The sequence below is a fragment of the Salvelinus namaycush genome, chromosome 11, assembly GCF_016432855.1.
Source record: "Salvelinus namaycush isolate Seneca chromosome 11, SaNama_1.0, whole genome shotgun sequence".
In the NCBI taxonomy this organism is placed as follows: Eukaryota; Metazoa; Chordata; class Actinopteri; order Salmoniformes; family Salmonidae; genus Salvelinus; species Salvelinus namaycush.
Window position 1 is genome coordinate 22,144,844 of NC_052317.1, and position 54,450 is coordinate 22,199,293.

Consider the following 54,450-nt stretch of genomic DNA (forward strand, 5'->3'; position numbering starts at 1 on the left):
CTCCTTCCTCTCGTTGCTCATCCAAAAGGGGGAACTCTCAGACCATGCATTCAAATGCATCTTATTATTACTTATTCATTACTATCATGTACACTTACTTGCATCAATTCAAATAAACGTAATATTTATGTTGATGTAAAAAGACTACAAGAGAAATTGCATGAAGCTGTGGACTTCATGGAAACTCCCTACCATATTCTCAAATAATTTGTGCTATGAATATTGCAGATGCATCATGTGGCCTGTCTATCCAATTAACATTTTTTCTGGTGATCAGTCTCATGTCACAAGCCCTCCACTGACCCATAATGAATCATTGTAATTAGATCCATGAGAGTGTGATGGAGAAAGCAAGACGTGTGTATCCGATAGTGATGATCTTCATGCAGTATGGATATAATGTACGTTATGTCATTTTCATTAGCTGTGTTATGAAATTAAATTAAATGCTGTAATGATGAATTAAAGGGCCTCACACACTATGACCCTGTATCTGAGAATAGAACAGAGTATTTCAAGATGGATGAGAAACAATTGCTCTGAAGTGAACAACAATACATTTATTCTATGAAAATTACATATTAAAAGATCTACTGGTATTCCACATGCAAATGTTATTAGGTGAATACAATTATTTATTTTACTTGTACAAAGTTACAAAAACTAAACAATTCATGATAAGCTAAATTAACTATAAATGGTATGGCATTGTGATGCCAATACCTGAACCAAACTCTCAAATCCACATCACAGAATACAACTCTGAAAATACACTTCTGAATACAACTCAGTTGGAACAATTTAAAATTGAAGGTACTCATTGGCTGATCTCTCATATTGGGAATGACAGTGCTGCTGCTAGGTGTTTAATGGGAGGAGCCCTTTCCAGCTGCAGCATGTTGGGACTGTTATACAATAACATTGTGTCTGTGCATCCCAAATGGCACCCTATTCCCTACATAGTGCACTAGTTTTGGTCAAAAGCAGTGCACTAAATAGGGAATAGGGTGCCATTTGGAACAGCCAGCTGTATCACAGTCTCAGAGAAATGGTGTTGGCTGCACCACGCTGATACTGAAAGGGCACAGAGAAATTGCTCTTTTTAGAGCAGGCTAAGGACATGGAGTTTCTTTCGCTGCCTGGCTAGTCTGTCCCCTCTGATACCATCATCACGGCACAACACGGATCTCCTCATGCCCTGGTTAACACCGGCCAGAGCTGACACATGTAGTGTAGCGGTGCGAGTGAACACAACACAGGTACTAAATCACTGTGAGTCACTTGGTGGAAAAAACCCATCCAGCTGAATGAAACGATCAGTGACGGAGGTATGGAGAATAGAGGTGCCTTTACAAGACAGATACTACGCATAAACATGATGTAAACCTAAGTCTGCTTCAAGTGATTTATCCACATGAACTGAGTGACTTTCCACTTATCAAACATTCAGTTACAGTAGCCAACATACCTTATTCCTTATCAGTCTCTTCCTTTAGATTGTCTGGTATCAGTGCTGTATATAACCATTAATAATGTCTCTGGGCTGGCACCTTGCAGGTTGTACAGTATATGTGGAAGATTAGAGGTCACAGGGGTAAGGGGACCACAGAATTAGAATTACCGCCATAATAAAACATATTTATATTTTAATGATGGGGACACCGGAAGTAGATATGAATGAAACGTGAGAGATTTCATGGTGACACACATCTATGGTGGGGAATACGTTTTTTTCCCAGGGCATTTTCACTCTCTAGTGACAACCGCAACAGTGGCAGCCTATGTGGTAAGGCAACTTTGGGGTTGACAGTCCGTTAGGCTGCGTGTTGCGTAAAGGCTAACTGTCTAAAGTGCTCTTCCTCACATCACTTGATGTAGGCTACGTAATCACATGTCTGACTGTCACTCACTGGCAGTAAAGGGCAGAGATGCTATTATTGATTGTTATTCATCCAAGTATGAAAACTAGGATGCAGTTATAGCTTAGGCCTATGATGTGCAATGAATCAATCTAAACCCCCAGGAGATAGGTTGTGATCTCAGCTGATCGTCGCCCTCCTTTTCCTATGAGTTGAACTTGATATTGAACATTAATATTTTGGCTGCCCTAAATTATATTTTGAATAGTAGGACTAGGCCATCTTTCTCTTACAGTTTGTTAACTCTACTGCCTGTTACAGTAAATGGAAATGGTGCTTTCCTCGTCATGACGTGAGTGGTAGAGCCTTGGGTAACCTCATAGGTCTGACCCATGTCCTATATCTTTTCACATTCGGTACAGTAAGGGGCGCTCGTGTATCAGTTCAAATTCCAGACTTCGACTCCCTCGAGTTGAACTCATAAATCAACCCAAAAGCCGAAGGAAGAAGTACAACATGGCAGGACGCGACAGGATTGTGCATTTGCTCAGGCAACTTGAAAAAGCAGCGTAAGTTGATTCCTAATCGCCAAAATGCACAAATACAAGATTGTTAAATGCACTTGAGGTAGTGGTTACTTAAGGTAGTTATCTAATATAGCTAGGCCCCTACCTAACTTGTTATGTAGTAGCCAGATGGCAGTGCAAGCATCGACGTCAACCCAACTTCGTTTCACTCGCGGGTTTGCGTCAAATGATTACACTGCTTATGAAAATGACGTTTTTTCCCCCATTTACAGGTGCAGATGCCCTGCCCATTCTCATACATTCCACCAAGGTAGTAGTTGGATAAAATAACCTGTTTATTATAACACACAGCGTTATTGTTAATTAAGTTAATTGTAACATGTATGTAACACCTAACACAGCTTCATGTGCAAAAGCTCTGTTCTGCCTCTCATTCAAGTTTTCTATGCACCTAGTGATTTAGCGCCACCTGGGGAAATTGTATTTATTTGTATCTAGGTTGCACTTATTCTATCGTACTTTCTTATGTGGTGTAATAAACAGGAAACTGTGCCCATAATTGCGAACATTATAAAACAGTTTCTCCGTGTCAAAATGCACATCAGCCAATTAAAATCGTTGATTTATTTACGCTTGAAAGAACGCTACATTGTAACTGGTCCCATCAGATAACCTGGCACACGTTAGCCCTATGCTAACCTCACCAGATGACCGTGATTATTTCCTGGAACAAAATTCCACATAGCCAATTATAAATTATGACTTAGATGGACTTGAACAAACAGTTTTCCATAATTGCAACCATAACAAAGTTAAGGACTCTCATTATCATCCTACAGATGGCAGTATTGCAGTAAAAGTCTCAGTTATTTTAAAGAAGCTTATCGCGAGTCCGGGCTCGAAAACATGTTGGCGAGCATCCACACTAGAGGAAAGTTTGTCAATCTACAGTAGGCCTACACCTGTCAATCAGTTGATCAACGCATCCTACAGCAGGGTGTAGACCTATTAATGTGGTAACACAGACCATTCAGTGCTTTCGGGTTGTGTTCATTGTCACATTTTTTAATATATATATTTTTTTATTTAACTAGTGAAGTCAGTTTACAGTGACGGCCAACCTAGGCCAAACCCTAACCCGGACAACGCTGCGGGTAGCAACATGGTGATTTCTTCCATGAATTCAAAGGCAGCCCGACTGAAAATGACAACACAAACAGCTGGGTTGCTCCTTTCCCCCTCCGAGCACCCGGGCCTCCTCTCCCAATCCGAGGCCCATTTCGGACTCAAGCATACCGCCTACGTCGACAACGGACTCAAACCCTACCACGCTCAGCGAGATCCCATTGACCCGCAATGAGTGGCCCTTGGCACTTATTTTTTTATTTTACTCCCTTTTACCCCCTTTTTCTCCCCAATATCGATCTTGTCTTATCGCAGCAACTCCCCAACGGGCTCGGGAGGCAAAGGTCGAGTCATGTATCTTTGAAACATGACCCGCCAAACCGCGCTTCTTAACATCCAATTAAACCAGCCAAGTAAACCCCCCCCCCCCCCCCCCCCGGACGACGCTGGGCCAATTGTGCGCCACCATATGGGACTCCCGGTCACGGCGAGTTGTGACACAGCCTGGGATCAAACCCAGGTCTGTAGTGATGCAGTGCCTTAGACCGCTGCACCACTCGGGAGGCCCGTGGTACTGGGCAATTCTGCCTTCCTTCCACCTGAGAACTGTGTCAGAGGTCTTACTCCTTTTAGCTAAAAATGACTGAAGGTTTGGTAACCAACTTACGTTAAAAGTAAGGTGGCACCCAGTGGCCATTTTATTTAGCTGCATCTAGCTTGCACTAATTCTATGGTACTTTCTTATGTGGATTGATAAACAGGAAACAGGAAGTGTTTTATTCAATTAAGAACATTTCTCAATAGTCTGATGCACTCATGATGATCTGCTGCCATCCTTTTGTTATGCCTGCATAAGCATAGCTCTTTACTCCGGTTTATTTATTAAAACCAGAGGTTTACGGAAAGCCTATCCCTGACTCTGGTTCAGTTCTTGAATGGAGTTTGGCTATCTTTTTTGGTTAGAAACACCTCAAGGAGGACAGTACACTCTCACTTTAAAAAATAAAATAAATGTGTACATGTGTACCACTAATTAGGGTCCATAGAAACATGGAACAAAACTGTGGTTGTTACCCTGTCACAACATGTTTTAAAGTTGTAATGTTTGTGCTCTAGCTTCAGGACATGACTGTGGAAGAAAAACGGATTATGCATTTGAGGTAACTTGAACTATTTAACCATATTTTCACTCATTTGACTTTGACATGGCCACAGAAGCTTTTCAAAATAATTAAATAAGCCCTACTAATAAGCAGACATGACAGTTATTAATTAAAGTAAAACCAACAATATAATCCAACTACTGTCATGAGGCTCAGCATAAAACCCCTTTTTAAAAAGATTTAAAGTAGTCTTTAGGCTAAAGTACTGCAAAAAAAGGTGTACTGACACTTTTCTAAGATATCTATTTCTCTATTTTATTAATGAAAAGTAGTCAACAGTATTCTTCCTTGGGATGTTGGCCAACGTTAACCATATTTTTCATGTTATTATTTGGTTTCAGATGGCGAGCTCAAACATTAGATATGGAGAGGGTGTCACACGGGAAATTGGTATGGTAAATAAGTCTCTGCTATTTGTTGATGCTATTCATGACAAGATATGAAACAACTCATGTTTACATAATATAATTGTTCTTCCTAAATGGTAAAGGGTTGTGTTCACAAGTAAAACGTTTCAATAATAGAAGAGACATGAACAGGCCTAAAATTGAAATGCATATGATGCTTTGAACATTAATCATATAAGATTTTGTCTAAGACGTGAATAACTCTCCTATTTTGTGATTTTCTTTTAAATTGCAGGATCTTCAGAACATGGGAGCCCGTAACGTGTGTCTTATGACGGACAATAATCTGTCTCAGCTCTCTCCTGTCGAGGCCGTGTTGGAGTCTCTAGTTCAGAACGGGGTTAACTACAAAGTTTATGACAATGTTCGGGTGGAGCCAACAGACTCCAGGTAACCCTTGTGCGTTCCAATTGGCACCCTAGCTATTCCCTATATAGTGCACTACTTTTGAACAGAGCAGGGTCCATAGGGCTCTGGTCACAAGTAATGCACTACCGTATATAGGGAATAGAGTGCCATTTGGGACACTTATTTTCAATGACTGTATTTTCTATTTAATTTATTTAACTAGGCAAGTCAGTTAAGAACAAATTCTTATTTACAATGACAGCCTACACCCAAGGTATGGCATACATCTTGACTGGAATTTCATCATTACATTTGATATTGATTATAGTTTTTCCTAATTTGGAGTAAATGTATGGATGAAAAGCGTAATACAAAAGTCAATCAAGGGATGAATTTTCAATAAAGTAATCACTTTCGCTCTTTAATATACAGCTTCAAGGAGGCCATAGCTTTTGCGAAGAAAGAAACGTTTGACATTTACGTTGCTGTGGGTGGAGGCTCAGTGATTGACACCTGTAAAGCTGCCAACCTGTATGCCTGCCATCCCGACGCGGATTTCCTAGACTTTGTCAATGCGCCTATAGGGAAGGGAAAGCCTATTACAGGTGCTCTCAAGCCCCTGATCGCAGGTACTATGACCCCCAGTCACAATTACACACTGAGGTTAATAGGTTTAGGAACTAACTGACCCTGGTACACTGGACCATTTAGAATTTGTTTTATGTACACTGTATATAAATGTGTGTTTACTATGACTATTATAGATTACAGAGATTTTTTTGTGGATGGTTGTGCACACCTGATCTTGTTAGACTGTACCTCAAATCCTCTCAGGGACGAAATTAATATGTCATACACTTTTAGAACAATTTAATGGATGTGCAGATATGGAGTTTTCCTAATATAGGCTAAACTTGTACATGTTAGTCACATGGCAACTATTTTTCTCTTAAGTTCCCACAACAGCAGGAACTGGCAGTGAGACAACAGGTGTTGCCATCTTTGACTTCGAAAAACTGAAAGCAAAAACTGGTAAAAACACTTTGTCAGGCCACAGCTATCTCTCTCCTTAGTTGCATTGCTGGCCTCACATTCAAATGATAATTCAATTCATACTGTATGTTGCAATGTATGACTCAGTATGACTTGCTTGTCTTCTGGTTCATCTATTCAGGCATCGCCAGCCGAGCCATTAAGCCGACTCTTGGAATAGTGGATCCCCTCCACACTCTGCATATGCCCGAGAGGGTGGCTGCCAACAGCGGTTTTGATGTGCTATGGTATGTAAATATACTGTATTCAGTGCATTCGTAAAGTATTCAGCCCCCTTCCCCTTTTCAACATTTTGCCAGTTGAGGACTTGTGAGGCGTCTGTTTCTCAAACTAGACACTCTAATGTACTTGTCCTCTTGCTCAGTTGTGCACCGGGGCCTCCCACTCCTCTTTCTATTCTGGTTAGAGGCAGTTTGCGCTGTTCTGTGAAGGGAGTAGTACACAGCGTTGTACCAGATCTTCAGTTTCTTGGCAATTTCTCGCAAGGAATAGCCTGAATTTCTCAGAACAAGAATAGACTGACGAGTTTCAGAAGAAAGTTCTTTGTTTCTGCCCATTTTGAGCCTGTAATCGAACCCACAAATGCTGATGCTCCAGATACTCAACTAGTCTAAAGAAGGCCAGTTTTATTGCTTCTTTAATCAGGACAACAGTTTTCAGCTGTGCTAACATAATTGCAAAAGGGTTTTCTAATGATCAATTAGCCTTTTAAAATGATCAACTTGGATTAGCTAACACAACGTGCCATTGGAACACAGGAGTGATGGTTGCTGATAATGGGACTCTGTACGCCTATGTAGATATTCCATTAAAGAAATCTGCCGTTTCCAGCTACAATAGTCATTTACAACATTAACAATGTCTAAACTGTATGTCTGACCAATTTGATGATATTTTAAATTAACAAAAAAAAGTGCTTTTCTTTCAAAAACAAGGACATTTCTAAGTGACCCCAATCTTTTGAACAGTAGTGTATATTGATCACATTCAATCAGTCAGTCTGTGTAACATATTATTATGTTTTTAAGGCTACATTCACATCTTTTATCAACTTATAAACCAAAGAACTCATTCATCAACATGCTTCTCTCTACCGACATGCTGCAGAGGCCTTTGACCTTTTCCCCACTCTGTGCTCTTATGACGTCAAGGTGGTGCCAGATAGAAGTGACTGATTAGAAAAATAGGAGTTGGATTAAGTTATTTTCTTCATCTGTTCTCTTTGTGTGTCCTTATGCAGCCATGCCCTGGAGTCCTACACGGCTCTTCCCTACAACATGCGCAGGCCCTGCCCTCCCAACCCCATCAACCGGCCGGCCTACCAGGGCAGTAACCCCATTAGTGATGTCTGGTCCAGACATGCTCTGAATGTAGTGGCCAAGTACATGAAACGGTAAACGCCTTCCTAATGAGGCTTCCACTAGTTATTCCACAGTTGTATCCCCTAAAAATCACTTCTGTCTATTTTGGAATATTATTATCAGTGGTTTCTTATTATTAGTGCTGATGTAGAAGATGTCATCAACTGTTCACTTTCTCCCTCTAAGGGCGGTGAACGATGCTGAGGATGTAAAGGCCAGGTCCAGCATGCATCTTGCCAGTGTGTTTGCCGGGATCGGGTTTGGAAATGCTGGGGTCCACTTATGGTAAAGTAAACATATGGTTCATTACGCCTTTATAATGATTGAAACTGCACGCATCCCCTTCCTTATATGAATAGTTACAGTGTGTCCTGTGATTGATGATTAATGTGACTGATAAGACCCTTTTTGTTCATTTTCTAGCCACGGTATGTCTTATCCTATTGCTGGAAATGTGAAGACTTACATGGCTAAGGGCTACAATGTGGATCACCCTGTCGTGGTAAAGCTATTCTGGTCCTTTTCTTCGTTTTAGAACCAATACAAAGCAATCTTATTATTGAAAAATGTCTGTTAAATTTGACCTTTATATAATTGAAAATTCTATATATTTAGTTCCAAATATCTATGATCTCTATAACCATAGTTTTGACACTGATATAATGTATTTTCATTGGTATTCTGCTCCATGTTTGATATATACACTGAGTTTATAAACCATTGAGAACACCTGCTCTTTCCATGGCATAGACTGACCAGGTGAAAGCTATGATGCCTTACTGATGTCACTTCAATCAGTGTAGATGAAGGGGAGGAGACAGATTTAAAGAAGGATTTTTAAGCCTTGAGACAATTGAGACAATGGATTGTGAATGGGCCAGACAAAATATTTAAGTGCCTTTTGAATGGGGTATGGTAGTACCCGTTTGTATCAAGGGTGCAATTCAATATTAGGAAGGTGTTCTTAATGTTTGGTATACTCAGTGTATATTTACAGGTAACTGCCAAAATAAAGGAAACACCAACATAACGGAAACACCAACATTAAGTGTTTTAATAGGGCGTTAGGCCGCCTTCGCATAGATTCTACAAGTGTCTGGAACTCTATTGGAGAAATTCCATAATTTGGTATCTTTACAAAAAAAAAAAAAAAAAGAATCTCTAGTGGTACTGCGATGCAGTGCCTTAGACCACTGCGCCACTCGGGAGGCCCATAACTTGGTATCTTGTTGATGGTGGTGAAAAAACGCTGTCTCAGGTGCCTCTCCAGAATCTCCCATAAGTGTTCAATTGGGTTGAGATCTGGTGACTGAGACACACACAATCTTTAAACCCCCTATACTCTTTTGTCTCCTCTTTCAAAGTCACTGAGATGTCTTCTTCTAGCCATGGTAGCCAAAATACTGGGCAACTGGGCATTTTTATGCATGACTCAGCATGATGGCATGTTCATTGTTTAATTAACTCAGGAACCTCACCTGTGTGGAAGCACCTGCTTTCAATATATATTCTGAGCAGAAATGTTTACGCAACATGTAAAGTGTTGGTCCCATGTTTCATGAGCTGAAATCAAAGATCGCAGAAATCTTCCATATGCACCAAAAGCTTATTTCTCTCAAATGTTGTGAACAAATTTGTTTACATTCCTGTTAGTGAGCATTTCTCCTTTTGCCAAGATAATCCATCCACCTGACAGGTGTAGCATATCAAGAAACTGATTAAACAGTATTATCATTACACAGGTGCACCTTGTGCTGGGGGCAATAAAAGGTCACTCTAAAATGTGCAGTTTTGTCACGCAACACAATGCAACAGATGTCTCAAGTTTTGAGGGAGAGTGCAATTGGCATGCGAACTGCAGGAATGTCCACTAGAGCTGTTGCCAGAGAATTAAATGTTCATTTCTCTACCATAAGCCGCCTCCAACAGCATTTTAGAGAATTTGGAAGTACGTCCAAACGGCCTCACAATCGCAGACCACGTGTAACCACGCCAGCCCAGGACCTCCACATCTGGCTTCTTAACCTGCGGGATCTTAACCTGCGTGATCATCTGATACCAGCCACCCGGCTGCGCCCCTGCCCAGTCATGTGAAATCCATAGATTAGAATTGAATTGATTTAATTTGACTGATTTCCTTATATGAACTGTAACTCAGTAAAATCTTTGAAATTGTTGTGTTAATATTTTTGTTCATTATACTTAGTATCCCTCATTTACTGAAGTGTTTCCTTTATTTTGGCAGTTACCTGTATATAACAAATATATTGTTTCAGAAATATGTATCTCCATTCACAGTTTAACTATCAAGCATTAATAGTTCCCATGTGTTGCTCTTCTGTCCCATAGCCTCATGGTCTGTCCGTGGTTCTGACCTCTCCTGCTGTCTTTGCCTTCACTGCCAGTATGTGTCCAGAGCGCCACCTGGAGGCAGCAGAGATACTTGGTAACAGCAACTCTTCTCTACAACACCCCCAACAGTGTTGTCATTAAATACTAACACAAATATATTCTCAATTGTAATTTCCTTTTACCATGGCTTAGTCTCAAATGGTAATCTATACCATAAACAGTGCTCTGGTTAGTGCAGTGTAGGTGCAGTAAGAGGTGTCATGCATGCGTGGCACTATTGTTTCCTCACTGATTTTGTGACGTCAAGTTCACATCCCTCCATGTCTCTCCTCAGGGGCTGACGTGAGCAACACCAAGAGGGAGGACGCTGGGCTGCTCCTGGCCGACACCCTGAGACAGTTCCTCTATGACCTGAAGGTAGAGGACGGTCTGAGTGCTGTCGGCTACACCAAGGATGACATACCTGACCTAGTGAGAGGAACAATACCTCAGGTAACTACACATTAGAAATGTTTCACATTAGATGTGCAAGACATGTTCTTTCACGGCCTGATGAAGACTATTGAGCCCAGATGTTGGTAATAAACCCACAAGCAAGGAGAGTTTAGTGAGCCAGTGCTACTTTCCTTTTTCATTACATGTACTATGTCTCTTTTTCTGACTGGCATTTCCTCTGTCTGCCCCTGATCGTGTCACTGGTCTCTTGCAGGAAAGGGTGACAAAGCTGTCTCCTAGGGAACACACAGAGGAAGATTTGACTAATTTGTTTGAGGCCTCCCTGAAGCTGTACTAAGACTGGCTCTCTTATGCGTCATCACCCACTCTCATACTGTACCTGTGTGAGATGATAAGAGCCCAAAGGACTCTGTGCTATTTCCTATACAGCACACTACTTTTGACCAGGACCCATATGGCTCTGGTTAAACATTGGGCACTATATAGGGAATAGGGTGCCATTTGAGACGTAGCCTCTCACCGGTTTGCCATCCCATTCTCCCTTTATTGATAGATACAATTAAATGATAAGGTTCCTTATTTGATTATACAGTATATTACCCCGATTTCAAATGTTGGTTTTGGTTTGTATGTACTACAATATAGTACACCGTTGCTGTCATGTTCCCCTCCCCATTCATTTGAGAATAGACTACTGGTCTGGACTGGACTACATTGTTATGACAGTGTTGCGTCATTCTTAGAAGTGTACTATTCTTTTAATCTAGTTTCCAGATTATTCAGGTTAACTGTTATGTAAAGTGTGCCCTAATGCTAAGAAAGTCTGATCTGGCTGCTTTTAAGTAGGTTAACCCAGGAGAGCACACTAGGCGAGCTTTTAAGGTCCATTGAGAGAAAGAGAGCCAAGTTAAGGTATCAATATGATACAGAATATCATTGCATCCCAAATGGCATCCTATTCACTTTTGGTCAAAACTGGTGCACTATATAGGGAATAGGGTGCAATGATATTTATCCTTATTAATGATAGATACTGTATATTGACATGGAAATAAAGTTACGCTAAATCCTCATTACTGTTAGGTCTTGATGTAAAGCAGGACATAACTGGATGTCAAAATAAATGCATTTTAGGATACAGAATCATTTATATTCAAAACGTACATGACTCTGATCCCTTAAAATCATTAAATCATTTTAGTTTCTGTTTTCTTTGCTTGTCTTGGCAATGTTTCTACTTTTTTCACTCCTGTTCATATATGCATATATCAAATTAAATGTTTTCTGAATAAGAAAATAAGAATTTCAATAGATTAAGTATTGCAATTTAATTAATGGTAATTTAAATGTGTGAACACTTTTTTTGTGTGTGGGCTACAAATGAATGAGGAGTAGACAGAAAAAAATCTGCAGTACATTATACTTGTGTTTTTACATGGCAATGATTTAAAATGTTAATGGTGGATCAATCTTACTTTTTGTTGAGCTCAGTTTTGTTTCGCATTCGTGTGAATCAAAATGACAGATTGCAGATGAAAATAGATTCAAAGGTGTCAGCGAGTTCGAAGAAACACTGTATGCGACTTGCGTGTGTGTGATGGATAGAAAGGGTGTGTGTGTGACATGCGTGTGAGGTGTGTATGTGTGATGGAGAGAAAGGGTATGTGTTACTGTGTTTCTGTGCAGTGGGATTAGTGACACTGGTGTTATTTAAAGCGGCGTGCTATAGTGTGGAGCTGCTAGACAGTGTCTCAGACACAGCAGGAGAGGATGCAGAAGATCTATGTGCAGAGTGATGGGCACTTTGAGGTGTTCACCACTGTCTTCTCCCCACAAGGTGAGTACCACCTGCAATCCTCTCTGTTTCTCAGTGTATGAGTGCTGATTTAGGATTAGTTTTGCCTTGAATCACAATTAATAATAATGCATGAAGAGGAAGTAACTTATCCTAGAGTACTCTGATACTCTTGATCCATTACGGCCCCAGTTCTATTATGGGCTAGTCTCATGTTGTCATACTGTCCTGGTCTTTATTGAGGTTGTTATTGTGCATAGAGGATTCATTTATTTGCTTTTTCAGGGTATTTTCATTAACTGGTTTTCAGTAGCCTATCATAGTTTTGCTGTCATCTTGCCTAACAGCTCTTTATGACTTCATATCTACCCTTTTTTTATCAGCTTGTAGAGCAAGAACAAGATACAGGCCTAGGGAAGCAGTGAAGGTATGTTAATGATTTCTCATTATTGAGAGCTACATGTATAGTAAGTCGCAACCAGAACATCAAATGTATCGCAAGCACAGATGTGAACGATCTAGTGTCAGGATGACGTTCTGCAGAGGATCAAGATGTGTTGTCATTTAGACCAGAGGAATGGAGCAACAACATGAATGGATGATAAGATGAACACAGTGAAAACATTATACGGTATACAGTAGAGCTAGAAGATCTATTTGGAATTGATTTAGCAAGATTAGTCCGATGTGATTGGTGGACTTTCTCAGCAGAAAGTGACATAAGGGAATGACTTGAGGGAAGCAGTGTAGTCTACTCCTCCAGGCAGGCCTTGACCCCCTCTCCTTTTTCCACATCACAGCTAAGGACCATCTATATATAGCTCTCTCTATTGGTTATTTAAAGGAGATCAACTCCAGAGAGCCTTGGACTGTTGACAGACATGAGGAACAGGAGACATAGATAGACTCTTATCCCTCTCTTTGGCTAGTGTTCAGTAACAAATTATTATCAAACTTCTGTGCTCATAAACTGTACAGTAACTACTGTTTTTATATAGAGCAACAAATACACTGTCCACGGTATTGTCTCTCTCCTGGCAAAGTATACATGTCACTGATGTCAGTGTAAGGAGGATATACAGTACTTGTAATTTAAGACAAGATAATCCTCTTATCTGGTCTTCTGTGGGGACATTTTGAATGAAAGCGCAGTGGCTGGGTTTGGCCTCTGTAACCTGTTGGTTCATCAAGATAGACAATTAATGAATTAAGTATATTAATTAAATCTCAAGAATAGGATTTGTAGCATGATGTAATATTCTGAGTGCAATGAGTTGTAACTTCAGTTGTTTCAGGTAAAGGGAGAGAGCATCCTCAACTCTTATTATCTTGCATTAACAAATGAAAGTGGTTTTTGAAGTTGGAACCAAAAATAGGTCAACTATTCCTTGAGTAGTACTTTGTCTCTTATTGAGTTACAGTGGCATCTTACTTCTTCACCTTCAGGTAGTAGCAGCAGTCAACTACAGGCCTCAATGGCCAGATGAACTTCAACTCTGTCAGGGTGACATCATCCAAGTTCTCTTCAGAGATGAGCCGTCGTGGTGGTTCGGGCGTCTACAGAACGGGGCAGAGGGGTACTTTCCAACCGCATGTGTGACCAGACTGAACCAGGTAAGGTTTTTCCCTGACTGCTGAAAAGCAAGATAAAAAAAGGAATGTAGAATGTTTTTTTAATTTTTGTTTTGTGAACAACCTTTCATTAAGGTACATCATCCAGATATTGCACTAAAAAGAGATTAAGAATGTTTTGACAGTGTAGAACTTACCGTGTAGATACAGTTGAAGTCGGAAGTTTACATACACCTTAACCAAATACATTTAAACTCAGTTTTTCACAATTCCTGACATGTAATCCTAGTAAAAATTCCCTGTCTTAGGTCAGTTAGGATCACCACTTTATTTTAAGAATTTGAAATTTCAGAATAATACTAGAGTGATTTATTTCAGCTTTTATTTCTTTCATCACATTCCCAGTAGGTCAGAAGTTTACATACACTCAATTAGTATTTGGTAGCATTGCCTTTAAATTGTTTAACTTGGGTCAAACGTTTCAGGTAGCCTTCCACAATAAGTTGGGTGAATTTTGGCCCATTCCTCCTGACAGAGCTACTGTAACTGAGTCAGGTTTGTAGGCCTCCTTGCTCACACACGCTTTTTCAGTTCTGCCCCCAAATTTTCTATAGATTTGAGGCCAGGGCTTTGTGATGGTCACTCCAATACCTTGACTTTGTTGTCCTTAAGCCATTTTGCCACAACTTTGGAAGTATGCTTGGGGTCATTGTTCATTTGGAAGACCCATTTGCGCCCAAGGTTTAACTTCCTGACTGATGTCTTGAGATGTTGCTTCAATATATCCACATAATTTTCCTCCCTCATGATGCCATCTATTTTGTGTAGTGCACCAGTCCCTCCTGCAGCAAAGCACCCCCACAAAATGATGCTGCCACCCCCGTGCTTCATTGTTGGGATGGTGTTCTTCAGCTTGCAGGCCAGAGGACATTTCTCCAAAAAGTACAATCTTTGTCCCCATGTGCAGTTGCAAACCGTAGTCTGGCTTTTTTTATGGCGGTTTTGGAGCAGTGGCTTCTTCCTTGCTGAACGGCCTATGGCGGCTGCGTGGTTCCATGGTGTTTATACTTGCGTACTATTGTTTGTACAGATGAACGTGGTACCATCAGGCATTTGGAAATTGCTCCCAAGGATGAACCAGACTTGTGGAGATCTACAATTTTTTTTCTGAGGTCTTGGCTGATTTCTTTTGATTTTCCCATGATGTCAAGCAAAGAGGCACTGAGTTTGATGGTAGGCCTTGAAATACATCCACAGGTACACCTCCAATTGACTCAAATTATGTCAATTAGCCTATCAGAAGCTTCTAAAGCCATGACATAATTTTCTGGAATTTTCCAAGCTGTTTAAAGACACATTTAACTTAGTGTATGTAAACGTCTGACCCACTGGAATTGTGATACAGTGAATTATAAGTGAAACAATCTGTCTGTAAACAATTGTTAGAAAAATAACTTGTCACGCACGCACAAAGTAGATGTCCTAACCGACTTGCCAAAACTATAGTTTGTTAACAAGAAACTTGTGGAGTGGTTGAAAAACTAGTTTTAATGACTCCAACCTAAGTGTATGTAAACTTCCGACTTCAACAGTATATAACATAGCTTCCTGGCAATTAACTCAACAGAAATAAACCGTCCCAACTAGTTGTTGGACAAAAGCTTGATGATGTAATCATGGACGTTGACCAGAAGGTCTAATTTTGGCATGTCTAAGTGAGTTCGGTATGTGTTTACAGAGTGATGATCATGGGCCAGTGAATGCCAATCCAAGCTCGTTACAGAGTTCATCCAAGGATGCAGCTCCTGATGCCCCCTGTGGCTGCACAAGGTGAGAACATCTGTGATCCTATCCCACCTCCTCCCCACTCAACAAAACCACAGAGGATTGACTTCAGTTGATTGTAGTTGTCCTCAGTACAGTTAAAAAACTACCACCTTATGCAGTTTTCCCCTCCATTAGGACTTCTATAAATTGGGTCACAGAGAATCAACAAGAAGCCCTCTGTGTTTGTTTCCCTCTTTATGTATGCAGCGGTCGTAGTACTCCAAAGGTCCCCAGGCATGAGAAAGAGAGCTTCTTCCGTGCCCTGGGACACGAGGCTTCCTCAAAGTCAGGCTCAGCCCACAGCTCCCCTAGCCTGTTGCACCGTGTGCTGTCCAAGGGCCACCGGAGGAAGATTGACGCCCAGGGACTGGGAGATGTAAATTGCTCCATCAATGTAGCATTCGAACCTGACTGATTGTTTATCTCTAAGAATTGTATCATGTATGTGCAGCCCTTTATTCTGTGTTAGTTTCCATGGCTGTTAGGTTCATCAAAACACAAACTTCACAAAACTGGAGCTATTATAGCTGTCATATTTTGGGGTAATAGTGAAATATCAATCATAAGCGTGTGACATGTTGCACTACTTGTTCTGGAGTATGTTGTTTATCCTCTATTCACCATTGAGATTAATGGAGTACAGCAAAGTACATGTTCTGTCCGTCTTCTCTACTGTTAATAGCCAACTGTGATCCCTTATTTGTTAGCTGTTTTTACCCCATTGTTATTTGCACTGTTGCTTCACTTTAATTTGTACATATTGTATATATTATATTTGAACAAAATACATTGTAATGTTACATCATTGTTTGCCTTCTTCATAGTATGATTGAGCTTCCTGCCCACCCAGTCTTCAGACACTCACAAGCAAAACACACTCCTCTAGTGGGAACGTACTGCAACACAAGCTAATAGTTTTAACGTTTTATTATTACCAAACCGAGGTACATGTGCACGAGTTGGCAGTGACTCTATACACAGGTGACATAAACAATGTGTCATATAAAAACTGTGAAAAACAAATGTGTATAATTTCTATTTTATAGAAAGACCAAAGTGCTACATGTACCTTTTTCCCTCCAAACCTAGAATTAGGAACAGGTTTAAAAATAAACTATATTACAGGTAAACAAAATGTTAAATCATATTACAATAAATCTTTACACAAAGATGCAGTACACTTGAAATTAACTTTGATTGGAATATCCTTCAGTTGCCCTAGTACTCCTATCAACTGAAACCTATTTGATATTTAGCTGGATCTATTACCTATAGCTAGCATAGGTTGATAAAATACTTCTTAATGTAGGGTAAAACTAACACACTAAGCTTCAGAATCAAATACTGTAGATCAACACTTGACTTTCTTAAAATGCCTTACAGAACTTTCTACATACTGTTTTATGATTTCAAATTAAAATCCATGTTTAAAACCTTGCTAAGAAAGGAATCAGTTTACATACCTATACATTTACAATTTGAGTTACCAGTAAGTGAAATCCTAATACATAAAACAAACTCTTTGGACACCCAAGGAGCAAGTACTTTAACTTATGTACACCAACCAACTGCCAAATGTTTATTAAAGTATGTTTGTCCCAGGCAGTGTTTCTCCAATGGCTTCTGACCCTCAGACGTGCATGACCTGCTTTGTCTCAGTAGCAGCAGAATATGCACACAGTACCATGCCACAAAGCCCAACTCCATCACCCTTCTGGTAACAATAACAGTACATTCAATTATAACAAAATGTGTATGCTACATCCAAAGGAATACACAAATGTTGACAACAATAAGTGCAATTTGCTTCTGCATAGATATCTGAGGTGGAAGGCTGTAAACTGTGTTTGTAATAATATGGGACAAAATGTGAATATGGGGCAGGATGTGTTCTGTGAATTTTTCAATGCTTTCATCTCCAGGGGGAGAGATTAGAAACACAAGCTATTGTCCAATTCAAAATAATTAGAACATGTTTACAGTCTGTGCAAATAAGTAACAGTACATTTCTTTATAAGTTTTGAAAAGTACTTTCAGTATCTAACATGATTCACTGATGAAGTGTTAAAAAATTCCATTCTGTTGGGGGTTTTGTTTAGCGGTAAAACAGCATTAACACCATCAGATATCAATATCAACAATCAACAATATCAATATTATTTTTGATGAGAAAAGCTTCAAAGGCTTCTGCACAATGAATTACAAAAAGTTACAGATTCCAATTTCTCTGCACCTTCAACACAGAAAACACTCATTAAATGCCTCCACCTTTCTCTTGCTACAGTATACAACACATACACCACTTTTTATAGTGCAAAATCAACAGAGTTATGGTCTTTAATAAGGTTATTCAATACAAAATAACTTCAATGAACTGCTACCAGTATGGTTAATCGGCTACATGTTGTTAAATAATTTTCCTATCAACCTGTAATTGAAAATAGACAAATAAAAAAATCACAGGTGGTTGTTTTGTGTGAATCCATGGACAAAAAATAAAAGTAGGTAATATGATTTTTCCTACCTATAGTAAAATTGTCTAGTATTAGCATACCTCTGGGTAAAAACTATCTTAGTGACTGTTAGCGAGCCTGGCCCAGGTCTGTTTGTGCTCTCTTGCCAACTCCTATCATCAGTGTCAAGCCAGAAAGCACATACAGTAGGATGAGGCTAACTGTTAGCTACTAAAGCTGTACTTACACAGGAAGCACAATTCTGATCTTTTGCCCAATTACTGGCAAAAAATCTGATTGGTCAAAGGACCAATTAGTGGCAAACAAAATCAGAATTGGGCTGAATGTCTAAACACAGCCTAAGTAGTGTTGAGGTCCTGTCAGAGAACCAAGGTTCTGGAGGCACAGCCAGGTGTCTGGGAGCTGAGGAACTGTCTGGCCTGCTCAGCTACGATCATCTGATCATCAGTCTTCCCAAATACCACAGCATCCCACTCACAGTTGTCGTCTCTCCTCGGTGCGATGGTGAGGGTGTGGTGGGTCAGGTAACAGCATGGCTCCTCTCTCCCTGGTCCTACTCCAGGGGCTGGCGAGTACACCAGCTCCTCACAGCCCAGCATGGACGACCTCAGGGGGGCGCTGGTCAGCAGGCTCTCCCCATGGATCTGAGACAATGTGAGAGACCTTTAAAGTACTGTCTCATTCTTCAATGCTCTCTTAATTGTCCTTCACTCCCACCGTGGTTTGCTATCCTCATCTACAATAGTCTGTATGAATCTCATTTTCAGTGCTTCTGATGGCAACTTGAAAAGTGATATCTCACCTGTGCATTGTTGAAGTCTTCTTGGAAATAGAGTTGAGCACTGTGGCAGTCCTTATTCCAGGGTTCCGCAGCCAGGGATTTCCTAACACTCCTGGACGATGGAGCAACCTGGGTTACAAAACATGGAATGGATAAGACTGTAAAAAAAACTTTAATTCCATCTATGTTTAATAAAAATAATATATTTATTGAACGGCAATTTGAAGTCTTTATCACGCAGGTTCTGGTCTATTTGTTCTCTGTTTAGTCATTATCGTTTGTTGTTAGTTAAATGTGTCTTAAGCACCGCTATAGCCCTGACATAATTGCCAGGAGGTGACAAATAAAGTTGTTTGAACGGAATTGAATTACTTCATAATTACTGTGTACAAATCTCTATGGATGAATATGAGCTTCAGATACCTCATGTTTCCAGGAGGAGCAGAAGTCAGCCTGTGTTTCTGCATGAATTAACATATCAACCTTGTTTTCCACTCTAAGCACCTCTTCCTCCAGGTAGGCCAGGGACTGGGGCTGCTGCATCTAACAGAACACACACACACACACACACGGACGCACACACACATCCCTCAGGAAGAGTTACATAATACAACATCCCCTCACACACCAAATACAAAACAGATAATACAGACATGACTTATAAACATGTTATTCCTGTGTTATAAATATACCATCATTTTCAGCTGGGCCTGCATCTTCTCTTGGGTGGCCGTGACAGTCTTGAATGGTGTTGGAGTTAGTGGCATGGGAAACATGATGGCTTTACGAACCTTGGGGGTCCTGAACCTTGTAAAACAGTCAGACAGTACATGCATGTGAGAAAGCGTCTATTGGTGTAGGAGTGAAATATTAACACAGAACTGTTCTAGAAAACTCACTTACCCAGCATTCTCCTTCTGATACTTGGTTGTTAACTCCTTCTGGAGGGGGGTGGTGTTGGCACGTTGGTGACCGCACACTGGGGTGGACGTCAGAGCTGGGTTTTCTAGAGTCAAATCCTCAACTCCAGACACATTGAAAAACTACAGAGAAATACAGGGTAGTGTTTGTACCATATACTTATATCATATATCACAAATATACTCTATGGCAGGGGTCGGCAACAGGAGGCCCGTGGGCCCAAAACCAGCACGCAAGTGATTTTCTTCGACCCCCAACGTTTTTAGCCCAACGTTTTTAGAGGATTTTAGATTTTTGTTAAAAAATTCTGCTAAAAATGAGCTTAATTTAGGAAATCTGTTTACCAATTTACCAATCAAGGTATGAAAATGGTCATTTTCAAATCTATTTCTGGGCTTAGTTGTAGTATATTTGCAGTGTACAAATTATTAGAATTATGTTCCGGACCCCCAACCATCCGCTCCGACCAAAAATCGGGGTGTTGCTGAATCTAGCTGCTTACCTCTGCTCTACTGTATGCAGGCTATTTGACAATCAAATTGTATTTGTCACATGCGCCAAATACAACAGGTGTATTCACCTTACCATGAAATGCTTACTTACAAGCCCTTAAGCAACAATGCAGTTAAGAGAAATAAGAGTTAAGAAAATATTTACAAAATAAAAAAGTAACAATAACAAGGCTAAATACAGTGGGTACCGGTACCAAGTCAATGTGCGGGGGTACAGGTTAGTCGAGGTAATATGTACATGTAGCTAGGGGTAAAGTGACAATGCATAGATAATAAACAGCTGAAGAAAAATGCAAATAGTCCGGGTAGACATTTGATTAGCTGTTCTGCAGTCTTATGGCTTGGGGGTAAAAGCAGTTAAGAAGCCTTTTGAACATAGACTCCGGGTGGCTGGAGTCTTTGGCCATTTTTAAGGCCTTCCTCTGACACCGCCTGGTATAGAGGTCCTGGATGGCATGAAGCTTGGCCCCAGCGATGTACTGGGCCGTACGCACTACCCTCTGTAGCACCTTGCGGTTGGAGGCCGAGCAGTTGACATACCAGGCGGTGAGTGCAATCAGTCAAGATGCTCTTGATGGTGCAGTTGTTTAACTTTTTGCGGATCTGAGGACCCATGCCAAATCTTTTCAGTCTCCTGAGGGGGAATAGGCGTTGTTGTGCCCTCTTCACGACTATCTTGGTGTGTTTGGACCATGATAGTTTGTTGGTGATGTGGACACCAAGGAATTTGTAGCTCTCAACTTGCTCCACTACAGCCCCGTCGATGAGAATGGGGGCATACTCGGCCCTCCTTTTCCTGTAGTCCACGATCATCTCCTTTGTCTTGATCACGTTGGGGGAGAGGTTGTGGTCCTGGCACCCCACTCCCTATAGGCTGTCTCATCATTGTGGGTGATCAGGCCTACCACCGTTGTGTTAACGGCAAACTTAATGATGGTGTTGGAGTCTTGCTTGGCCCCCATGTTGAGGATCAATGTGGCAGATGTGTTGTTGCCTACCCTTACCACCTGGGGGTGGGCCTGTTACAAAGTCCAGGATCCAGTTGCAGAGGGAAGTGTTTATTCCCAGGGTCCTTAGTTGAGTGAAGAGCTCTGAGTGCACTATGGTGTTGAACGCTGAGCTGTAGTCAATGAACAGCATTCGCACGTAGGTGTTCCTTTTGTCCAGGTGTAAAAGGGCAGTGTGGAGTGCAATAGAGATTTTGTCATCTGTGGATCTGTCGGTGCCGTATGCAAATTAGAGTGGGTCTAGTGTTTCTGGGATGATGGTGTTGATGTGAGCCATGACCAGCCTTTCAAAGCAATTCATGTGCTATGGTTCGATAGTCATTTAGGCAGGTTATCTTGGTGTTCTTGGGCACAGGGACTATGGTGGTCTGCTTGAAACGTAAGTATTACAGACTCTGTCAGGGACAGGTTGAAAATGTCAGTGAAGACACTTGCAAGTTGGTCAGCGCATGCTCTAGTACACGTCCTTGTAATCCGTCTTGCCCTGCGGCCTTGTGAATGTTGACCTGTTTAAAGGTCTTACAAAACAATGTATAGCATAAATCATAGATCAGTGGTTTGCTTAATTACTTGATGGTATTATATTATACGTTACCTAGTCAGGACATCCTACCTGGGAGGGAGAGAATGGCAGTGCTTTGACATGAGTGATGCTAGGTGAGGTGGTGCTGTTGTTCAAAAAGGAGGTACTGTGACACTGACTGGCAGGGTACTGCTCCCCCCTCTCCCTCCTCTTCAGGATGGAGGGAGGTGTGCTCAGCTTAGTCACGGTGGGTGAAGAGGCAGGCATCAGTTCAGTGTATTTCTCACTCAGGTCCATTATGACTGAGTCCTCAAAATGGTAGCTAGCTCCTTCTGGCATCCCCACTTGAGAGACAGACAACATCACTTCCTGTTTCAGGGGCGAGCTCATTTCCTTCAAGCTGAAACTGGTCACCTCGCTCCAAGCCACTGGGTCCTACAGGGTCAAATAAGAATTAATGTTTTGACAAGATTATTATAACACAATGACTATGCTTAATTGTATTTGGATTGTTAACCAGAAGTACACAACTTAACAGTTATCTGCATGTTCAATAACCTTAATCTATGAATATGACAAACTTGACAGGATGAAAAAACTGAGCCAGTGCTTCGTTTGAAAATAAACATGAGAGACAGGAGGAAAAAGAGCAGAAATAACATCACAGACTTAAATAGACAACATTTTGTAGTATTATATTGTATCTATGTGCCATACTGAGTCAGCCACAACAGGGAGACAGGAGGAGCAACACCATATAAATAGAATGACTATAATTTTTTTTTTTTTTTTTTTTAAAGACAAAATAAATAAAACCCACCATAATTCCTCTTGGATCACTAAGATCAGGATCTGTTTTTATCGATTTCATAATGATTGTTATGTTTATTGATCAGATATGATGCATTTTACCACAATATCAACAAATACCAATGCAAAAATTCTCATTAAAGCAAGTCTTTGAAGTCCCCAAAAAGTTAAACAAATCAATTTCTAATATTTTTTCTAATAAAAAGGCCTGACACTGAAAACAAATATATTTAGAATGTAATTATTAAAATGTATTTTGGAATTTTTCCACAACACATAACCTTTTCTGAATCTAGTTTTATTTGTCATAACTCGTTTTTTTTTAAGGTACGCATATTTGGATAAAGTACAAAAGTCACAGATTAAGCCCAAATTTCTAAAGTATACACTTTCTTTATCCTAATATTTTCTAAATATTGGTCCATTACGGTAATAATAAACAGGTTTCAGAAATGAGAATGCATGTTTTGGTAATGAGTGTTTCATAGTTCGTCATTGAAAAACTGTACCGAGCTCTATTAGAGATAAATCAACCCAATAAATCATCACACTGTGTCATTTGTCAATCCCAAATGACTTGCATAAAACTAAAATCCCTGAAAACGCAATTGACTAAAGACCCATTATATTAGCATAAGTACACTGAACAAAAATATAGAACTCAACAGGTAAAGTGTTAGTCCCATGTTTCATGAGCTGAACTAAAATATCCTTGAAATGTTCCACATGCACAAAATATAGATGATAATACAAAATATTTGTGGCCTGCTGGAGGTCATTTTGCAGGGCTCTGGCAGTGCTCCTCCTGCTCAAAGGCGGAGGTAGCGGTCCTGATGCTGGGTTGTTGCCCTCCTACGGCCTCCTCCACGTCTCCTGATGTACTGGCCTGTCTCCTGGTAGTGCCTCCATGCTCTGGACACTACGCTGACAGACACAGCAAACCTTCTTGCCACAGCTCGCATTGATGTGCCATCCTGGATGAGCTGCACTACCTGAGCCACTTGTGTGGGTTGTAGACTCCGTCTCATGCTACCACTAGAGTGAAAGCACCGCCAGCATTCAAAAGTGACCAAAACATCAGCCAGGAAGCATAGGAACTGAGAAGTGGTCTTTGGTACCACCTGCAGAATCACTCCTTTATTGGGGGTGTCTTGCTAATTGCCTATAATTTCCACATTTTGTCTATTCCATTTGCACAACAGCATGTGAAATTTATTGTCAATCAGTGTTGCTTCCTAAGTGGACAGTTTGATTTCACAGAAGTGTGATTGACTTGGAGTTACATTGTGTTGTTTAAGTGTTCCCTTTATTTTTTTGAGCAGTGTAGATATACCTCTCCTTAATGCAACCGCTGTGTCAGATTTCAAAAAAACTTTACGGAAAAATAAACCATGCAATAATCTGAGACGGAGCTCAGAACAATAGCCAAATTAGCCGCCATGTTGGACTCAACAGAAACCAGAAAATACATGATAAATGTTTCCTTACCTTTGATGAATTCATCAGAATGCAGTCCTAGGAATCCCAGGTCCACAATAAATGCTTGATTTGTTCGTTAATGTCCGTTATTTATGTCAAATTAGCTACTTTGGACATGTCTACCAAACGCCAAACCCAAAGCACGTCCACTACCGTCCAATATAACGTGACGAAATGTCCAAAAGTTCCGTTACAGTCAGTAGAAACATGTCAAACGATGTACTGAATCAATCTTTAGAATGTTGTTAACATACATCTTGAATAACGTTCCAACCGGAGAATTTCATCGACTTCAGTTGACCGATGGAACGGAGCTGACTCTCACGTGAACGCGCGTGTTCAATGCGTGATCACCTCCTGCCAGAGCTCACTAATTCCTGTCTCCTTCGGCCCCCCCTTCACATTAGATTCATCAGACAAAGTTCTATTGACTGTTGACATCTAGTGGAAGGTGTAGGAATTGAAAACTCATCAATATCTCTCTGTGATTTCAATGAGAGCTTGGTTGAAAATTGGCACCCCCAGAAAAAATACAAACAGGAAGTGGAACTTCTCAGGTTTTTGCCTGCCATGTGAGTTCTGTTATACTCACAGACATAATTCAAACGGTTTTAGAAACTTCAGAGTGTTTTCTATCCAATATGAATAATAATATGCATATATTAGCAACTGGGAATGAGGAGCAGGCCGTTTAATATGGGCACCTCTGTGCACCTTTCATCCAAGCTACTCAATACTGCCCCTTCAGCCATAAGAAGTTAACTAACCTCCAGACGAGCTTCAATGCCATACACCTCTCCTTCCGTTGCCTAAAACTGCTCTTAAATGCAAGTAAAACTAAATGCATGCTCTTCAACCGGTCGCTGCCCGCCCATCCAGCATCACTACTCTGGACGGTTCTGACTTAGAATATGTGGACAACTACAAAAACCTGGGTGTCTGGTTAGACTGTAAACTCTCCTTCCAGACTCACATTAAGCATCTCCAATCCAAAATTAAATCTAAAATCGGCTTCCTATTTCGCAACAAAGCATCCTTCACTCATGCTGCCAAACATACCCTCGAAAACTGACCATCCGACCAATCTTCGACAATGTAATTTACAAAATAGCCTCCAACACTCTACTCAACAAATTGGATGCAGTCTATCACAGTGCCATCCGTTTTGTCACCAAAGCCCCATATACTACCCACCACTGCGACCTGTACGCTCTCGTTGACTGGCCCTCGCTTCATACTCGTCGCCAAACCCACTGGCTCCAGGTCATCTACAAGTCTCTGCTAGGTAAAGCCCCGCCTTATCTCAGCTCACTGGTCACCATTGCAGCACCCACCCGTAGCACGCGCTCCAGCAAGTATATCTCACTGGTCACTTCCAAAGCCAATTCCTCCTTTGGCCGCCTCTCCTTCCAGTTCTCTGAGGACAATGACTGGAACGAACTGCAAAAATCACTGAAGCTGGAAACTCATATCTCCCTAACTAGCTTTAAGCACCAGCTGTCAGAGCAGCTCACAGATCACTGCACCTGTACATAGCCCATCTGTAATATAGCCCATCCAACTACCTCATCCCCATACTGTATTTATTTATCTTGCTCCTTTGCACCCCAGTATCTCTACTTGCACATTCATCTTCTGCACATCAATCACTCCAGTGTTTAATTGGTATATTGTAATTACTTCGCCACCATGGCCTATTTATTGCCTTACCTCCCTTATCTTACCTCAATAGCACACAATGTATATAGATTGTTTTCTACTGTATGTTTGTTTATTCCATGCGTAACTCTGTGTTGTTGTATGTGTCGAACTGCTTTGCTTTATTCTTGGCCAGGTCGCAGTTGTAAATGAGAACTTGTTCTCAACTAGCCTACCTGGTTAAATAAAAAAAATAAAAGACATTAAATGAACTTGTGCTCATCTAAAGGACTACTCCTCTAGATAATGCATCATTAACTTGAAAAAAGTTTATGGTAATGAGTAACATGTCCACAGACACTGTTTTTACATAATGAATATTATAGTAAAATGTAAACTTCACCTAGTATTAAAAAACATCTGATTAATGGACAAACTACAGCAACATATTTAGTTTTGTATTCAAATAAGTTGGGTTTTTCTAAAGTAAAATTGTATAAAATGCCCCGAGGATGTAATACGGATGCTTTTTGGCAATAAGAATTTGGGCTGAAAATGTACAAAATTCAGACGAAAATGTCAAATGTATTTAAAATGAGACACAGTGCCATAAACTAGGCAACATAGTCTTCAGAATGATAGTTGATTGTTGCAGATGGATCATGGCTTTTCTAACAAATTTTGCTACTTCCATGGTTAAAAGTGCTTTCATGAGAATCACCCAACTGACCGAGTCTATGAGCTCCAGAGTCTCTGCGAACTCGGGGATGGTTTGGAGGGAGGAGAGGACAGCGCTTGCCTCCACGGCCAGGAACCTGCTGGGAGACACAGGAGTGTAGACAGCCGAACCACGGCCCTCCATACTCTGGTTCCCCAAGCTGCTCAGGGTCGTGTTGGTCAGACCGTCGTCTGTCAGGCTGCTGGACCAGCTGGAGTAGTGGCCTTCTGTGTTCTGTGGAGATGGAGAAGGGGGGGGGGGGGGGCCAGAGAAAGGTTAGCTTTGGTCCAGTTCGTCACATGCGGATTGCTAAAGGCATCAGCATGCTTCAGCTCGGCTGGCGCCTAGCAAAACTTGTCTAGTCGAACTGAACGAGTATATTCGCATAATCTCTTAAAAGACCTTCGCTTGAAAAAAAATAGAAAAATAGTGGCAATAGTACTGTTTGTCCATTTTGAGACACTGTAGCCAGTATACACTTCCTCAAAATAGTCCAAATTAATCTAAGATAACTAATTAATTTTTACGTTTTTGCCGAGATCTTAGTCGAGCAATTTTAGATGTTTGGTGCAGTATTTCTCAATGAAAAAATGTGCATGAAAACGAGTCGTCTCTCGCTGAACGACAACAAAGACTTTATTGAAGAATCCCTACTTTTGACCAATCACCGACGAAGGGAAGTAAGCTTTGGCTTCGAACTTCGGCTTACCTCCAGAAAAAATGCTGTGTGCCTGTACAGCCGCAAAACCAAAGTCCAAAATATAACAAACTCTTCCAAACTGTTTCGGCTGGGAAGCAAGCGGACTCCTTAATGCTGAAAGCGCCGCGTAAGCAAGCCGTACGTAACACCCTAGACCAGGGCTATGGAAAGGTCAGAACCAATGATAATTAGGACGAGGAGTTTTCCTGACCATGAGATCTGGCCAGGAAAACGTTTGGGCCCTAACCATGAGGTGTACATTTACCAATGTAGATGTAATGAGTGGACATTAGGGTGGACATTGGCAGGAGCCTCATTTTCATGCCAAAACTTAAACATGAACTGTGCATTTTTTCATTAATCTATCCAAAGAGGCCTCACAGGTGTTGTGAACAGCTAGCCTGGGTGCCAGTAGAGGCAGCTAGCTAACCGGGGGTGAGTAGCTAGTTAATCATGAGTGAATGGCTGGCTAACCCGGGGTGAGCGGATGGCTAACCCGGGGGTGAGCGAATGGCTAACCGGGGGTGAGCAAATGGCTAACCGGGGGTGAACGGCTAGCTAACCGGGAGTGAACGGCTAGCTAACCGGAGGAGAGCTTGGGGATGGGAAGCCGGTGGGGAGGGTGGTAGGGTGGAGTTCTAGAACATACTACACTACTAACTACACATACGTGTTCCTTCTCACACATCCTTCTTACACAAGGCTTGTCGTCTCCTGACTTCGCTCTCGGCTGCCATAAGGAGCAGCTCGAGTTCCTTAATTCTCTGCTCTTTGTTGGAGGAGCCATCAGTGAACGACTGCTGGGGTACACGCAGCCCAGGAGATAGGAAAAACACCTGATTTATAAGTCTTATTCATCTCTTATCTTACATTGGATGCTGAATTACAGAGGAGGAACTACTATACATTGGTGGGAAGGAAGGAGTTCACTTGCAACATGGTTGAGCTAAGCTGATTGAGTGCAGAGAGCGGATACTCACCGGGACAAAGAAAGAGGTTTCAGGAACACTGTCCATGTACTGGCCATTCAACAAGCCAAGGGAATATCCTGAAATCTGCCAAAACACACATTCACAACACAAACATTGTAATAGAATGAACAAACCGTTTGGGACTGATTTCATCCTGATTTCAGTGATTTTCAGTCGATTTTAGTGAAATTTGATTTTCAATTCAGAATGATATTAGGCTATTCTTCAGCCTAGTTGCTTGTGCTGATTGGTAAATCTGTGCTCACCTTTGTAGGGATAGTCATGAAATAGTGATTCTGTCTCCGCCAGGAGGAGCCGGAAGACTTGGTTCTTTTCTTGATGGAAGCCTTGGTCTTGTGCACCCGAGTCGGGACGTCCTGCAGATAGCCCTCGTGCTCCACCTTCCTAAGCATGGTCGAGTTCCAGTGATTCTTTATAGAGTTATCTGTCCTATGGGGGGGATTCAGACCAAAGAAATGGAATTAGAACAATATTATGTTCTATATTGTCAACACTATATTTGTTGTTATTTGTTATATATCCCTGCGATTCAGACAAACAAAATATTTGATTAATCTCATGAGATTTCTACATATAAAGTCTGATGCCATGAGACAGATACTGCGCCCAAAATATCACGCTATTCCCTACATTGTGCACTACTTTTGACCAGATCCCTATGGGCCCTCGTCAAAAGTAGTGAACTATATAGAGAATAGGGTGCCATTTGGGACGCAAACCGAGTGTTTTAGCCTGTGATAACAGTGTTATGGCTTGTTATAAAAGTGTTATTACCTGCCAGGCAGCAGCTTGGCTATCTCAGCCCAGCGGTTCCCGATACGTTTGTGAGCAGCGTATATGATCCGATCCTCCTCCTGAGTCCAGCACGACTTCTTCACCTCAGGGTTAAGGTGGTTGTGCCAGCGCTCCCGGCACTGCTTGCCGATACGCCCGTGCAGATGCTTGGCAATGATGGACCAGCGCTTGGGGCCATACCTGTGCACCAACTCGATGACCTGTACACAGATACATTGACACACAGCAAGATTAAGAATTTGTGAACGTGTGATACATACACACTACATGGACAAAAGTATGTGGACATGCCTTCCAATTTGTGGATTCAGATCTTTCAGCCACACCTGTTGCTGAAAGGTGTATAAAATTGAGCACACCGCCATGCAATCTCCATAGACAAACATTGGCAGTAGAATGGCCTTACTGAAGTGCTCAGTGACTTTCAACATGGCACCATCATAGGATGCCACCTTTCCAACAAGTCAGTTCGTCAAATTTCTGCCCTGCTAGAGCTGCCCCAATCAATTGTAAGTGCTGTTATTGTGAAGTGGAAACGTACAGGAGCAACAACGGCTGAGCCGCGAAGTGGTAGGCCACACAAGCTCACAGAAAGGGACCGCCACTGCTGAAGCGTGTAAAAATTGTCCTCGGGGGGCCTCCCGGGTGGCGCAGTGGTCTAGGGCACTGCATCACAGTGCTAGCTGCGCCACCAGAGTCTCTGGGTTCGCGCCCAGGCTCTGTCGCAGCCGGCCGCGACCGGGAGGTCCGTGGGGCGACGCACAATTGGCATAGCGTCGTCCGGGTTAGGGAGGGTTTGGCCGGTAGGGATATCCTTGTCTCATCGCGCTCCAGCGACTCCTGTGGCGGGCCGGGCGCAGTGCGCGCTAACCAAGGGGGCCAGGTACACAGTGTTTCCTCCGACACATTGGTGCGGCTGGCTTCCGGGTTGGAGGCGCGCTGTGTTAAGAAGCAGTGCGGCTTGGTTGGGTTGTGCTTCGGAGGACGCATGGCTTTCGACCTTCGTCTCTCCCGAGCCCGTACGGGAGTTGTAGCGATGAGACAAGATAGTAATTACTAGCGATTGGATACCACGAAAATTGGGGAGAAAATGGGATAAAAAAAATCAAAATAAAAAATAAATAAAAATAAAAATAAATAAATTGTCCTCGGTTGCAAAACTCACTACCAAGTTTCAAACTACCTCTGGAAGCAACTTCAGCACAATAACTGTTCATCGGGAGCTTCATGAAATGGGTTTCCATGGCCGAGCAGCCACGAACAAGCCTAAGATCACCATGCGCAATGCCAAGCGTCGGATGGAATGGTGTAAAGCTTGCCACCATTGGACTCTGGAGCAGTGGAAACACGTTCTCTGTAGTGATGAAACACACTTCACCATCTGTTTGGTGGAGGAGGAATAATAGTCTGGGGCTGTTCTTCATTGTTTGGGCTAGGCTCCTCAGTTCCAGTGAAGGGAAATCTTAATGCTACAGCATACAATGACATTCTACACGATTCTGTGCTTCCAACTTTGTGGCAACAGTTTGGGGAAGGACTTTTCCTGTTTCAGCATGACAATTCCCCTGTGCACAAAGCAAGGTTAATCCAGAAATGGTTTATTGAGATCGGTGTGGAAGAACTTGACTGGCCTGCACAGAGCCCTGACCTCAACCCCATCAAACACCTTTAGGATGAATTGGAACGCAGACTGCGAGCTAGGCCTAATTGCCCAAAATCAGTTCCCGACCTCACTAATGTTTGACGAGCAGGTGTCCACATACTTTTGGTCATGTAGTGTACTTGGTAGACAGAAAACTGAATAGAAACTGTCTTCACCCTCTCATCCTCCTCCTTGGTCCATGGCCCTTTCACCAGCTCTGGGTTGAGCACCTTTTGCCATCGGTGCTGACACTGAGACTCAGACCTTTTCTGTCAGAATTAATAAATGCAAAAAAAGGAGGAAAACATCAGTCCTATATACGGGTACACAAGGGACAAAGATGTCAGAGTTGGGCATATTTTGTGTGGGTGACACTTACCTTGAAATTATCTGCGATCACATTCCAATCATCTGCTCCGTGTTCATCCACAAGCCTCTTCAGCCTCTCATCCTTGTGATCACAAGGGAGAAACAGATTAAATATTATTTTCTTGGGAGTTGAATCAGCTACCACAGAAGACAACTCAGTCAGGAAATGACTTACCTCTTCCCTCGACCACTTGACTTTCTGCAAAGACTTCTTGGGACATTTCACCTCAATGCAGTCATGGTCATCCCCAACATCACTGAGAAAGGAAGGACTAATAAGGTTAATATACAAGAGAGGAGAGGAGAATAATGTTTACAGGCCTTTCTAGGGAGTTTTTCCTAGACACCGTGCTTCTACACCTGCATTGCTTGCTGTTTGGGGTTTTAGGCTGGGTTTCTGTACAGCACTTTGAGATATCAGCTGATTTAAGAAGGGCTATATAAATAAATTTGATTTTGATTTGACAGTGAACAGACATCCCCTCAAACTTACCAAAGGTATCGACGTCTTCTGCTGCCGCTGCTAGCCATACTGTATCCTGTTCAAATTGTTTTTGTTATGCAGCAACCTTATTGACAAACTATGGAGAAAGCATACAACAAGCAACAGATTCTGATTAAATGTAGTTTGCTGAAATAATAGAATAGATAAAATAGGTATGAAGGGCTTGCAGACTATTACGGATTACAAAGGTGGACCCAGCCTTGAGTTGCCCAGTGACGCAGACCTCCCAGACTAGCTAAATGCCTTCTATGCTTGCTTCGAGGTAAACAACACTGAGTCGTACATGAAAGCCCCTGCTGTTCTGGACGAATGTGTGATCTCACTCACGTCAGCCACGGAGAGCAAGACTTTTAAACAAGTCAACACTCGCAAGGCTGCTGGGCCAGACGGAATACCAGGGCGCGTTCTCAGAGCATGCACAGACCAGCTTCACAGACATTTTCAACCTCTCCTTGTCCCAGTCTGTAATCCCAACATGTTTCAAGCTGACCACCATTGTTCCTGTTCCAAATAACTCTAAGGTAACCTGCCTAAATGACTATCATCTGTAAATGACTTACATCTGTAATCATGTGTGCTTTTGAAAGGCTGGTCATGGCACATAAACACCATCAGATACCATGGACCCACTCCAATTCGCATACCGTCCCAACAGATCAACAGATGACGCAATCTCAATTGCACTTCACACTGCTCTCTCCCACCTGGACAAGAGGAATACCTATGTAAGAATGCTGTTCATTGAATACAGCTCAGTGTCAACACCATAATCCTTCCACACTCATCACCAAGCTTAGGACCCTGGGACTGAATACCTCCCTCTGCAACTGGATTCTGGACTTTCTGATGGGCCGCCCCCAGGTGTTGAGGGTAGGCAACAAAACCTCTGCCACACTGACCCTCAACACAGGGCCCCCCTGGGGTGTGTGCTTAGTCCATCCTGTACTACCTGTTCACCCACGCCTGCGTGGCTACGCACAACTCTGTGGCATATTGTATCAGAGGCCACGTGACCGCTTAGGGGACGCACAGCCCACGCAGAAGGGTAGGAGAGCGGGAGATCTCAGCTCAATGCACAATACTTGTACGACGTCAGTTAACTTGAATGAAGAAGGACTTGTGTTTTAAGGAACAGTTGTTTTCTTTAGTATTTCTTAGACAGGAGGATACAACATGGTACCAGGAGTGACACAACTCACCTTTGACTCCTCCATTATCAAGTTTTGGTCGGAAATGCTGAACGGCGCCAGGAGGCTTCACGTCAAATAGCTAACTTTAGCTATATAGCCACTGGGCTAACAAGAGTGATGTAAAAATAACCACGCCGGAGCTAACGGAGCGTGCAGTGCACGTAGCTAGTCATTTTGCAGTGCTAGCTGGCTAACGGCATTGAGGCGCTAAAGCCTCCAACAGAACCGAAACTTCACAGCAACGTTGAAGATCAATGGAATCGGTTCAAGCACTGTTTCACCCTCTGGCGGCGATAGGAGCGGTTGATAAAGACGTCGCACAAAAGGTCGCCCGGTTTCTCACAGTAGGTTGCTCGGACGCTACTGATGTCTACAACAGCTTTCAGCTACCGGATGAAGAGCAAGCAGATTATGAACTGGTATTAGCCAACTTTCAGACTTTTTGTAATGCCAGAAGAAACAAGACATTTGAGAGGTATGTTTTCAACAGTAGATGTCAGAATGAAACAGACTGTTGAGGAATTTATTATGGACTTGAAACTGAAATGTCAGTCGTGTAATTTTGGTCAAATTGCAGACTTGCTGATACGAGATAGAATTGTCATGCGGGTGAGAGACAAGGGGCTGAAAGAAAAGTTACTTGGTGAGAATGAATTGACACAAGAAAGAGCAACACAAATGTGTCAAGCTAGCAAGGTGACTCAGTCGCATTAGGTCAATTGACAGTGTTGATCTTAGTGACACAGTATGCAAAGTGAAGTATGTTAGCAAAGGAAGAGCTATAGATAAACGGCTAACTTCAAAGGACAGCACCGACAGCAGTCAGCAGCACACTTCAGGGAACCAGCACTCGTGCAGAAACTACAGAGGAGAGCACAGACCTCGCCAGTGCCCAGCATATAGAAAAGAGTGTTACAACTGTGGCATGAAAAAGCACTTCACACTCAAATACAGGCAGCCTAGACAACAAAATACAGTACACTGTGTCAACGAGGACTAGGAAACAACAGTGACAATGAGTACAGTGAGGGGTCTTTGGGTGACACCTTTGTGAGAACAGTCGCACTTGCAGGACCAGACAAGGACTGGACTGCTACCTACAAGACTAATGGAACTGACATTGTGTTCAAACTTAACACTGGAGCACAGGTCTACATAATTCCAGAGACTGAATTGTTAATTGTTACTGTTTCAGGTAAAACCAGTGGTGAACACAAAACAAATGATAAGACTGAACGCTTATAGTGGTGAAGCAATTGCCACTTCAGGGTCATGCACATTGGTGCTGTAGTTAGATGCTAAATCTCACAAGGTTCCGTTTGTCATAGTAAAGGGAGAAAAAACAGCCATCATTGGGTTAGTCATGTAACTTACTGGATCTGGTGAAACGGTTTGATACAGTGAATGGTTAAATTACTAATATTGAGGACGCATATGCTGATGTTTTTCAGGGAAAACTCATGGTGCAACACAAAATCGAGTTAGAGCAGCCAAATAGACCAGTGATCCATGCACTTAGGAAGGTACCATTATCACTAAGAGACCAGCTAAAAGCAGAGCTACTGAGGCTAGAGTCCTTAGATATCCGAGACAAAGTAGAAGAGCCTACTGAATGGGTCGAATGGGTCCACTCACTAGTAATAGTGGAGAGGAAAGACGGCTCGCTTAGACTGTGTATGGATCCAAAAGAGCTCAACAAGTATGTAAAAAGGGAACACTTTTAGCTGCCTACCAGAGGGGAGATATTTGGGGACATAGTAGGTGCTAAATAATTCTCAAAGCTAGATACCTCCTTGGGGTTTTGGAAAATCAGTCTAGACAAGGCTTTGTACTTTCAATACTCATTTTGGTAGGTATTCATTTAAAAGACTCCCGTTTGGTCTCACTTCAGCACCAAAAGTCTTTCATAGGACAGTTCAACAGATATTTGAGTGTGCCAGGCACAAAAATGTACATTGATGATGTCCTAATATGGGGTCAGATTCTTGAAGAGCACAACACAAGTGTGCTTATCTATGGTAAAACAGTGTGGGCCGAAACAGATCTATTGCAAAGAAAAGTCTAAAATACACACCACCAAGGATACAGAGACTGTTTCTAAAACTTCAGAAATATGACTTGCAACTTGAGTACAGACCAGGAAAATAATTGTTAGTGGGCACATTGTCCATAGCTTTTGACAGCTCAGAACCAAACCAGATATATGAGCAGGACGAGACCATACATGTAAACCTTCAGAATGAGTTGCCCAGTCTCATAGATGAAATGTGGACAGTTATTTCACGTGCTACTGCAGAAGATGAATGTTTGTAAAAGGGTATTCAAGTCAAAACATGTGGGTGGTCTGTACAAGGTATACCATAACCTTATGGTCTATACAGGGATGAGCTATCTGTACTTGATGGAATTCTGTTTAAGGGTTGAGGTATTGTGATTAGAGATCGACCGATTATGATTTTTCAACGCCGATACCGATTATTGGAGGACCAAAAAAAAGCAGATACCGATTAATCGGACGATTTTTAAAATGTATTTGTAATAAACAACAATACTGAATGAACACTTATTTTAACTTAATATAATACATTAATAAAATCAATTTAGCCTCAAATAAATAATGAAACATGTTCAATTTGGTTTAAATAATGCAAAAACAAAGTGTTGGAGAAGAAAGTAAAAGTGCAATATGTGCCATGTAAGAAAGCTAACGTTTAAATTCCTTGCTCAGAACATGAGAACATATGAAAGCTGGTGGTTCCTTTTAACATGAGTTTTCAATATTCCCAGGTAAGAAGTTTTAGGTTGTAGTTATTATAAGACTATTTCTCTCTATACCATTTGTATTTCATTAACCTTTGACTATTGGATGTTCTTATAGGCACTTTAGTATTGCCAGTGTAACAGTATCGCTTCCATCCCTCTCCTCGCTCCTACCTGGGCTCGAACCAGGAACACAACAACAGCCACCCTCGAAGCAGCGTTACCCATGCAGAGCAAGGGGAATAACTACTCCAAGTCTCAGAGCGAGTGACGTTTGAAACGCTATTAGAGCGCACCCCGCTAACTAGCTAGCCATTTCCCATCGGTTACACCAGCCATATCTCGGGAGTTGATAGGCTTGAAGCATAGCGAAGACCTTCTGGCAAAACGCAGGAAAGTGCTGTATGAATGAATGCTTACGAGCCTGCTGCTGCCTACCACCGCTCAGTCAGACTGCTCTATCAAATCATAGACTTAGTTATAACATAATAACACACAGAAATACGAGCCTTAGGTCATTAATATGGTCGAGTCCGGAAACTATCATCTCGAAAACAAGACGTTTATTCTTTCAGTGAAATACGGAACCGTTCCGTATTTTATCTAACGGGTGGCATCCATAAGTCTAAATATTCCTGTTACATTGCACAACCTTCAATGTTATGTCATAATTATGTAAAATTCTGGCAAATTAGGCGGCCCAAATTGTTGCATATACACTGACTCTGCATCCAATGAACGCAAGAGAAGTGACACAATTTCACCTGGTTAATATTGCCTGCTAACCTGGATTTCTTTTAGCTAAATATGCAGGTTTAAAAATATATACTTCTGTGTATTGACTTTAAGAAAGGCATTGATGTTTATGGTTAGGTACACATTGGAGCAACGATACGCACCACATCGATTATATGCAACGCAGGACACGCTAGATAAACTAGTAACATCATCAACCATGTGTAGTTAACTAGTGATTATGATTGATTTATTGTTTTTTATAAGATAAGTTTAATGCTAGCTAGCAATTTACCTTGGCTTCTTACTGCATTCGCGTAACAGGCAGGCTCCTCGTGGAGTGCAATGTAATCAGGTGGTTAGAGCGTTGGACTAGTTAACTGTAAGGTCGCAAGATTGAATCCCCCGAGCTCACAAGGTAAAAATCTGTCATTCTGCCCCTGAACGAGGCAGTTAACCCACCGTTCCTAGGCCGTCATTGAAAATAAGAATGTGTTCTTAACTGACTTGCCTAGTTAAATAAAGATGAAATAAAGGTGTCCAAAAATACCGATTTCCGATTGTTATGAAAACTTGAAATCGGCCCCAATTAATCGGCCATTCCGATTAATCGGTCGACCTCTAATTGTGATACCAAGTGTGTTACAGAAAAACATGTTCATCAAAATACACAAAGGCCATCTAGGGATAGAAAAGTCAAAACGACATGCAAAAGCAGTGTTATTCTGGCCCAAGATGAATGCTGATATAGAGCAGCCAGTTTGTGAAACATGCCATAAATAGCAGTCAAAACAGAGCAGAGCCAATGTGGGTTGAGGAAAAAGAGGTAATGAGACCATGGGGCAAAGTAGGAATAGATCTCTTTTCTCTTGAAGGCAAGAACTATGTTCTACTGATGGACTATTACTCTCATTACCCAGAGAGCTTTGCTGAAGGACATTCCTGCTAGTCAGGTGTTAACTCACATTAAGTCCTTCTTTGCTCGTCATAGGGGAGCAGAGGTAGTCCATACGGACAACGCATGAGTTCAACTTTCAGTGATTTTGCTAAACTGTACAGGTTCAAGCATGTCACATCCAACCCACTGTGCCCACAGTCTAATGGGTTAGTCGAGTACGGTGTCAAAACAATGAAACTACTGCTTAAGAAAGATATGTATCTAGCTTTGCTAAACTACAGGGCTACTCCACTAAAACATGGTCCGTCTCCCCGGCAGAGCTGTTGTTCAACAGGAAACTCAAAACTAGGTTGCCAGTACTCCTAGAAACAGACAGGATGACAAGGTTATTCTTAACAAACAGAGGGAAAAGAGTGAATAGAAAAGGTACTATGACACAGGGTCCAAGGTGCTCAGTGCACTCAGTCCAAATTTATAGAGAATTGTTATTGTAATTGTTTTATCAAGTTTGCTGACGACACAATGGTGGTAGGCCTGATCACCGACAGCGATGAGACAGCTTATAGGGAGGACAGAGACCTGTCAATGTGGTGCCAGGACAACAACCTCTCCCTCAACATCAGCTAGACCAAGAAGCTAATTGTGGACTAGAGAAAACACGGGGGCGAGCACGCCCCCATCCACATCGATGGGGCTGTAGTGGACCGGGTCGAGAGCTAACATGGTCCTCTCGCACAGTCGTGAAGAAGGCACGACAGCGCCTCATCACCCTCAGGAGGCTGAAAAGATTTGGCATAGGCCCTCAGATCCTCAGGAACTTTTACACGTGCACCATCGAAAGCATCCCGACTGGTTGTATCACTGCCTGGTATGGCAACCGCTCTGCAATCGACAGCAAGGCCCTAAAAAAGGGTGGTGCACACAGCCCAGTGCGTCCCTGGGGGCAAGCTCCCAGCCATCCAAGACATTCATGCCAAACGGTGTCTGTTAGTGACCCAAAACATTTCCAACGTCTCCACCCACCTGAGCCATGGGCTGTTTTCCTTGCTCCCGTCCAGTAGGCGGTGCTAGAGCATCGGGTCTCGGACCAACAGGCTCCGAGACAGCTTCTTTCCACGGGCCATAAGACTGTTGAATAGTTACTACCCCTGCACTCCCACAGACTACCTGCTCTGTCTCTATGCTCAACGACAGGTCTCTACCACTCAGACACACACCTACACTCTTCTCATTCACGCATACACACTCATGCACCCACGTTCACCACAGACTCACACCACATACTCTGGCTCCAATACCCAAGCCAACAAGGTGAAACGTCTCTCGATGTGCCCTTGAGCAAGGCACTTAACCCTAATTTGCTCCAGGGGTGCCGTACTACTTTAGCTGACCCTGTAAAACAACCCATTTCACTGCACCTATCTGGTGTATGTGACAATATACAGTATATATTTTTAAGTGATTACTATTAAGGTTCGCTGATGCTATATTGTTTATTATTATTACCACTAGTCTTTATCCTGCTACCAGCCACTTTCTACCTGTTCTATTATTGATTATTATTATAATTGGTATTTATCCTGCTGCTAGTCACTTTTACCCCTGCTTACATGTGTATACCTACCTCAATCACTCCAGGACCCCTGCACATTGTAATAATGGTACTGGCACTGACCTGGATATAACTGCATGATCGTGCTTCTCTTTGTATTTTACGTGTGTTCTTCTTATCTAACGGTATATTATTAGCTACCTTTATTTCTGCATTGTTGGAAAGAGCTCACAAGTTAAACATTTCACTGTACTGTTTTACACCTGCTGTATCCTGTGCATGTGACAATAAAACGTTTACACTTGAAACTAGGTGGCTAGCTAGTAAGAAGCTAACGTCTACAAATTAGCCAACTAATCAGTCTGGCTAGCTAAAACTAGCTATACCTTGTTACGGTTAACGTTAAGTTACTTGGCTGAGCCAGTTAGCTCACATAACAATTTACTAAACATCCTATGTTTGTTATTCATGTGGTTGAGTTTATGACTGATGATCAAACACTATTCTATATTCTGTTTCCACCTCATGTCTTCATCTTGCTACTCACATCCCATCTCCTTTAGACTTATTTAAATTATCCGTGGTGGTACCGTCTCTTGGGGGACACTTGTTCAGAAATGTCTATCCCGCCGAATCTCGCGCCCACCCCGGTGCAGCGCACGCGGACTCTCTCCTCATTGGTCAGAATCGCAAAGTATCTGTCAAATCAGCGCTGTGAAATGTATCAAATTCATTTTCAGGCAGCTGGGTATTTCAAAAGCCGACGACAACACCTGTATCACTAACAATAGCTTTTGGTCTACAAGTAATTCATGAAAATCTTACAATTACATATGAACAGCCAAAAGCTGTATGCAGATGCAATGTTTTTTATATTTGAAAGTTGATGCAATTCTACCACCTGGTGGACTTTTGTAGTACAACGACAGATAACATTGCACGTATTATTGCGTGTCATAAATCCAATTGATAGACTGTCACATTCTTGGCTGTAAGCCACAATGCAGTGACCCCTCCCTGGGGAAATTAAGCTAGACCTGCTAAACTACAGACAAACATCGACGTGTAGCGTGGCACATACACATTCAATGCGTGCACAAAGCTCAGGGTTGATGGGATCAAGCATAGGCTACTGAACAACTTGAGTTTCTGTACTGATCAAAGTATAGTACCACATAACGTATTATAATATAAGTACAGCAGTCACAAAGAAACAAACTTTAAGATTATGAGATCAAACATAGGCTATTGATCAAGTGGGTCTACATAGATTCTTTTAAAGTAAAAATATAAAGTGAATTCAAAGGCAAGTAGTTAAGGCAGTATTAGTGACCACAATACAAAATTGTGAAGCAATTACTTTATTGTTGGGTTAAAAAGTCATCACACATGCAAACAGCAATGTTGTAGCTGTGGTATCTTCAATCTTTTATTAGCAAAGAAAAAAAGTTAACTAAACATTTTACTGAATAACTTGAGTTTCTGTACAGATCAAAGTATACTACAATATATACTATTATAATACAACTGGCTTACAATATATGTAATTAGTACAGCAGTCTCAAAAAAAACAACTTCAAGTTTGTCAAATCAGTGTTGTCTGAGTTAGGCAAGTTTAACATTTCCTTTTTATTCTTCCTTGGACTGAAAATATCAATATTTGTTTGAGTTTAGCTAGTACATGCTCTATTCTAACAGTCACTCTTTTTCTAAAAGTGCTGGGTTTGACATTTTGTTCACTCAAAGGAAAAGCCATGAAGCTTTAAAAAAATGTTACCTGCAATTGTTTTTTTTGGCCGGTACAAATAGAACTGCTTTTTGCCATAATAAGAAACCCTGTCCAGAAGTCAGGCCAAAACTCAGTAAGACTGAATGATTTAAGGCCATAAGCTGATAATGGCAGCATCCAAAGTTACCATGTCATTCTAGAACAACAAGGTGATCTGGAATACTCCAAAATCTTGGTTGGCAACAAAAGTGTAAAATCAATTCGTGAGACCTCTGCCTTTTGAGGCCGGGGCCTATCAACACTGCAACCCACTTTTTGGTTGAAATTCCAACAAACAAACCAGGAGTTAGGTTTTATAATGTCTGGAGAGGAATTTAATTCCACAAAAACTGATCTGAATGCAACATGTTACTACACAGTTTGCCTATAAGTTTACATTCAACTGCATTGGATGAACAACCAATTGGAAATATACTTCAAACACCACAGTGAGATGTAGTTTTGTGTTTATGAGATACCAAATGTACCTTCTCCATGACACCTCTTTCAATGACTTCTCAAGGGATACATCATATTCTGCACCAAAAGATCAAGACATCCCATGTCACACTCACCAACTAGGCATACATGTTGAAAGCACTTTAATATATCCCATTGGCCCAGTTCTTTTTTGAGTGATTCTAATTGTGGATGTTGTGTTGAAATTCTAGCAATAAAGCAACTAGAATAGCAATAAAGCAACTAGACATAACATTCTTAGTAATACCAGCTGATTGTTGGTGCCAAATAATTAAAATGAATCATTCTATTTCTATGCTTGGGTCATCCCAGGTTAATCCTAACTAATGTTCCCATTAGTTGTTCCCATGAGCAATAAAGGTAGCATATAGGGCTCAACACACCCCTGCACAACAACACGCCTTATTTCCATCTCTTGAATTCCAAGTGCAAACGTAAATGTATTATTTCAACTGAATAATAAAATGCTAGCATTGCATGTTCACAAACAACTAAAACTGCAGGCGGTTCATGGAAAAATAATTATCAGCTATTCTTGAATTGATGCATCTTTCCTTATCATCTATCAACATGAACTATGTACACACACACACATATATATATATATATATATATATATATACATATATATATATATATATATATATAGTCGTGGCCAAAAGTTTTGAGAATGATACAAATATACATTTTCACAAAGTCTGCTGCCTCAGTTTGTATGATGGTAATTTGCATATACTCCAGAATGTTATGATGAGTGATCAGACGAATTGCAATTAATTGCAAAGTCCCTCTTTGCCATGCAAATGAACTGAATCCCCAAAAAACATTTCCACTGCATTTCAGCCCTGCCACAAAAGGACCAGCTGACATCATGTCAGCGAGTCTCTCGTTAACACAGGTGTGAGTGTTGACGAGGACAAGCCTGGAAATCACTCTGTCATGCTGATTGAGTTCGAATAACAGATTGGAAGCTTCAAAAGGAGGGTGGTGCTTGGAATCATTGTTCTTCCTCTGTCAGCCATGGTTACCTGCAAGGAAACACGTGCCGTCATCATTGCTTTCCACAAAAAAGGCTTCACAGGCAAGGATATTGCTGCCAGTAAGATTGCACCTAAATCAACCATTTATCGGATCATCAAGAACTTCAAGGAGAGTGGTAACATTTTTGTGAAGAAGGCTTCAGGGCACCCAAGAAAGTCCAGCAAGCGCCAGGACCGTCTCCTAAAATTGATTCAGCTGCGGGATCGGGGCACCACCAGTACAGAGCTTGCTCAAGAATGGCAGCAGGCAGGTGTGAGTGCATCTGCACGCACAGTGAGGTGAAGACTTTTGGAGGATGGCCTGGTGTCAAGAAGGGCAGCAAAGAAGCCACTTCTCTCCAGGAAAAACACCAGAGACAGACTGATATTCTGCAAAAGGTACAGGGATTGGACTGCTGAGGACTGGGGTATCCGGAAAAAAGGCATCCGGAAAAAAGCTTGTCCGGAGAAGACAAGGTGAGCGCTACCATCAGTCCTGTGTCATGCCAACAGTAAAGCATCCTGAGACAATTCATGTGTGGGGTTGCTTCTCAGCCAAGGGAGTGGGCTCACTCACAATTTTGCCTAAGAACACAGCCATGAATAAAGAATGATACCAACACATCCTCCGAGAGCAACTTCTCCCAACCATCCAGGAACAGTTTGGTGACGAACAATGCCTTTTCCAGCATGATGGAGCACCTTGCCATAAGGCAAAAGTGATAACTAAGTGGCTCGTGGAACAAAACATCGATATTTTGGGTCCATGGCCAGGAAACTCCCCAGGCCTTAATCCCATTGAGAACTTGTGGTCATTCCTCAAGAGGCGGGTGGACAAACAAAACCCCACCAATTCTGACAAACTCCAAGCATTGATTATGCAAGAATGGGCTGCCATCACTCAGGATGTGGCCCAGAAGTTAATTGACAGCATGTCAGGGCGGATTGCAGAGGTCTTGAAAAAGAAGGGTCAACACTACAAATATTGACTCTTTGCATCAACTTCATGTAATTGTCAATAAAAGCCTTTGACACTTATGAAATGCTTGTAATTATACTTCAGTATTCCATAGCAACATCTGACAAAAATATCTAGACACTGAGGCAGCAAACTTTGTGAAAATTAATATTTGTGTCATTCTCAAAACTTTTGGCCACGACTGTGCAGTGCCTTCTGAAAGTATTCAGACCCCTTGACTTTTTTCACATTTTGTTACATTACAGCCTTATTCTAAAATGTATTAAATAAACTCAGCAAAAAAAGAAACGTCCTCTCACTGTCAACTGCGTTTATTTTCAGCAAACTTAACATGTGTAAATATTTGTATGAACATAACATTCAACAACTGAGACATAAACTGAACGAGTTCCACAGACATGTGACTAACAGAAATGGAATAATGTGTCCCTGAACAAAGGGGGGGTCAAAATCAAAAGTAACAGTCAGTATCTGGTGTGGCCACCAGCTGCATTAAGTACTGCAGTGCATCTCCTCCTCAAGGACTGCACCAGATTTGACAGTTCTTGCTGTGAGATGTTACCCCACTCTTCCACCAAGGCACCTGCAAGTTCCCGGACATTTCTGGGGGGAATGGCCCTAGCCCTAGCCCTCACCCTCCGATCCAACAGGTCCCAGACGTGCTCAATGGGATTGAGATCCGGGCTCTTCACTGGCCATGTCATAACACTGACAATCACGCACAGAACGAGCAGTATGGCTGGTGGCATTGTCATGCTGGAGGGTCATGTCAGGATGAGCCTGCAGGAAGGGTACCACATGAGGGAGAAGGATGTCTTCCCTGTAACGCATAGCGTTGAGATTGCCTGCAATGACAAAAAGCTCAGTCCGATAATGCTGTGACACACCGCCCCAGACCACCACCTCCAAATCGATCCCGCTCCAGAGTACAGGCCTCGGTGTAACGCTCATTCCTTCGACGATAAACGCGAATCCGACCATCACCCCTGGTGAGACAAAACCGCGACATGTCAGTGAAGATCACTTTTTGCCAGTCCTGTCTGGTCCAGCGACGGTGGGTTTGTGCGCATAGGTGACGTTGTTGCCGGTGATGTCTGGTGAGGACCTGCCTTACAACAGGCCTACAAGCCCTCATTCCAGCCTCTCTCAGCCTATTGCAGACAGTCTGAGCACTGATGGAGGGATTGTGCGTTCCTGGTCTAACTCAGGCAGTTGTTGTTGCCATCCTGTAACTGTCCCGCAGGTGTGATGTTCGGATGTACCGATCCTGTGCAGGTGTTGTTACACATGGTCTGCCACTGCGAGGACGATCAGCTGTCTGTCCTGTCTCTAGCGCTGTCTTCGGCGTCTCACAGTACAGACATTGCAATTTATTGCCCTGGCCACATCTGCAGTCCTGCCTCTGCAGCATGCCTAAGGCACGTTCATGCAGATGAGCAGGGACCCTGGTCATTTTTCTTTTGGTGTTTTTCAGAGTCAGTAGAAAGGCCTCTAGTGTCCTACATTTTCATAACTGTGACCTTAATTGCCTACAGCTGTTAGTGTCTTAACGACCGTTCCACAGGTTGTTTATGGGTCATTGAACAAGCATGGGAAAGTGTTTAAACCATTTACAATGAAATGGAAGATCTGTGAAGTTATTTGGATTTTTACAAATTATCTTTGAAAGAAAAGGTCCTGAAAAAGGGACACTTATTTTTTTGCTGAGGTTAAATCAATTTCCTCACAATACCCCATAATGACAAAGCGAAAACAGGTTTTGGAAATTTTTGCATTTAATTTTTTTTTTTTTAACTGAAGTACTCGAAAATTGAACTCAGGTGCATCCTGATCATCCTTGAGATGTTTCTACAACTTTTTTTATTTTTATCCCCCAATTTCGTGGTATCCAATTGGTAGTAGTTACAGTCTTGTCTCATCGCTGCAACTCCCGTACGGACTCGGGAGAGGCGAAGGTCGAGAGCCATGCGTCCTCCGAAACACAACCCAACCAAGCCGCACTGCTTCTTGACACAATGCCTATCCAACCCGGAAGCCAGCCGCACCAATGTGTCGGAGGAAACACCATACACCTGGTGACCTGGTCAGTGTGCACTGCGCCCGGCCCGCCACAGGAGCCGCTAGTGCGCGATGAGACAAGGATATCCCTGCCGGCCAAACCCTCCCTAACCCGTACGACGCTGGGCCAATTGTGCGCTGCCCCATGGGCCTCCCGGTCGCGGCCGGCTGCGACAGAGCCTGGGCTCGAACCCAGAATCTCTGGTGGCACAGCTAGCACTGCGATGTAGTGCCTTAGACCACTGTGCCACCCAGGAGACCCCTTGTTTCTACAACTTGATTGGAGTCCACCTGTGGTAAATTCAATTGATTGGACATGATTTGAAAAGGCACACACCTGTCTATATAAAGGTCCCACAGTTGACTGTGCATATCAGAGCAAAAACCAAGCCATGAGGTTGAAGGAATTGTCCATAGAGCTCCGAGGCAGAATTGTCGAGGAACAGATCTGGGGAAGGGTACCAAAAAATGTCTGCAGCATTTACAGTCCCCAAGAACACAGTGGCCTCCATCATTCTTAAATGGAAGAGGTTTGGAACCACTGAGACGCTTCCTAGACCTCGCCGCCCAGCCAAACTGAACAACCATAGAAGAACGGCCTTCGTCAGACAGGTGACCAAGAGCCCGATGGTCACCGACAGAGCTCTAGAGTTCCTCTGTGGAGATGGGAGAACCTTCCAGAAGGACAACCATCTCTGCAGCACTGCACCAACTAGGCCTTTATGGTAGTGGCCAGACGGAAGCCACTCTTCAGTAAAAGGCACGACAGCCCGCTTGGAGTTTGCCAAAAGGCACATCAAGACTTTCAGACCATGAGAAACAAGATTCTCTGGTCTGGTGAAACCAAGATTGAACTCTTTGACCTGAATGCAAAGCGCCACGGCTGGAGGAAACCTGGCACCATCCCTACGGTGAAGCATGGTGGTGGAAGCATCATGCTGTGTGGATGTTTTTCAGTGGCAGGGACTAGGAGAGTAGTCAGGATCGAGGCAAAGATGAACGGAGCAAAGTACAGAGAGATCCTTGATGAAAACCTGCTCCAGAGCGCTCAGGACCTCAGACTGGGGCGAAGGTTCACCTTCCAACAAGACAATAACCCTAAAAACACAGCGAAGACAATACAGGAGAGGCTTTAGGACAAGTCTCTGAAAGTCCTTGAGTGGCCCAGCCAGAGCCCGGACTTGAACCCGATCGAACATCTCTGGAGAGACCTGGAAATAGTTGTGCAGCAACGCTCCCCATCCAACCTGATAGAGCTTGAGAGGATCTGCAGAGAAGAATGGGAGAAACTCCCCAAATACAGGTGTGGCAGGCTTGTAACGTTATACTTAAGACTCGAGGCTGTAATCGCTGCCAAAGGTGATTCAACAAAGTATTGAGTAAAAGGTCTGAATACTTATGTAAATGTGATATTTCCGTTTTTTTTATCTTCATAAATTTCTAAAAGCCAGTTTTTGCTTTGTCATTATAGGTATTGTGTGTAGATTGAGGAGAGAAAAAAACGAATCAATTTTAGAATAAGGCTGTAACCTAACAAAATGTGGAAAAAGTCAAGGGGTCTGAATACTTTCCGAAGGCACTGTATATGGTAAAGAAATTCACAAATCAAGTCTTACTTTAGATATGTATTTCGAAAAAAAATCCTGCACTGCATTCAATCATTCACTAAAGTCCAAAAAGTGATTGAGGAAATTGCATATGAGTAGTGGAATATACAGTACTCCCAGGTGTGTGTACTATGTTGTGCTGGGCCTTCCAATAGAATACAGTTCCACATCAAGTAGTTCAGCACTCGTACAGCACACTTAACTTGGGCCACTCATTTGGGTTTCATGAGAAATATGAAAAGTAGCATAAATAACTTCAAACCAGTAAGTAGCATGAACCTTGAACCCAAAAGAATCAACAGGCATTATCCCCAATCACTACAAACCAGCAAAATAAATTCACCAATTTCCACCAATAAACTGAGTTATTTTCAGAACAGTGCTTCACTTGAAATGGCATTAATCTAAATTACATTTTAAACAATCTTTAAATTCTTATACAATTTTTCAAAAACAAATCCAAACTAAAAAAGCTTTTTCACAAGGTTTTTCAACAACAAATGTTGATTTTTGTTACTTATCATAAGGGCACGTAACTCCTTCCTTCAAGAATTAAGACAGCAAACCTTCATATGGGGAGCAACGTTCAAGAAAATAAACTTAGTTTGGAATATTTCACTGTTGTTTTAAAGCAATGTGTTGGTAAAGCAAATATGTTGGTAAAGCAATAAACGTGATGGTAGGTAATCATGTTTGAGGGCTAGTGCCTTTACAGTGTGCACTTTGCTGAAGCGGATGTTCGCGGTCATTACAATGCTGGTGTGGGATGGGATCTTAAACCAAGCTCTTCTACTCCCTCTTGTCTTAATGGCCCAGTGCAGTCCAACATTTTCCTCTGCTTTATATACAATCCCACACTATGAGGTTGGAATAATCCTGTGAAAATGATAATGCCCCTTTAGTGTATGAGCTGTTTAAAAAGACCACCTAAAATTTCAGCGTGATTTGGTGGGATGGTGTCTAGGCCTGCCTGGTGAAATCACCAGGTGGTAAATTAGTTAATAGACCAATAAGAGTTTCATATCACTCTGCCAATAACAGATAGTTTTCCATTTTCCCCTTCCCCACTCCAACAGTCCTTGCAAAAATATTGCTTGAGAAATTGCTCTTTCCTAAGAAGCGTTTTTGTTTTTTGTTGACCTTTTGAATTGAAAACAATCACAGTAGCTAGGTTACCATCCAATTGGCACAGATTTTCATGAAAATCTGCTAAAAATCTGCATAAAGAAAATCTGCATATTTTCCCACCAGTGGTGTTTCCACCAAACTGACTTGTTGCGGATAAAGGTCAGTGAGTGATGATGTAGTGCTGACAACATGTACTTTGTTGCTTATGTTTTCATGTACCGAATAAAAATCGGTCAATGTGTTTCCATTGCATTTTCAACTCTACAGATTGTGACAAAACTGTTGATTTAAATAGCAAATGTGCCTACTCTGGTCTTGGTATGTGCGCTCTAGCCAACAGCTCGCAGATACAGTGCAGGTAGGCTCTGCGTGTAGGTTAGTCTACATGATGTGCTTATTATGAATAAGCGAGAGAATCTTTTTATTTGTCAAACGGCAGTCAAGCATCGATCATCATGTCACCAGAATAAGACCCTCTACATTTATTGGAAAGGAGGATCAAGCTCATACTGTGCACTTTCACCAGCCTGTGAAGTTTATCATAACTTATTTCATCCATAGCCTGATAAACTGCATAATTTCCCAAGTTGTAGCAGGAGGAGTTGAGGACCACACACCATGTTATCGCATGACTCCAAATGTACTTTGATATGATGGTTATTATATCAATATTTACGAATAAAGGCGTTTCCACCGCCATTTCTCTCAGAATTAATTTTACCGACACAAAAAGATCCCACCATGTCAAAAGAACAAATTATCTGTAGCATTTACAAAATTGTACCGGAACTTCCTATTTCCACCACAACTATTGTGATTATTATTTTATTTTTTATACAGTATGACTTTCCTCACATAAAAACTGTGAATGGAAACATGGCTAGTAAGGTACTTAATTGTTAACTAGAAATGATTTGATATTCAGATAAAAACAGCTGCATTGGACCTTTAAGACTTGGAGGACATGTACATGGATGTATTTCACACACAGGAAGCAGCGTTGCTCCTTGGGTCTCGGTGCATGTTTCTGTATAATAGCATTAGACTGTCACCAAAGGCAGAAACAGTCAACCTCTTTGTCAATCATGCAGTAAAGACAACAAAACACAATGAATACCAAAGCTTGGATACAACCTGAAGCATTCCCACACTAATGCCAACCAGATAGACGGGTGAATGATCATGACTGAGAAAAGTATAGGACCAGGCCCTTTTCCCATCAGGAATGATCCATTGGCTCCAGGGCATTGGTATGCTCTGCATCCTGGCTATCCATTTCCTCCAGCTCCTCTGACCCTGCATCCTTTCCATCAGGCTTGTTCCCTGCCTCCACTGATGTGCCATGAGCACCAGCAGTAGATACGTCCATAGAAGAGGCCTCCTTGATGCCTGCCCCTGGGGCAGATTGGGAAGCACTCATCTTAGCCCCACTTGTCCTCTCTGCAGGGCCCCCAATGCCTTCCCCTGCATTGCTCTGCTCCCTCAGGTGCCTGTCCATGGAGGCCTGGATGGATGAGACCATCTCCTGTAGTTTTTTCCTCTGTTCTTCGATCATACCAGGGTCCAGGTGTCGGCTGTCTTTCATGGTGACAAAACCGGGAGCCATGCGCACCAACTCCTTGGTCGCGTCCTCTGAGATGTCAGACAGGTCAGGTCCCTTGGAGGCGCTGGCGCTCAGGTCCACCCCGCTGCTGTGCTGCCTGGTGATGGGCTTGTGTTCAGGGGGAGAGCCGCCTGGGGCGCTGCCAAGGGAGTGGCCCTTACCCTGGAAGGCGTTGACACTTTGGAGCTGCTCCTTCTTGCGCACCACACCTCCACTCCCGAGCCTCAGCAGGCTGTGAGAGGGGCTTCCTTCGCGACTCCTGGAGGCAGATTCAGAGCGGAGCTGCACCAGGGCCTCCTTGACGAGGTCCTCCACGTCAGGGCCCACGGGAAAGTGTCCTGCTGCATCCACACACAGCTCCAGACGCTCCTCTGCTGCGTTGTAAACAAACGTCTTTCCAGTCAGGTGTGGGAGGGTGCAGTGCTTGCCATCCATCAGGCCTGCAGATGAGACAAGAGACATTATAGATGGTCATAAACACAGATCAGTACATATTAGATGCAAAGTTTAATATACCGTAGCTGTCATTTAAGTTACACAAATTGGTAAGAGGATAAAGCCTATAACAGAAAACATGACTACATACCCATATCTTTCTTCACAATGTTGTAGAAAACTCCACCTTGGTGGAATAGGTGAGGCAGTTTTTTGGCATATGACCAGACATCTTCTCCTGAATATGAATAAAACATACTAAAATTAGCATGTGAAACATGAAAATAAATTAATACACTTAAATTCCTCAGAGAAATGTGTGCTTTTGATCAAAATTCAAATTCTGTAGTAAAAATAGTAGGGCTGTGAATTGCCGATACGATATGTATTACGATTCTTATGTATTGAGATTCGACAAGAGACAGACATGAGAAAACGAGTTTTGGTAATGGAAATAAAAGGCTGAAAACAAATTGTCTCCCTATTTAAAAAGAAGATGGAGAACAAGCTATGAAGGAAATACTGGAGTTTAGGTGCAGGTACAGCCAACTAGCGCAAATAAACTAGCGATTTCTCCCCTTGATCACAAAAACATTGGTAGGGCGGAGTGGATATCAAATCTACCATCTTCTCTCTGCCTGAGGCTAAATGCGTTTCAATGAATACCGAATGCCATGTTGGTGATGTAGGCTACACAGAAAGCACTTGGAGTAGATTAGAATTATCATTTCAACTGGAAAAGATTGAGCCTTGATCCATCCATGACAAGCCCACCCAGTCACTCAATACCTGTATTAGGCTACTTTGTCATTCATCCTGCTTCTTGTAACCAATCCAAGAACAGCATGCCCTTATGCTGTGTAAAGCTACTGTCTGCGACACCTATATACTATCCTCTCACTCTCACACCTATCACATTCAGTTGCTGGCCTTATATTTACTGGGATGATCTATCTATTTACTGGGATGATCTAAGGCATGACGCTTCTAAGACTAGATAACTAATTGCCTGGAACTATTGGCCTAGTCTAAAAAGGTGAATCAACAAACAAGTTGTCCATCTACCGGAAGTCATTTTTGACTTTTTGTAATGACATCACAGCAGTGTTCTGCTTAACTCCTCTGTCACTTACGTGTTGCGAGATCGTGTCTTTCTTTTGTAGCAGTAAATAATGACAGCCTAACTATTGACTTGAATACTAAAACCTTTCCGCACCCTTCCCTTTTCTTACCCATTAAGGTTGCTAGGAGACAGAGGGAGGACATCTCAAGGTCAATGTTGTCCTGCAGCTCTCTGCTAGTATTCATTCTGCTGGAAGTCACTGGATCATCACTCTTCACAGAGAGAAGGGAATGCAGGGTTGAATAGGAACTGGAAGCACTTTGGGCGGATGCCTTGCGGTTCTCTGGACCTCTCAGGATCTCCACAGTCACCCTGTCCCCGTGTTGGAGAGCCACAGGTTCATTCTCTGCTCCATCCTTGGGAGGGAAAAGTTCTTTGGGTGGGAATCCATGTCGGATACATTGCTGGGCTGGAGGCATGGTGAACTCATTAGCAATGCTCCTCTGGAGCTCAGCGAAGGTGGTCTGAGCCTGTAGAGTGAGCATGGCCTGCCGCCCATCGCTAGTGGTGACACGGATCTTCTTCTCCTTGCTGGAAGTGGGGGAGAAAGAGGATTTGGTGGGTGTGGCTGGGGCGGAGGAGGAATGTTCCTGAGCAGCACTTGGGGAGGGTGGCCTGCCCCGTCCCTTCTGCTCCTGCTTCAGTCGATCCGTCCTCCTCTTCTGGGTCACTAGGGCCTGCTCGCTGATGCTCTGCTGAAGGCTCCGCTCTGCCTTACTCAGTGTAAGCTCCTCTTTGTGAATGGTCTTTGATTTCTGCCCAGTTAGTATGATCTTAGTCGGTGGCTGTGTGACAACAGCCTGCTGGGTTTCCACCACGTCTGTGAGCCTCTGAGCATGAGCCCCGTCAATGGAGACTGGGTTATACTCGTCTGGGTTCTTCTTGGCAGTGTGATGTAAAATGGTGTTCACCACTTTCTGCACTAGGAGCTCACTGCCAAACTCCCCAGGGAAATGCTTGGTGACCAGTTTCATGGCGACATCATACACATTGCTGTTCAGGTCCACATTAACCTCATACTGGAACCAGTACACAGTCTCCCGCACGACCCGCCCACCCCACTCCAGAGTGATGGGGAATGCCTCTGGCAGATTGTCGTATTCCTTTCCCTCCCAGTAGTGCTTAAAGCCACAGCCACATTTGCCCCCCTGGGAACGGGTGTTGGTTCTGTCTCCATCCAGATACACCACAGAGCCGTTGCCATGGATGTGGCGCACGGAGGTGCCGTGGCACCAGTTGCATGTGTTCAAAGAGCTCAGCTTGTAGTCAGGAATGAGGATGTCCCTCTCAGGGTCGTAACAGCAGACAACCTTGTTCAGCGGGAAGCTGTAGTTCTTGTCAGGTCTGAGCTTTCCGTGGGTGGATTTAGCCAGGTTGTAGAGCTTACCACCTGGAGCCAGCCACTCTGGTAGAACATGAAGCTCAGAGAGTGCATTGCAGATCAGACAGCGATGTAGCCGGTTTTCCATGACTGATTTCCTGGCAGCCTCCGTCACCTCTTCGGGTTGGACGCCGATCACACCAGTCCGTCTGTAAACGTACTGATGCACGTCTGCCACAAGGGAGGGGTGGATGCCATGCTTCTCCATGAAGATTTCCTCCATGGCATTGACCAGTCTCATCAGATACTTGTCTTGTAAGCTCCTGTCTCCCCCGATGACACAGCTCCCATCTTGTTCCAGCTTTATATACTTCTTGATGAGCTCCTGTGGCACTCCCCATGCCTTGGGGAGAAGCCTCGGTGGCAGCTTGGGGAGAAGGGTGTTCTTTATCCCGACGAGAGGGATGTAGTGGTTACGCCCTGAGCTACTCCAGGCGATACATATAGGCTTGTTAAACTTCCCGTCTTTTCCTTTGCACTGCTCTTCCGGCACAAGCCCAGGGAGAAAACTTGCAGAGTAATCCCCAGAGCTCCTCATTCCACTCAGTGAATCTAACAGGATTATGGGGCGGTGCAACACATTGGCCAAGCCGAATATGTGAATGTTCCGAAGTCCCAGTGGCACACCCTCCGGTGGGATAAACAGGGGGTCACATTCGTTGATGATGTCCTCCCATTCGGCTGCATCAATAAAATCCTGAAAGAGTGCCTTGTAGCGATCCAAGTTTTGTTTGAAATGTTGTTTCAAATTCTCTCTCAACGCATGCCAGAACAGTTCTCTGCCTACCAGGGCCCTGGACACAGCATGAACAAGACAATGTCCATCTCCATCCACATGAACAGGAATGAGGCATTCTTTGTTGCTGTTTGCTTTCTTCATCTCCTCCAAAGTGTCGTGAAGGTATATCAGGCTCCCGGATCTGTCCTTGCCATAGCCAACCGTAGATACATGCTCCTGTTCAATTAGAAACGCCCTGTCGCCTAGAAGTGAACAGTCGAACATTTCTCCTTGATTCATTTCCCGCAGCAGTTTCGCTTTTCCCGTCTGCTTATCCATTCCATACCTTGTGAGAATAGGAGAAAGGAGCTTGCAATGGTAGTTGGAAAGCCCCATCACTTTCACCAGCTCTGTTCCCTTTTTCGGTGCCCCAGTGACACCGAGTAGGGCATTTCTTAACAAATTGTGAAGGACAACGTCTGGATCAGTTACTTCTTCCACATTTAAAAGATTATTCTGTTCGTGGCGTTGGCCACACTCTGTGCATTCAATGCTAATCGAACCGTAAGCAGGGAAGAATAGCCTCGCCTGGCATTTCGGATCTGGGCAGGTACCGGACAAAATACGCTTGTCCTTTTTCTTGGAGCCCTGTAGCAACGACATTCTGGCGAATAAAACTATACTATGTATTGATCCTACAAAACCATAATGGTTTAACCACCAAATAACTGCCTTGCAATCCCGCTTTGACTCAAGTACTAAGCTAGTATTTGCCAGAATAACAACCGATAACAACACGGAAGCGATTGATTTTTCTTCTTCATGAACGAACGACCAGCGTCTCGTCAGCAACACTAAAAAAGGGTACTTCCGGGTCATAGAATTTCAGCAATTTTCAAAATAAAGGTTCCCCACATAATAGTAGAAAATGTTAATATATTCATGATAATGAAAAATAATTGTCGAAACATTAACAATGATTCAATGTTCATAATTAAATGACATTTGCATTAGAAAACTATTCTAGGCCGAAGTAAAAGTGGGGTTGGGATTACCCAGTAGGGTCTGTTGATGGTGTTATTTCATGGGGACTGAGGTCTGAGCAACACTTTTTACTCCACCCACTCCAGTATACTCACTAGAGTGCGTAGAACACAAAACAGCCAATCGCCTCTTCAAGCCTCTTCCTTCAAGTAAACGGATGAGACCCAGTACAGCAAGGCTTGGTCACATTTTATTTGATTTTATCAGCACCTTCTCTGAGGCTATGAGGTCGATGAACTCATGTTGAGTCTAAATCATACT

General features: G+C 42.6%; 3 protein-coding genes and 1 long non-coding RNA gene across 4 annotated transcripts; 2 read left to right on the forward strand and 2 right to left on the reverse strand.

Annotated features, from left to right (window-relative positions):
• Window positions 1–2,299: 2,299 nt before the first annotated feature.
• adhfe1 (alcohol dehydrogenase iron containing 1) lies at window positions 2,300–11,867 on the forward strand. The gene is made up of 14 exons (XM_039003962.1): window positions 2,300–2,428; window positions 2,659–2,696; window positions 4,628–4,671; window positions 5,016–5,069; window positions 5,317–5,471; window positions 5,862–6,058; window positions 6,384–6,461; window positions 6,604–6,709; window positions 7,723–7,875; window positions 8,030–8,128; window positions 8,267–8,345; window positions 10,193–10,289; window positions 10,530–10,687; window positions 10,905–11,867. Exons 1-14 carry the CDS (start codon window positions 2,376–2,378, stop codon window positions 10,986–10,988), a joined length of 1,395 nt encoding a protein of 464 aa, XP_038859890.1. The 5' UTR covers window positions 2,300–2,375; the 3' UTR covers window positions 10,989–11,867.
• Window positions 11,868–13,261: 1,394 nt separating this feature from the next.
• On the forward strand, window positions 13,262–16,650 carry LOC120055916. Its single transcript, XR_005477731.1, has 3 exons — window positions 13,262–14,060; window positions 15,757–15,848; window positions 16,053–16,650. It is a non-coding gene; the product is annotated as an uncharacterized LOC120055916 (long non-coding RNA).
• Window positions 16,651–16,763: 113 nt separating this feature from the next.
• LOC120055295 (myb-related protein A-like) lies at window positions 16,764–31,737 on the reverse strand. Its single transcript, XM_039003172.1, has 16 exons — window positions 31,700–31,737; window positions 31,382–31,463; window positions 31,217–31,288; window positions 31,014–31,106; window positions 29,175–29,395; window positions 28,646–28,829; window positions 28,389–28,463; window positions 28,113–28,208; window positions 27,839–27,851; window positions 26,721–26,932; window positions 22,154–22,498; window positions 20,004–20,143; window positions 19,793–19,907; window positions 19,524–19,643; window positions 19,122–19,229; window positions 16,764–18,963 (listed from the first exon to the last, which is right to left on the reverse strand). The coding sequence occupies exons 1-16, from the start codon at window positions 31,735–31,737 to the stop codon at window positions 18,679–18,681; spliced, it is 2,199 nt and encodes a 732-aa protein (XP_038859100.1). The 3' UTR covers window positions 16,764–18,678.
• Window positions 31,738–46,757: 15,020 nt separating this feature from the next.
• vcpip1 (valosin containing protein (p97)/p47 complex interacting protein 1) lies at window positions 46,758–53,958 on the reverse strand. The gene is made up of 3 exons (XM_039003963.1): window positions 51,156–53,958; window positions 50,075–50,161; window positions 46,758–49,928 (listed from the first exon to the last, which is right to left on the reverse strand). The coding sequence occupies exons 1-3, from the start codon at window positions 53,806–53,808 to the stop codon at window positions 49,105–49,107; spliced, it is 3,564 nt and encodes a 1,187-aa protein (XP_038859891.1). The 5' UTR covers window positions 53,809–53,958; the 3' UTR covers window positions 46,758–49,104.
• Window positions 53,959–54,450: the final 492 nt, after the last annotated feature.

Coding starts and splice junctions, on each gene's coding strand:
- LOC120055295 (XM_039003172.1), bottom strand. CDS start 31,737: ATGGCTAGCAGCGGCAGCAGAAGACGTCGATACCTTTG. Junction 28,464..28,645: donor TCATGACTATCCCTACAAAG/GTGAGCACAGAT, acceptor GTGTTTTGGCAG/ATTTCAGGATATTCCCTTGG. Junction 28,209..28,388: donor AAACCTCTTTCTTTGTCCCG/GTGAGTATCCGC, acceptor CGTGTACCCCAG/CAGTCGTTCACTGATGGCTC.
- vcpip1 (XM_039003963.1), bottom strand. CDS start 53,808: ATGTCGTTGCTACAGGGCTCCAAGAAAAAGGACAAGCGTATTTTGTCC. Junction 50,162..51,155: donor TCTCCTAGCAACCTTAATGG/GTAAGAAAAGGG, acceptor ATTCATATTCAG/GAGAAGATGTCTGGTCATAT. Junction 49,929..50,074: donor CATTGTGAAGAAAGATATGG/GTATGTAGTCAT, acceptor TCTCATCTGCAG/GCCTGATGGATGGCAAGCAC.
- adhfe1 (XM_039003962.1), top strand. CDS start 2,376: ATGGCAGGACGCGACAGGATTGTGCATTTGCTCAGGCAACTTGAAAAA. Junction 2,697..4,627: donor TTCTCATACATTCCACCAAG/GTAGTAGTTGGA, acceptor TTTGTGCTCTAG/CTTCAGGACATGACTGTGGA. Junction 5,070..5,316: donor TCACACGGGAAATTGGTATG/GTAAATAAGTCT, acceptor TTTAAATTGCAG/GATCTTCAGAACATGGGAGC.